General features: G+C 37.9%; 4 protein-coding genes across 20 annotated transcripts; 3 read left to right on the top strand and 1 right to left on the bottom strand.

Annotated features, from left to right (window-relative positions):
* Window positions 1-11,713: 11,713 nt before the first annotated feature.
* On the bottom strand, window positions 11,714-12,061 carry LOC138877290 (uncharacterized). Its single transcript, XM_070156888.1, has one exon. The coding sequence runs from the start codon at window positions 12,059-12,061 to the stop codon at window positions 11,714-11,716; it is 348 nt and encodes a 115-aa protein (XP_070012989.1).
* Window positions 12,062-31,291: 19,230 nt separating this feature from the next.
* On the top strand, window positions 31,292-34,262 carry LOC104211650 (tryptamine 5-hydroxylase-like). The gene is made up of 2 exons (XM_009760741.2): window positions 31,292-32,265; window positions 33,514-34,262. The coding sequence occupies exons 1-2, from the start codon at window positions 31,357-31,359 to the stop codon at window positions 34,165-34,167; spliced, it is 1,563 nt and encodes a 520-aa protein (XP_009759043.1). The 5' UTR covers window positions 31,292-31,356; the 3' UTR covers window positions 34,168-34,262.
* A 17,349-nt stretch (window positions 34,263-51,611) lies between these two features.
* Window positions 51,612-70,777, top strand: LOC104245378 (probable LRR receptor-like serine/threonine-protein kinase At3g47570). Of its 17 annotated transcripts, none has more exons than XM_070156360.1 (8): window positions 51,612-51,867; window positions 57,350-57,403; window positions 57,520-59,791; window positions 66,449-66,848; window positions 66,965-67,108; window positions 67,380-69,362; window positions 69,726-70,073; window positions 70,222-70,777. In XM_070156360.1, the coding sequence occupies exons 3-8, from the start codon at window positions 59,582-59,584 to the stop codon at window positions 70,272-70,274; spliced, it is 3,138 nt and encodes a 1,045-aa protein (XP_070012461.1). In that variant the 5' UTR covers window positions 51,612-51,867; window positions 57,350-57,403; window positions 57,520-59,581; the 3' UTR covers window positions 70,275-70,777. The 17 variants fall into 17 exon arrangements, with proteins under 17 accessions (XP_070012461.1, XP_070012453.1, XP_070012452.1 ...); XM_070156352.1 differs by adding an exon at window positions 56,419-56,765 and having other exon boundaries at window positions 57,350-59,791; XM_070156351.1 differs by adding an exon at window positions 56,399-56,765 and having other exon boundaries at window positions 57,350-59,791.
* Window positions 52,645-58,853, top strand: LOC104245379 (uncharacterized). Its single transcript, XM_070156887.1, has 10 exons — window positions 52,645-52,962; window positions 54,198-54,423; window positions 54,825-54,989; window positions 56,077-56,196; window positions 56,411-56,591; window positions 56,696-56,765; window positions 57,350-57,457; window positions 57,944-58,104; window positions 58,371-58,545; window positions 58,593-58,853. Exons 1-10 carry the CDS (start codon window positions 52,645-52,647, stop codon window positions 58,851-58,853), a joined length of 1,785 nt encoding a protein of 594 aa, XP_070012988.1.
* Window positions 70,778-72,089: the final 1,312 nt, after the last annotated feature.

Genomic DNA, 72,089 nt, shown 5'->3' with positions numbered 1-72,089 from the left:
GTTGTTTGTTGTTTAAAATAGATTTAATTCGTGTTCATTTTGTTTGAAGTTCGTTTTTTCAATAATTTAATGTGCAGTTATGTTTTGGTTTTTAATTTTTTTGATTCAATGTATCTTTGTTATAATTTTGTTGGATTTAATTTAAAAAGATCAATTGATTATTTGAAGTTTAGGGATTTGAATATGTTTATTTGTTTTGTTTAAGCTTAATTCGAATTTGAATAAAACTTGTTTGTTGTTGTTGTTGAATCTTTTCATTTATGTCCATACTTTGTTTGATTGTTCTTGAATCCGAAATTAGTATAAGTTTGATTTTCTTGTTTGTTGTTTATCATTTTGATTATTTTTTCAGTTTGTTTCATGATCTTGTTTAGTTTAATATAGAAATTGTTGGTTGTAATGTTGTTAGATTTAATTTTAAGTTCAAATGATTATTGAATTTAGAAATTTGAATATACTTGTTTGTTGTTGTTGTTGTTGAATCTGAAAGTAGGTTTGTTGAATCTGAAAGTAGGTTTGTTTGTTGTTAAAAAATATTGTTCAATCAAAATAATTTTAGTTGTTTCTTTGAATTTGTTGTTGAAAATTGTTTAGAAATTGGTCATATTTGCTGTATTTTGGTTGAAATTAATTAGGTGAATTGGTTATAGCTGATGGGGGTAGTTTGATAATTTGCAGTACGTTCAGGGGTAAAATGGTAATTTCAGTAAAGTTAGAGGGGTATTTTTGGAATTAAAATTCTGAACAATTATTTATTTTGAGTGCTCTGTCAATTAGGATTAAAATAATATTAAAATAATTAAGCATGGGGGACAAGACATAATTGGAGGGAATAATGTATTTGTTTAATGTAAGCATGGGGAACAAGACATAGTGGGATTGCGGGGCTCAAGAAAAGTTGTTTAAATAAATAATAATTGTATTTTTTATGTAGTAGTGGGTTTGGTAGGAGAAAGTGGTGGTTTTATTAATTGATTAAAGAGTTTGGGATGGGAAATAAATAAGAAACTTGATCAGATTTTTAAAAAAGGAGAGAAAAGAGAAAGAGAAGAAGAGAGAGACAGAAAGAAGAGGAAGATAGGGAGAGAGAAAAAAAGGGAGCTGAATTTTAAGAGAGAGAGAAATTCCGAAAATACTAAGACTCCAAAAATAAAAAGAAAAACATTCTGGAAATTCAAGAGAAGAATAGTATACACCTGATATATAATTTAAATATTCTGATATACGGATTCAGAAATTAAGGGTTGAACATCAATTAGTCTTTCAAATCTGAAAAGATTCCCTTGGCTTCTGTCCGTTGATTGTTGTTGGTGTTTCTGAATTTTTATCTTGAGTTTTAAAATCCTTCACTGGTTTCTCATTGCTGGTTGCTGGGTGTCGCTGTTGTTGTATGCTACTGAATTTCTGCTGATCTCACTTTTCTTTTGCTTCCAATATCAGGTACACAACTGACACGTTGATTATTGTAAACTGAAACATGTAGCATGAATACGGAAATGAAGAGTTGAAGTTCTAAATTTATTTTAATTATATTCTGAATTTTATTTGTATATATAAATTATTTAGCTTACTCTAATCAGAATCATGTAGCTGTTTAATATATATAGTGAAACATCTGACGATAGCTTAACGGACGAACTATCTATATATTGCCTAAAAATAAATAAATGATGTAGTAACTTCGTCTAGTTAATTCGTTATTGTTGGATGATTACCATGTATCAAAAAGCACGTTAGTTCATCAAGCGAATAGACCATTTTAGAACTTGTAGGAATGTTGTTTAGTTAAATACTATTGGTTAATTTCAGCATGTAAATGGTTTAGAATTAAAATTAGATTGCTAGTTTTTTTTTTTAATTTGACAAACTGTGAACATGCCTAGTATAGTGTAATTAGATAGTAATATGTGAATAAGATGACCCAGGTCTAGTTTATGCCATACACGTTGGGCCTGGGCCCGCATTGGCAACGGACTGTCCTGTTTGCATCATTTTTTAGATTTTATGAATCATATCGAAACCCAACTATAATAACTCAAGCATGTAAATAAATTAAGACATTTTCTCTTTCATTTTGTAGAGACAAATTTAATAGAGAAAAATGTAGGCATTTTAGGATTGTCCTTTAAAAATAAATGAGATGAGCCTCGCCCAATAAAACGCACCAATTGTGGGGCCCTCAATAAACGTTTAATTGAATATTTAGAATTCGGGATGGACTATTTAGTAAATTTTACTGCCTTCCCCAAAGATAATAATGCGTCTCTTTAGGCGCATTTTAATAATCTTAATTGGAAAAAACTCCTTCACCCCTCGCGGGAATGGAAAAAGGAGGTGTGACAGGCACCACAGGTTTACTCCTGGATGGTCCTGATGACGAAGAGGCCTTTTCTTGTTGCGGAATAGTTTTGGATGTTTTAGCCATTGTGATTCGAGTGAAGAAGGAAAGATTGGTGATAGAGCAAAGAACAAATTAAGAAGAATGCGATTTCAGTAAAGTTGAAGGAGTTAACAAGATTTGGGAACGAATTAAGAAGCAAAGTTTTCAAAATCGTGAAGTTGGCCTATTTATCAAAGTCACTTAAGCGTATTGGGGAAGCCAAAAGGCCGACCGTCAGCCACCTCTAATTAATGACCTAGGAAGTTGTGCAGACGCAACCTTTCAGTCACTTCAGACGCTGACGTCATGAGACTGGCATCATGGTCGAGACATCGATAAGATCGAGATTCAAATCTTTTCTTATCATCTTACTCTAAGAAACGCGGGGACTATCTGTATACGGTCAAATCATGTATCTCCAACTTATAGGCTTGAGGGCTCCTCCTAAGTCCGAGTCCGGGCAAGATCAAGTTAGGGCTCGAGGGACCTGACCCGGGTTCGAAGGCAAAGCTCGATACATACCGAGGTCGAGTGTGCTCGACCCCGAAATAGTACCATTATAGATTTGTACCAAAACTAGTTGGATTCATGCCACGTCCCCAAAGTCATAGCGCAAATCCCGGAATATGATTGTACGATTCCGTACTAGGCGGTTAGACAGTTGTACCAAGAATATTCCTTACTATAAATAAAAATATTCCTTATTTAGGGTTCCCTTATTATATAAAGGTAACCTCAATCATTTGTAACACCATTTAATCATTGAGCAAAGAATATACTCTCTACTTTTTGCCTACTATTCATCAGAATTGTCCTTTAGCTTTATTGTTCTTACTTGGCTTTTCCTATTTTATCGTTCTTATTGCCCTAAGCCACCTCGAGGTCCCTGAGCTCGAGGTCACTGCTGCTAAGTAGCATTGGTTTGATTCACTTCTATCTTTCATTTCTACTTCCTATTTCTTGATTATTAATTGGTATTGAACTAAATCACATATCTTTAAAACCACTAATCAAATTTAATTGTTACTCGTATTTTCGAGGTAAACAATTTACTAAATTTTGCATTCCCCACCGTTTTGTAACCAAACAAAGGATGTCACCCGCACTTAGTTGAATTGTGTCACACCTCCTTTTTGAGTGCCTGCCCCGAAGGGTAAATGCGCGGGGGAGTTTTTCCAATTTAAGTGACAATATTCGAAATGGGATTATTTATTTAATTCAGAGTCGCCACTTGGGAAAGGTTTGGCTTTTGGTGTCCCAAGTCACCGGTTTATCTTGAATCCCAAATCGAGGAAATTTAGACTCTCCAAATGAAGTCTGCGAACCAGAAATTCTAAGTAAAAAATTCTGTTGACCCGAGGGAAGGTGTTAGGCACCCCCGAATCCCGTGGTTCTAGCACGGTCGCTTAAATTGTTATAATGGCTAAATATCTGATTTTAATACATGTTATAACTGGTGTGCTTTTATTAAGTTTAAACCTCTTTTATTATTATTATTATTATTATTTATAGAATTGCGACGTCGTGAAAATGCATCTCGAACCACGTCGCAATCAATGCACCCGTGGTTGTCAATACATTCCGACTTCGTCGAGATTTGAATTTGGGTCACATAAATGCGCACCCGAATTTAAGAATGTAATTTAGTTAAGTCGCGCCTAAAGAGTCTAACGCGTTATTTATCTTTGGGGAAGGCAGTGACATTCACTAAACAGTCCATCCCAAATTCCAAGTATTTATTATGACCAATTATTGAGGGCCCCGCACTTTGCATTTTTTATTTGGCGAGGCTCGTCTCATTATTTTTAAAAGGATAATCTTAAAATGACTACATTTGTCTATTATCTTTGTCTCTAAAAATGGAAGAAAGAAAATACATGCTAATTAAATTACATGCTTGGCCAACTCCGGACTTTTCTTAACTATCGAATTAATTATTTATGAGGCGGGGAATTTTCGTACCTTATTCCACGAGCGAACATGCTTTTAATTTGATAAAAAAAATTGCATACAAGGTAAATAGCATGCTAAGCTCACGCTAAACATCCTTCGAGTTTGTATTTAGGCGAACTTATTTAACTATATTAATAGAATTAACTACTAGAAGCTGCTACTAATGGGATTCGAACGTGGTCCTATAAACTGCCTAACGGGATCCGATAAAGTTAAAACTCAAAAGATTAAAACTACATCGTATTCGACAAGGTTAAAGCATTCTACCCTATACATACAACATATAGCTGAAAGGAAATCAAGTTATCAATATGCCAACTACTCGTGCATTCCACAAATTGCATGATTATATCATTCGTACAACCAAACAACTGTAAATCACAATACTTAAACAGACTAAGCTTCAGTTAAGTACGAAAACTACCTACTGCATTATGCTATTGAGTTACAACCTAGCAAGTTACACAAATCTAACAACATTTAACAAAAGCTGTAATTACTGTAGCAAATGATTAAACTTCTTCGCATCTTTCATTTCATGCTTTCACTGTTACAACAATGTGAAATTCTGGTGTGTACCTGGATGTTGAAACGCAAAGAAGAAGAAGAAGGTAGAGAAGTCAGCAGCAGTAACAAAGAATAGCAGCAATAACAACAAACACAGCAGCAGTAGCACCCCCAGGCAGAATAAACCAGCAGTAACTCAATGAAACAGTACCCAATATCCAGGTAAAAGACTCAAAAAGGCTCAGTTGAGACCCAAGAAATTCCAATGTTAATCAACAGATAATAGGTGAATCCGACACAATAATGGAACACAGTTTCTGATTTTCAGACACTCAAAGGGAGGAACCTAAGTTTTGACAGAACAAATAGCAATGTTAATGCTAATTTCCAACAGAGAAAAGGGTGAGGAAAAACAGAATTTTCAGCTTCAATGAAGCAGCCCTGGATTTTCTTTTTCTCTCCCCTAAGTTCTTAATGTGTGTTCTTTTTCTCCCAAAAAAAACTCCTCGTGTCTGCTTTCAGAACTCTCCCTTCTCTATCTTTTTTGATCTCTTTTCTCTGAACTCCTCGCTGTCCCCCTTTAAAACTAGTGGAAACCTCCTCCTTTATACCCTAGAATCAACCTATCCACCAGCATGTTAAACAATTCAAAATCCCCCCATGTTCTCCTCCTGTTTTTCCACTCACAGACTAAAAGAAAAGCCCTTCCCATCAGATTCCCCTGACAGCCCCCTTTTTTGTTATTTAGAGTGACCTATCTTTTGTTCAATTAGCAAAGCATGGGCAGCAGGAATATACCCTAACAGCACATGCTGTCCAATTAACACTAATTTATTAACAACTGACAATGCACATGCTGTCCACACGGGGACAAAATTCTATATCAATTGGAACTTTGAAATCTATGTTAAACCGCAGCTATAAACAATCCTTAAATGATTTCTGACTCAACTAACAGATTAACAAATAATTGTAATCAATTCTCAACTGATTCAAACAATGCCTTAGCAAGAATTTAAACAGCATGGGTCAGATTACTATTATTCCAAACTAAAGCTAATTGACGACGTATATCGAATCGACTATGTGAATTACAATACGCACAATCAATAGCAAATGAATCTAAGTCGAACAGTATTAACAGGGGGTTCAAATTGCACTGACAAAATACAGTTAAACCCGAAACTAATTAATCGACCAAATTCATTTTCAGTCGATTGTATAGTTTACACACATACACCCAATCAGTAAAAACAGAGAAAAACTCGACCAAATAAAAGGGTCTCATGAAGACGGAGGGGATTGAAAGAACATGTCAGAAATATCAAACAAATTAATTAAACATGCTGACAAACTAAAACAAACGTTTAAACAACAATAGAATAGAAAAAAGGAACTCACTCTGAAAGCTTAACAACAGACGACCCCAGCTTTGACCGGATTTGCCCATTTTGGGGTCGAACAGACTTTAATCGAGGAGTTCTCAGACGAGAACACTTCGATTAAGGTCTATTAGACCCCAACCCTTCGTTTAAACTGACCATATTCCCACAGTTCTTGTGTTCTAGGGTTCGAACAGTCAGATTTGGGGTTTAGGATTTGTGGGTAGATTCGGACCAAACCAAGCTTGGTTTAGTCACGAGTGAGGCTAGGGTAATGGTTGGTGTGAATCTGAGGTGGGTTGGTGTAGATCGGGGTTTTGCTCGAACCTTCAAACGAAGATTCGAGGTGATGGGGGATGATTCGAAGCATGGGGATAACAGATCCATGTTCAGGGTGGTGAGGTGCATCAGGGGTGTTACTTTGGTGGTCACCAGTGTTGTTGACGCCGGGTTTACGGTGAGAGTGCACAGGGGCGGCTAGGGTTTGGGAGGTTTGGGTTGGGGTTTAGGTTTGGGACGATGAAGGGGGGTGTTCGGATGGGGGCGTGGGGTAAGGTTTGGGGTTTATATACGTAATGGGTGGTTAGATCCTGGCCGTTGGATGAAGTGAGATTGAGGGCCATGATCTTTCAACTAATGAGGAACGGTGTCGTTCCAACTAAAAGGGGGTTGGGTTGGTCCGGGGTTGAACGGGTCAGGTTTAAACGTGGGTATGGAGATGTGATCTTGGCCGTTGATCATTCTGAGATCAATGGCCCAGATCAAGAATGATTAAAACGACGTCGTTTGGATGCCCCTGAGGCCAACTAATCTGGACCGGGCAAAGCAGTATTTTTGGGCCTGATTTTGGGTCCAATTTAATGGCCCAAATCCGATTTTAACTCATTTCTTTTTCCTTCTTCTAATTTTTTATTTAAATAAAATTCCTAACTAAATTGTACAATCAAAATAAAACTATGCAAATATTAATTAATACTCAAACAACAATTATCACTCACATTAAGCATCTAATTAAAATAAAATCACTTAATGACAAAAAAATAGAATAAAAGATGCATATTTTTGTGATTTTTCCTTTTAAAACCAAATTATAGTTTGATCAATTCCTAATAGTAGAATGACATCCTAAACTCACATGCGACATGTATTTTGTAATTTGTTCGACAAAACTAAACAATCACAAACCAAACTACAACTAACTGCCAAAAGTGCCACGTAAACTCCAAAAATTGGACAACAAAACCATTTGTTTTTATTTTTTGATTTCTTTTGGAGTAATTGTCGTGTAAACAAAAATCACGTGCTCACAGCTGCCCCTCTTTGTCCGAAAACACGAAGAGTTTTCGTGCAAAGATAAAGTGAGCGGATATGAGCGATTTTTGCCCATTGGAATACTCCGTGTGAAGCATATTTTTGAAAGATTTGACCGAATCTTTGCTTCAAAGATTTCCTACATATCCAGGGCTAAACAGGAATCAGGTCAATGTAGTTCGGGAAACTTTGGTAGCTGGGACTACCATGGGATTGCAATGCTCGCTGTTACCGCTGTTGCTGTTGCCACTGCTGCTTTAATGACCGCCTTATTACAAACAAAGGAAAATTGAAACTGAACTAACTACTTATGCCTATCAACCGCTAGTTACAAGATTCCTATGTATAATTCTTTTACAACTTGATCTTGGGTCTTAGCTTATTATGCTTGTAGACTTCGATCCGAATCTTGATGCTTGCAAGTTGTAGGCGCTTGTTTATTTCTGCAGTATTGAGTGAGACGGGATTGGCGGAGCTCGGGGATTTGATCAAATTTTGAGCGACTTGCCCTTTGTTTGTTCCGATATTTGGGAACATCTTCTTTTTGTTCATTTTCTTTTCCTCTATTCTGGATTGAGACTCATCCCGTAGGTCATCTCGATCCACGCGCCTCGAGGTCAGACCTGCTGAGACAATAAACAAACGAACAGAATTTTCTGCCCCAGTTTCAACTAGGAAAATTTCGTGAGTTAATTGCCATGAAAATTTACAGCACTTATTAGGGGATTGGAAAAAAAAACTCTAGTCTACAAAACGCAACTCAGGGATTGGAGTCCTAATATCGGCTGAAGGAAGGTTGCTCAACTCAGGGATTGGAGCTCTAATGCCGGCTAACAGAAAAAACGCTCAGTTTAGGGATTGGAGCCCTAATGTTGGCTAAATGGAAAAGCGTTCAACTCAGGGATTGGAGCCCTAATGCTGGCTAAATGGAAAAGTGCTCAACTCAGGGATTGGAGCCCTAATATCGGCTAACAGAACAAACGCTCAGTTCAGGGATTGGGGCCCTAATGCTGGCTAAATGGAAAAGTGCTCAACTCAAGGATTGGAGCCCTAATGTCGGCTAACAGAAAAAATGCTCAATTTAGGGATTGGAGCCCTAATGCTGGCTAAATAGAAAAGTGCTCAACTCAGGGATTGGAGCCCTAATGTCGGCTAACAGAAAAACGCTCAGTTCAGGGATTGGAGCCCCAATGCTGGCTAAAACAAAAAGCACTCAACTTAGGGATTGGAGCCCTAATGTTGGCTAAAGGAAAAATGCTCAGTTCAGGGATTGGAGCCCTAATGCTGGCTAAATGGAAAAAGTGCTCAACTCAGGGATTGGAGCCCTAATGTCGCTAACTGAAAAAATGCTCAGTTCAGGGATTGGAGCCCTAATGTTGGCTAACAGAAAAAACGCTCAGTTCAGGGATTGGAGCCCTAATGCTGGCTAAATGGAAAAGTGCTCAACTCAGGGATTGGAGCCCTAATGTCGGCTAACAGAAAAACATTCAGTTCAGGGATTGGAGCCCTAATGCTGGCTAAAACAAAAGGCGCTCAACTCAGGGATTGGAGCCCTAATGTCGGCTAAAGGAAAAACGCTCAGTTCAGGGATTGGAGCCCTAATGCTGGCTAAATGGAAAAGTGCTCAACTCAGGGATTGGAGCCCTAATGTCGGCTAACAGAAAAATGCTCAGTTCAGGGATTGGAGCCCTAATGCTGGCTAACAGAAAAAACGCTCAGTTCAGGGATTGGAGCCCTAATGCTGGCTAAATGAAAAAGTGCTCAACTCAGGTATTAGAGCCCTAATGTCGGCTAACAGAAAAACGCTCAGTTCAGGGATTGGAGCCCTAATGCTGGCTAAAACAAAAAGCGCTCACCTCAGGGATTGGAGCCCTAATGTCGGCGAAAAACGCTCAGTTCAGGGATTGGAGCCCTAATGCTAGCTAAATGGAAAAGTGCTCAACTCAGGGATTGGAGCCCTAATGTCGGCTAACAGAAAAAAATGCTCAGTTCAGGGATTGGAGCCCTAATGCTGGCTAAATGGAAAAGTGCTCAACTCAGGGATTGGAGCCCTAATGTCGGCTAACAGAAAAATGCTTAGTTCAGGGATTGGAGCCCTAATGCTGGCTAAAACAAAAAGCTCTCAACTTAGGGATTGGAGCCCTAATGTTGGCTAAAGGAAGAACGCTCGGTTCAGGGATTGGAGCCCTAATGCTGGCTAAATGGAAAAGTGCTCAACTCAGGGATTGAAGCCCTAATGTCAGCTAACAGAAGAAATACTCAGTTCAGGGATTAGAGCCCTAATGCTGGCTTACAGAAAATTGGGGATTCTAACTAACTCCCCCCCCCCTTTTGGGTTTTCTTCTTACTTTTTTTTTATTATTATTATTTTTGCTTAGTAAAATGCAGGAGAGAATTTTGGGGAAACTTCCCTTTTGGGTAGATTCCTTATTGCAAAGCTGTTTCTTGCACTCATGTATTTCTTTTCTTTTTGGGCGACACCTACTTCTTGCACGGTTGCTTTGGATCACACCTGTTTCAATTTTCCAAACAAAGAACAATTGCCAGTTTGAAAATGGTGGTTGGTTCGATGGCCTTGATTGTTCCAATTGCTTTGTCCCGTCCTTATTCCTGTTGAGAAACTCTGCCATTGGTTGGATTCAACAGGCGAAACTCTTTTTAAAACTGCTCAAAATCGCATTCCTGGATTTTGTGATGATTTGCCCGTGTAAGGCTTTGGTTCTTCCATCCCATTCTGCTTGGGGATTTTTACCGAGGTAGACTCAGTGGGGATTTTTATTGGGGAGACTCTGTGGGGATTTGGTACAAGGCAGACTCGTTGGGGATTAGCTGGGGCAGACTGAGATTTTTACAAGGGAGGCTCTGTGGGGATTTTTACAAAGGGAGACCCTGTTGGAATTTGTACAAAGGGAGACCTAGTGGGGATTTGTCGATTTTTTATTCTTTTTTTTGTGTGTGTGGGTGTGTGTGGCTTTACTTCGAAGGCAACCAACATCGTGATCAATCGGGACTGGACAGACGTACCACTGAAGCGGGGTATTTACTTCTTACTAAACGGAGCTCCGTGAAACCGGTCCTACCACCTATTCTTTCCAGTATATTTGGAACTTGGGGTTAAAAATGAAAGGGATTCAAAGAAAAGTAAAACAAAGAACGGAGAAAACAAATTTAAAAGAGAAGTGTCCCTTTCGGGACAAGAAAGACTTATCTGAGGAAGACATGCTGACTTTAAATTGACATGACATGCTTTTTGGACTGGACGCCTGACCTTCACGAACTTGCATTTCCTCATGAACCAAAGCGGATCTAAGTTTCCAAACCGGTGGAACTTTGCCAAGACTTTCTGAGGTGGAATCATCTTTTTGGCCGACAGCGCCCTTTGCGGGTTTTCGCTAGTCAACCTCTCTCATTTCTCTTCTTGTTGTCGCTTGATAGCACTCTTTGTGAGTTTTTACTAAACAAGCTCTCTCATTTTCGATTTCTCTACTCCCGTCGCCTCACGATGCCCGAAGGTTTTCACCGACAAGACTCTCTCATTTTATTTCTCTCAATTTGAATGTGTCGGCCTTCAATCTTGATGTCTCTCGGCTTCCCCTGCCTTTGGCGATTGATCCGAAGGACTTGTGCTTGGTAAAAGAATGGTAGATGAAACTGCAACTTCTAAGCCATTTGGTGTGCCCCGGTTTCAATTTCAGGGTAAATTGGATTTTATTTTTGGTGTGACTGAACCCCAGAGAGAGGCTGCCTATGTATCCTTTCGGAATCAAGTCAGACGTATTTCAGGCCAATCAAAAAATTTTTTTTTTTGGTAAGGTAGCCAAAGAAATGTAACCGGCTCATAAGGCTTGTGGAGAAAGTTGATAGTGTTTGGGTAGTGGGGATAAATCCTTCATCATCTCAAATGTGCCAAAATATCACCGAAGTAAACTCAAACATAGTACCTTTTGACTGCATCCGCATTCACTGCTGTTTTAGGATCATTTCCTTCAATATCGCCCAGATACAATGCTCCTCTCGGCAATATCTTCCTGATGATATATGGGCCTTTCCAATTAGGAGCAAATTTTCCTTTCGCTTCCTGGTGATGTGGCAGAATGCGCCTTAATACCAGTTGACCCACTTCAAAATTCCTGGGTCGTACTTTCTTGTTGTAAGCACGGGCCATTTTTTGTTGGTACAATTACCCGTGACAAACCGCAACCATTTGCTTCTCGTCAATCAAAGTCAGTTGCTCCAATCGAGTCTTAACCCACTCGCTATCTTCAATTCCTGCTTCGACAATGGTTCGGAGCGAAGGAATTTCTACCTCTGCTGGTATCACAGCCTCTGTCCCATAAACTAACAAGTAAGGGGTTGCCCCTACTGATGTGCGCACTGTCGTGCGATATCCCAGCAATGCGAAGGGTAACTGTTCATGCCATTGTCGGGAACTCTGGATCGCCTTCCTCAAAATCTTCTTGATGTTCTTGTTTGCTGCTTTAACAGCTCCATTGGCCTTGGGCCGATAAGGAGTGGAGTTCCTATGCATTATCTTGAACTGCTCGCATATATCTCCCATCAAGTGACTATTCAGGTTTGTTGCGTTATCTGTGATGATAGTTGCAGGAATACCGAAACGACAGATAAGATTTGAATGTACAAAATCCACCACAGACTTCTTAGTGACTGATTTGAGAGTGACAGCTTCTACCCATTTAGTGAAGTAGTCGATAGCAACCAATATGAATCTGTGTCCATTTGAGGCCTTCGGCTTGATCGGACCAATGACATCCATGCCCCAGGCAACAAATGGCCAAGGTGCAGACATGAGATGCAATTCTGTGGGAGGTGCATGAATCAAATCACCATGCACCTGGCACTGATGACACTTTCGAACGAAGCTAAAACAGTCCTTTTCCATGGTTATCCAGTAATAACCTGCTCGAAGGATTTTCTTTTCCAAAACATACCCGTTCATGTGGGGCCCGCACACTCCTGCATGTATTTTATGCATGATCTTTCCCGCTTCCTCGGTGTCAACACATCTTAACAAATTGAGGTCTGGGGTCCTTTTATATAGTACCTCACCGCTCAAAAAGAAACCTCATGCATGCCGCCTGATAGTCCTCTTTTGGTCTCCAGTAGCATGTTTGGGGTATTCTTGTGTCTTCAAGAACCTCTTGATATCATGGTACCATGGCTGTGTACGTGATCCTGCCTCGATTACATTACAGTAACCGTGTCTTTCCCTGATTTGGATTTCCAAGGGATCGACGTGGGCATTGCCTGGGTAGGGTAACATTGAAGCTAAGGTAGCAAGTGCATCTGCTAGTTCATTGTGACACCGCGGGATATACCTGAACTCTATTGATTTGAAACGCTTGCCGAGGTCCTCCACGTGCTGTCAGTAAGGAATAAGCTTGACATCCCGAGTTTCCCATTCACCTTGGGCTTGCCGGATAATCAGGTCAGAATCCCCCATAATCAATAAATCTTCAACATCCTGATCGATCGCCATATGCATGCCCATGATGCAGGCTTCATATTCAGTTGTATTGTTCGTGCAAAAGAAGCGCAGTCTAGCTATAGCAGGATAGTGCTGACCAGAGGGTGAGATCAAAATTGCCCCGATTCCTACACCTTTGGCGTTTACGGCCCCATCAAAGTACATCTTCCAAACATGAGCGTTTTCCGAGACTACTTCTACGGTGTTTATTTCTTCATCCGGAAAATAAGTATTCAACGGTTGGTATTCCTCATCAACCGGGTTCTCGGCCAAATGATCCACTAATGCCTGGGCTTTCATTGCCGTGCGGGTGACATAGACTATGTCAAATTCAGTAAGCAAGATTTGCCACTTGGCTAGTCTTCCAGTAGGCATTGGTTTCTGAAATATGTACTTCAAAGAATCCAACCTGCTTATGAGGTAAGTAGTGTGAGCTTGGAGATAATGTCTCAATTTTTTAGCAACCCACGTCAAAGCACAACACGTTCTTTCCAGCAAAGTGTACTTAGCCTCGTAGCCGGTGAATTTCTTGCTCAAGTAATAGATCGCCTGCTCCTTCTTTCCGGTTATGTCATGTTTCCCGAGGATGCAACCGAAAGAATTTTCCAAGACTGTCAGATACAAGAACAGATGTCTCTCTAGCTCTGGCGGGACCAAAACTGGGGGATTTGAAATATATTCTTTGATCTTGTCAAAAGCTTCTTGACACTCAGCCGTCCATTTGATCGATGCATCCTTCCTCAATAGCTTGAATATGGGCTCACACGTGCTAGTCAGCTGGGCAATGAATCGGCTGATATAGTTTAACCTGCCCAATAGACTCATCACGTCTTTCTTCGTTCTTGGGGGAGGTAGATCTCTGATAGATTTTATCTTTGTTGGATCTAATTCGATACCTCTTCTGCTTACTATGAAACCCAAAAGCTTGCCTGATGGGACTCCGAAAGCGCATTTGGCCGGGTTCAGCTTCAAGTCATACTTTCTCAGTCTCTCGAAGAATTTCCTCAAGTCTTGGATATGATTATCCCGAGTCTTGGACTTGACTATCACGTCGTCCACATACACCTAGATTTCTTGATGCATCATGTCATGAAAAATAGCAGTCATGGCTCTCATGTAAGTTGCCCCAGCATTCTTCAGGCCGAATGGCATAACCCGATAACAGTAAGTGCCCCAAGGTGTAGTGAAGGCAGTCTTCTCGGCGTCTTCTTCATCCATCAACACCTGATGATACCCAGCGTAACAATCTACGAAAGACTGTATCTCATGTTTGGCACAATTATCAACAAGGATGTGGATGTTGGGCAATGGGAAATTGTCTTTGGGACTCGCCCTATTCAAATCTCAATAATCCACACATACCCGAGTCTTCCTATCTTTTTTCGGCACTGGAACTACATTCGCCAACCACGTGGTGTACTGGACTACCCGAATTACTCTCGTTTTCAACTGCTTGGTGATTTCTTCTTTAATCTTGTCACTGACGTCAGTTTTGAACTTTCTCTGCTTTTGATGAACTGGAGGACAATCAGGGTGGATTGGAAATTTATGCACCACTAGGTCAACACCTAATCCTGGCATGTCATCGTATGACTAAGCAAACACATCTTTAAATTCAAAAAGGAGTTGAATTATCGAGTTTTGCGTTTTCTCGTCCGTGTGAATGCTTATTTTGGTCTCTCGGATTTCTTCAGGAGTTCCCAAATTAACCGGTTCAGTGTCATTCAGATTCGGCTTAGGTTTATTCTCAAAGTGTTCCCATTCTCGATTTATTTCCCTAAAAGCCTCTTCTTCGTCATATTCTGACTCTTGGTTCATTATTTCACAATTAAACAGCTCGTTGTGATCTGGGCGTGAAGTCCGCAAGCATGTCATATTATTTAAAGTCGCATTATTATAACTGAAAGAAAAGATAAATAACAAAAAATCAGAATAAAGGAAAAATGAGAAAACACTGATTTTTATTTCTTAGAATTTGGAAGATAACAAAGTTTATATTTCAGGAATTCAAAGCAAGAAACTGAAGGAAAAATATCCGAGTTACATCCTGGGGATAACGCGTGATGCAGGAAAGGTGGCAGGACAGGTCTACCCGGACTCCTGCCTAGTTGGGAACGGTGTGGCCTCCCAATTTCGAAGCTTGGCGTTTGGCCCCACATATAGCACCTCCGCGGTGCTTGTGCCTTCTCCCGGTTGAACCATGTGAGCTTCTCCTCTCATTGCCCCACATATCTCCTCGATCTCTTCGGCCGTGAAAACCTCATCGTCTTCTTCTTCGATGTATTTCAGTCCGACGAAAGTCTCGTATAAATCTGGCAATGGCCGAGGCAGTTTCCAACCCTCATTTTTCCTCTTCCTTGCCCACTCTTCATCTTTTGGAGTGGGTTGAAAACCTATCCCAAAAACTTTCTTAGTGGAAGGCAAGGGAATGGGTTCCGTTATTCCTTGCAGCGTTCGTCCAAGCCCTTTTCCAGGCTTGAATCTATGTCGGATCATTTCTTTAGCCACCATGATTGAGGCGTTGGACAAGAAAGGTTGGGGGCGAGGTCTTCCTTCTTCATACTGCTCTGCTAGCACAACTTCGAAAGCCTGATAAACCGTGTGCTCGCTCCCTTCCCTTGATTCAAGATATGGGATGGATGGGTCCCGATAAATAAGTTGTTCGTCTTCTCTGTGGACCACAATTTCCCATTCTTCGTATTCAAACTTCACCATTTGGTGAAGAGTGGAAGGTACAGCCCCTGCCGCATGAATCCAAGGTCTGTCGAGGAGAAAATTGTAAGACGTATCCATGTCAAGCACCTGAAAAGTTATTTCAAACTCCACCGGTCCTATAGTCAACACCAAGTCTATTTCCCCGAGGGTGTCCCTCGGGTGTCCCTCTTGACGCCATCAAAAGCCCTTACGCAGACATTATTGGGGCGGATTCTTTCGGTCACAATTTCCATTCTCTGCAGTGTGGAGAGCGGACAAATGTCAACACTTGAACCTCCATCCAACATTACCCGCTTGACGTAGTAGTCTTCGCATTTAACTGTCAGATGTAAGGCTTTGTTGTGAGCTTCTCCCTCTGGAGGTAAGTCGTTCTTGCTGAAAGAAACTTGGTTAACGGCGAAGAACCTCTCCGTCATTCGTTCCAGTTGTTCGACTGAGGTTTCAACTGGTATGTACGCTTCGTTCAGGGTCTTGAGCAAGATCTTTTGGTCGGCTGACCTCATCAGCAGAGATAGCATGGACACTTGCTCGAGGCACTTGCGTAGTTGATCCACCACTTCGTAGTCTAGCATTTTCATCTTTTGGAAGAAAGCTTCCGCTTCCTCAACGCTTACAGGTTCCTTGGGTGGGAAGCATTTCCGTGTGGCATTGTTTAACTCTTGAGTGTTCGAATACCTTCCAACGAAAGTACACTCCGGAAGTTCTCCCGTGACTTCTCTGCCTTTGTACGTAACCAACATTCTTTGATAGTTCCACGGTACTGTGGACGGGTCTGTCATTGGCTTCTGTGGTACGCGTCCGATAACCACTGGCTCATTCAGCCGAGATGGTCGAATCGTCCCCCGAACCACATAGGCCCCTTTTTGTACGTACATTGGTTTTGCCCTTTTGACTTCGAATCTTTGCGGCTTCTCTGCTCGACCTCGTGGAACGAAAAGAACTTCATTCCTCACCGGCACCATCGTCACTGTCTTTTCCTCAACCTTCTCTTCGGGCTCAACCTTGACAGTACTGACCTTCTTTTTCCCTTTCTCTAGCTTTAGGGTGGTTTTAGGCTTTTTCCCTGCATCGACGATGGCGATTATAGCTTTTAAAGCAGGATCAAATTCTTTGTCCTCGCAAATCATTCCAATCAACAGCCCGTTATTGTGAACGGGCAACGGATTGTTAGTCACATTTGGGACCACCTTGTCCCTTAGTACTATCTTTCCCTGCTCTATTAAGTTCTCGACCACCCTTCTCAAAGTCCAACAATCATTTGTATCATGCCCTTCTGCTCCTGAATGATAAGCGCACCTAACACCGGATTTGTAAGCAGGTGATGCCGGATTGTGCCTTGTCTGAGGGACTGGCTGCAGGAAACCCATCTGGACTAGCTTTAGGATCAAGGTAGAATATGGTTCACCGATGGGTGTGAAAGTCCGTCTTCTAGGTGGTTCCTGAGGGCGGAAGTTATTTTAAAGGGGCTGTGGATTATAGTGGTTCCGGTAGGGAGGCTGATTTCTGGGAGGTGGAGCTTGGCCTCGATTGGCTTGCTGTGGTGGATGGACATAGGGTTGGGTATTCATGACCATATAGGTTTGAGGAGTATAAGTCACATTTTGGTGGGGGTAGTAATGTTGTGGGGTTCTTTCTGGAAAACGGGGCCTGGGATTACGATATTCCCTCGCTTCTGAGGCTGCCATGGATGTTTCTTCATTTTTCTTTCCTCTTGCCATCCCTCCGGATCCGCTTTGGATGGCTTGGGAGGTTGCCCTTATGGCTACTTGACTTAAGATTCTACCCGTTTTCAAACCATTCTCTACCATCTCCCCGATCTTGATTGCTTCTGCGAAAGGCTTTCCCATGGCTGACATCATATTCTGGAAATAGTCTGATTCTTGAGCCTGGAGAAAAGTGGTGACCATTTCTATCTCGTCCATGGGAGGTTTTACCCTCGATGTCTGCTCGCACCATTTAATAGCATATTCTCTGAAGCTTTCTGAAGGTTTCTTCTTCAAGTTTGACAGAGAATTTCTATCTGGTGCAATGTCAATATTATACTGAAATTGTCTCACAAAATCTCTGGCGATATCATCCCATATATGCCATCGAGATATGTCTTGGTCAATATACCACTCTGAAGCTATTCCTATCAGACTTTCTCCGAAGTATGCCATCAACAATTCTTCTTTGCCGCCGGCTCCCCGCAACTAGTTGCAATACTTCTTGAGATGAGCGATGGGGTCGCCGTGCCCGTCATACTTCTCAAACTTTGGGGTTTTGAAACCCACGGGTAGGTGCACGTGAGGGAACATGCATAGATCGGTATAGGAGATACTCTTCTGTCCGCTTAAACCTTGCATGTTTTTCAAACTCTGCTCGAGGCTCCTCATTCTTTTCGCCATCTCATCTTGTTCAGCAGCTTTGGGGTCTTGATCTTGCCCAGGTGCAAAATTGTATTGAGGTTGTTGAGGACGAGTGCTGGTGATGAACCGAGTTGGTTCCAGTGAGAAGTATGGTGCTTGAAAGGTGAATGAGGATGAGTAAAAATTCGGCCTGTGTGTAGCGGGTTGTGCCACGATTGGACAGGGAGGTGCAGTGAATATGTTCGTAGCTGCATCTGTTGTTGACATCCGGGGATAAGAATCAGAGGGTGATCCAGCAGAGTGGGCTGAAATGGTCGGGTACCCGAATGGGGTAGTTGGATAACTTATGGGGACGTTGGAAGTCCCACTTGTCCTGGAGAACAACTCAGGGAACCCAGGGATTGCACTCGGTGGCTCTTTTCCGTTATTCCAGTCATCCAACATTTCCAACATGCGGAGCTGCAGGATTTTATTTTCCTCAGCAGTTGCGGATTCAGGCGTCAGGATGGCCGAGATTGAACTCTCCTCGGAGACAGGAATTGTCGGCAAAGGAATTTCTGAAGACATCTTTATGCTTCCCTTTGATCTTGTGAAGTAAGTGTGAATACTCCCTCTTGACTTAACGACGGGTAACTGAACACTTCCTTTCGACCTCGTGAAGTATGAATGTGAGGCCAGACCTCCACCGAACCAAACCACCTTTTCTAAAAACCTGGAGGACTCAGCGGCAAGCAAACGGTTAGTGTGAAACAAATAACAGATAGGTAATCGCACGTTGGGGCGTGATGCACCTATACAGTTAAGTGAATTTCTACATGTTTACAACGAAGACATGCGTCATTCCAGCTTCTCTTTAGGCTTTCCTTTATTTATAATCATTTTTTATTTTTTATTTTTTATTTTATTATTTCCTATTATTATTGTTTTCATTATTTGCAGTTAAAAATGTGACCGGATCCGATGAGGATTGCCTACGTATCACGATGTCGCATGAATCCGATCATTACGTAGTTCAAAACAGATGAGTGTAAACCATTTCTTTGAGTAGGTGCTCTATTTGATCATTACGGGCTGTCATAACCCGAGAATCCTGGAGGCATTGATTTTGCCACTGCCAAAGTTTTACTTCCATTTGGGCTAAAAGCCTGTGGCAATGTCTATTTTCAGCTCCAAGGGTTCGGGTTTGCTCAACCGTTCTGTCCACCTTTTCTTTCAGATTGGCAATGGTTTGCTCGTGATCCTTTTTCAACTGATGCAGGTACCGGTTACGCTTTTCTGTCCTTCTTGCCCAGTGTGCTTCGAGTCCTGCTATGGTATTTTCAAGATTTTCTGACTCACTCTGACACTCCTCAATCTCCATCCTTAAACCTTTTATCAATCGTTCATCCGACCGGCTCCTTTGCTGGTTATCAACATCTACCCTCATCTGTTTGATCTGGGCCCTGAGCATCTCGTTTTCCTGAGTCAACCTGTTCTTTTCTCCCAGATCGGTAGCAACTTGCACGTTGTGCTCATATTTCAGACCTTCAACTTGTTGCTTCAATTTGCTGATTTTGGCTCGATAGCCTCTTTCTTTTGCTAACCAATCCCACTGCTTTTGCGATGACTCGGCGAAATTCAGGATGTGAGGTCTTTTAGCCGGCCTTTTGTGTTCAAGTTCTCTTCTGTACCATGCAAGGTAACCTGGCGCCATTTCACTTTTGGCCCGATCCTGCACACAAGTATCTGCTTTCAAATATTGACATTCATTCCAGATCTGGCGGATTTTTGCTTCAGGAAACTGTCCGTCGGGGCTTATCTCAATTATTTGAGCACTAAGATCTTCCTCGTGTGGTACTATCTGGCACCTTCCGAGTTGTCTCAAGACTCGGCAGGGCGCGTAAGGTTGCATGCTCTTAAGTCCCATCAGTAGAAAGTGAGTTCTAGACGCTGGCATATACATGACCTCATCAACAAGCAACCATCCCAGTGTCCATTGTATTTGGATGGCAGTGAGAGTATGAAATAATGAAGTCCACGCCATAACTCCTTTGGGCAGACTGATCTTTTCGGTTCTTGTGTAAAAATCTTCTATGCAAGTTTTCTTCGAGGAATCATGGCTCAAAAGCTCGGAACGATGGCAGAGATGTTCAGTCATCCATATTTGTAGCAGCAAGTTACACCCTTCAAAGAAATTCCCCCCGGCTTTGCAGGTCGTGAGAGCTCGAAAGATATCAGATACCACCATAGGCGCGAGAGTACTATTATTCTGAGTGAGCAAAGTAATGACGACCCCGTATATTTTCAGGTCAACATTTTCGTCTTTCCTCGGAAATACCAGAAGGCCCAAAAATGTTATCATGAAAGCCACTCGTCTGTGCTCATCCCACTTCTGACGACTACCTTTGTTGCATAGATTGTTAATTTGATTATTGAGTCCTCCTATATGACCATACCTGTCGTATATGAAGCATGGATTACAAAAATTGGCGGCCAAATCTGGGTTATGGACCATCCTGGGTATCTTCAGTGAGTCTAGAAATCGATGCACCGTGATAGCTCTTGGGGCAACCAGGTATTTTTGCCTTAATGAAAGTTCAACATTTCCGATGTACCCAGCTATTTCTTCCAGAGTCGGGGTGAGTTCAAAATCGGAGAAGTGGAAAACATTGTGCGCTAGGTCCTAGTAGGTGACCAAAGCTCTTATGATATCTCCCCGAGGCTGGATTTCCAATAAACCCGTGAGACCTTTCAGATATTTCTTGACCTCATCTTGTCCTTCAGCACCTAGATCATTCCACCATAGCCGTAACTTGACAGGAATTTTAGTCATTATCGAAAAATGTTTGTTTTGCATTGTGCTCATCCTGCACATTTATTAAGGTGACTTTAAGCAAAAATGATTTGACTCAAAATTATTTTGACTATATTTTAAAAAAGAAGATCTGATTTTCGAACACGGCCTTTCAGCACTTCGGGGATGAAGATTTTAAGGCTGTGAGGGTCAACCGATCAAAAACTCTAAAAGACGACCGAAAGTGGCCGTTTTATGCAAAATCAGCCTTCTGTCGTCCCTTTCAGGAACATTTGGCTATTTTTGACAAACAATCACTTGATTTATTTATGACTTTTTTTAGTAACGAACCAACATGGGGAACACGGCCTCGCAGAGCCTCGGGGACGAGGATCTTACGGCCGTTGGGCAATTTGGTCAGGAGAATGAAAATGACCATTAATGGCCGTTTGTGCAAAGTCAGCCTTCCGGCGTCCCTCTCGGGAACATTCGGCTATTCCTGACAAGACGGCATCACCCGACTCATAAATTAAAATTCTGACATTTTGGCTAATTTTGAAAAAAGAGAAGGGGAGGTTGGACCCGATGAGGGTTGCCTACGTATCTCGCACCCTGTGAGAATCAAACCGGCGTAGTTCGGGCCGATCAGGCGTAGAGTAAATAAACTAAACCCCTTCTGAATACAATCTTTTAAAGAAAAGGAAAAAATATTTTTCTGGATTTTTATATTTTGTTTTTTTTATTATTATTATTTTTTGAGAAGAGATGAAGACTAAAGAAAAATCTTTTAAGAAAGTATTTGGACTATTAGTCTGAATTTATAAAAGATATACTACAAAAGAAACAACATTTTTTTTTAATTTTGATTTTTTCCTTTTTTTGCTTTTAAATAAATATATGTATATTTTTTTTGGATTTTGAAAGTGATTAAAAGGAATTTTTATTATATATGTTTTTTTTTTATAAATCAAACTAAAAGACCAACTTTGTTTTCATTTTTTTTTTAAGTTTCTTTTTAGAAACCGGTCAGCATGCAGATCTGAAGCAAATAAATGCGCAAAACAAACGGGATGCAGCAGGAGGGTTTTTCATTTCAGGTTGCCTGTCCTAGACAGACCCAACCCCTGTGTTGAGTCCCCTATGTCAAATGCAACATGATGCAAATAAGCGTTCCTACTAGGGATCCGGCATGAGGTTTCGTTATACTAGGTTTATAACCTGGGTATATGTTCTAGACTATGTACCCGAGCGGACAACTCGAGTCGAGGAGGGGGCTACGTACCGGGGACTCGCGAGATCGTCCGGCTTTATAACTTGTCCGACCTCTTTCTTATTTCAGGTATTAACACTAACAGAATAGGGAGTCTCGACCAGCGAGCTTCTCCCCGGAGGTAAGAAGAGAAAGGTTTCGGCGCAATTTATATACAGTTCAGATAATATCAAAGCGGTAAAAGACAACATTTAGCACGTTATGCCAAAACATGTAATAAAGATCAGATAATAAAGCCAAATATAACAATTATTCTAAGCTCGAATTCTTGAACCCTGAACCAGAGGTTCTAGGTTGACAAGTCCCCAGCGGAGTCGTCAGAGCTGTCACACCTCCTTTTTGCGCGCCTGCCCCGAAGGGTAAATGCGCGGGGGAGTTTTTCCAATTTAAGTGACAATATTCGAAATGGGATTATTTATTTAATTCAGAGTCGCCACTTGGGAAAGGTTTGGCTTTTGGTGTCCCAAGTCACCGGTTTATCTTGAATCCCAAATCGAGGAAATTTTAGACTTTTCCAAATGAAGTCTGCGAACCAGAAATTCTAAGTAAGGAATTCTGTTGACCCGAGGGAAGGTGTTAGGCACCCCCGAATCCCGTGGTTCTAGCACGGTCGCTTAAATTGTTATAATGGCTAAATATCTGATTTAAATACATGTTGTGACTTATGTGCTTTTATTAAGTTTAAACCGCTTTTATTATTATTATTATTTTTTATAGAATTGCGACGTCGTGAAAATGCATCTCGAACAACGTCGCAATCAATGCACCCGTGGTTGTCAATACATTCCGACTCCGTCGAGATTTGAATTTGGGTCACATAAATGCGCACCCGAATTTAAGAATGTAATTTAGTTAAGTCGCGCCTAAAGAGTCTAACGCGTTATTTATATTTGGGGAAGGCAGTGACATTCACTAAACAGTCCATCCCAAATTCTAAGTATTTATTATGACCAATTATTGAGGGCCCCGCACTTTGCATTTTTTATTTGGCGAGGCAAGTCTCATTATTTTTAAAAGGATAATCTTAGCATGACTACATTTTTCTATTATCTTTGTCTCTAAAAATGGAAGAAAGAAAATACATGCTAATTAAATTACATGCTTGGCCAACTCCGGACTTTTCTTAACTATCGAATTAATTATTTATGAGGCGGGGAATTTTCGTACCTTATTCCACGAGCGAACATGCTTTTAATTTGATAAAAGAAATTGCATACAAGGTAAATAGCATGCTAAGCTCACGCTAAACATCCTTCGAGTTTGAATTTAGGCGAACTTATTTAACTAGATTAATAGAATTAACTACTAGAAGCTGCTACTAATGGGATTCGAACGTGGTCCTATAAACTGCCTAAGGGATCCAATAAAGTTAAAACTCAAAAGATTAAAACTACATTGTATTCGGCAAGGTTAAAGCATTCTACCCTATACATACAACATATAGCTGAAAGGAAATCTAGTTATCAATATGCCAACTACTCGTGTATTCCACAAATTGCATGATTATATCATTCGTACAACCAAACAACTGTAAATCACAATACTTAAACAGACTAAGCTTCAGTTAAGTACGAAAACTACCTACTGTATTATGCTATTGAGTTACAACCTAGCAAGTTACACAAATCTAACAACATTTAACAAAAGCTGTAATTACTGCAGCAAATGATTAAACTTCTTCGCATCTTTTATTTCATGTTTTCACTGTTACAACAATGTGAAATTCTAGTGTGTACCTGGATGTTGAAACGCAAAGAAGAAGAAGAAGGTAGAGAAGTCAGCAGCAGTAACAAAGAATAGCAGCAACAACAACAAACACAGCAGCAGTAGCACCCCCAGGCAGAATAAACCAGCAGTAACTCAATGAAACAGTACCCAATATCCATGTAAAAGACTCAAAAAGGCTCAGTTGAGACCCAAGAAATTCCAATGTTAATCAACAGGTAATAGGTGAATCCGACACAATAATGGAACACAGTTTCTGATTTTCAAACACTCAAAGGGAGGAACCTAAGTTTTGACAGAACAAATAGCAGTGTTAATGCTAATTTCCGACAGAGAAAAGGGTGAGGAAAAACAGAATTTTCAGCTTCAATGAAGCAGCCCTGGATTTTCTTTTTCTCTCCCCTAAGTTCTTAATGTGTGTCCTTTTTCTCCCAAAAAAAACTCCTCCTGTCTGCTTTCAGAACTCTCCCTTCTCTATCTTTTTTGATCTCTTTTCTCTCTTTTCTCTGAACTCCTCGCTGTCCCCCCTTAAAACTAGTGGAAACCTCCTCTTTTATACCCTAGAATCAATCTATCCACCAGCCTGTTAAACAATTCAAACTCCCCCCATGTTCTCCTCCTATTTTTCCACTCACAGACTAAAAGAAAAGCCCTTCCCATCAGATTCCCCTGACAGCCCCCTTTTTTGTTGTTTAAAGTGACCTATCTTTTGTTCAATTAGCAAAGCATGGGCAGCAGGAATATACCCTGACAACACATGCTGTCCAATTAACCCTAATTTATTAACAACTGACAATGCACATGTTGTCCACACGGGGACAAAATTCAATTTCAATTGAAACTTTGAAATCTATGTTAAACCGCAGCTATAAACAATCCTTAAATGATTTCTGACTCAACTAACAGATTAACAAATAATTGTAATCAATTCTCAACTGATTCAAACAATGCCTTAGCAAGAATTTAAACAGCATGGGTCAGATTACTATCATTCCAAACTAAAGCTAATCGACGACGTATATCGAATCGACTATGTGAATTACAATACGCACAATCAATAGCAAATGAATCCAAGTCGAACAGTATTAACAGGGGGTTCAAATTGCACTGACAAAACACAGTTAAACCCGAAACTAATTAATCGACCAAATTCATTTTCAATCGATTGTATAGTTTACACACATACACCCAATCAGTAAAAATAGAGAAAAACTCGACCAAATAAAAGGGTCTCATGAAGACGGAGGGGATTGAAAGAACATGTCAGGAATATCAAACAAATTAATTAAACATGTTGACAAACTAAACTAACATTATTAGATGAAGAAAGTATACATATGCAACCTCATTATTCATTAATTATTCAACTACATCTTTATACGAAGAAAGAAAAATTATATTCAACCACAAATCTAAACAGGAGGAATTCAACAAGAACAGTTGTTCTTACACAAGAACTACTGGTTCATCTTGTATTCGTCTCTCTTCTGCTTTGACTACAATTGCACTTTGGTATTGCTGAGTTTTCAATCTGCTACTGGGTTATGCTACTGGTTGTTACTGGTTTGCGGTGTTGCTGGACCTGCTGTTGCTGTAGTATTATTGCTGTAAAACAAACGTTTAAACAACAATAGAAAAGAAAAAAGGAACTCACTCTGAAAGCTTAACAACAGACGACCCCAGCTTTGACCGGATTTGCCCATTTTGGGGTCGAACAGACTTTAATCAAGGTGTTCTCAGACGAGAACACTTCGATTAAGGTCTATTAGACCCCAACCATTCGTTTAAACTGATCGGATTCCCACAGTTCTTGTGTTCTAGGGTTCGAACAGTCAGATTTGAGGTTTTGGGACTTGTGGGTAGATTCGGACCAAACCAAGCTTGGTTTAGTCACGAGTGAGGCTAGGGTAATGGCTGGTGTGAATCTGAGGTGGGTTGGTGTAGATCGGGGTTTTGCTCGAACCTTCAAATGAATATTCGAGATGATGGGGATGATTCGAAGCAATGAGATAACAGATCCATGTTCAGGGTGGTGAGGTGCATCAGGGGTGTTACTTTGGTGGTCACCGGCGTTGTTGCCGCCGGGTTTACGGTGAGAGTGCACAGGGGCAGCTAGGGTTTGGGAGGTTTGGGTTGGGGTTTGGGTTTGGGACGATGAAAGGGGGTGTTCGGATGGGGGTGTGGGGTAAGGTTTGGGGTTTATATACGTAGTGGGTGGTTAGATCCTGGCCGTTGGATGAAGTGAGATTGAGGGCCAGGATCTTTCAACTAATGAGGAACGGTGTCGTTCCAACTAAAAGGGGGTTGGGTTGGTCCGGGGTTGAACGGGTCGGGTTTAAATGTGGGTATGGAGATGTGATCTTGGTCGTTGATCATTCTGAGATCAACGGCCCAGATCAAGAATGATTAAAACGACGTCGTTTGGATGCCCCTGAGGCCAACTAATCTGGACCGGGCAAAGCAATGTTTTTGGGCCTGATTTTGGGTCCAATTTAATGGCCCAAATCCGATTTTAACTCATTTCTTTTTCCTTCTTCTAATTTTTTATTTAAATAAAATTCCTAACTAAATTGTACAATCAAAATAAAACCATACAAATATTAATTAATACTCAAACAACAATTATCACTCACATTAAACATCTAATTAAAATAAAATCACTTAATGACAACAAAATAGAATAAAAGATGCATATTTTTGTGATTTTTCCTTTTAAAACCAAATTATAGTTTGATCAATTCCTAATAGTAGAATGACATCCTAAACTCACATGCGACATATATTTTGTATTTTGTTCGACAAAACTAAACAATCACAAACCAAACTACAACTAACTGCCAAAAGTGCCACGTAAACTTCAAAAATTGTATAACAAAACCATTTGTTTTTATTTTTTGATTTCTTTTGGAGTAATTGTCGTGTAAACAAAAATCACGTGCTCACAAATTGTGTTTGAATCTTTTCTCAAACTGACATGCAAAATTTAAGAGAAAGAACTCAAAAAAACAAAAACAAAATCACAACCAAAACATAGGGGAAGAACTTGATGAAAACGGTGATAAATGACGGCTGGGGATGAACTTGATGAAACCTATAGATATACATAAATATTATTTCTCGTAAGTATTGTTATTGATATATTTTGAGACAAATAAGTCATAGGCAAGAAATAAAAATAAATAGAAGGAAAATAACTCGTAGGAACTCTGATATATCAACTTCTTGGATCCATCTTTTCCGGTAATTTTTAATTTCCGACACCAAAAAGCATGAAATGATAATAACAGAAACTACTTAGAGTTAAGTTAAAATTAAGGCACAAAATGGTTCCTGCAAACCTTGAATAGCATTTTCTACATATGGGCAATTTAGATAAAAGGATCTAATTATATACTATGAAACAAAGCTGAGTAAACCTTGCAAAAAGATTATCAAGGCAAGAAGAGAAAATATTTTTAATTGTTAATTCTTTCGTAAAATTTCTATAAGTTTTCCTCATTTTGTAAATGTCCCAGAAAATTTTGTAAGTCTCCTATCTTCTATTTTGTTTGAAAATTTGTCTGTTACAATACAAATTAAAATAAAATATTACATCATCATATCATAGTATGTGATATAGCCATCAAAAGTTAAACAACCATTTTGTCCTTCATACAAGAACAACTTTTATGACATTTTTGTACCGAACGAGAAGTTTTATTTTGTGTCTCATACAACTGACACTAGTTGTATGAGACTCTTTTTTGTCTCACAAATTTGTGGACCCCAATCTTACACTTCTGGGTCCACAAAACTGTGACACAAAAAAGTTATCTCATACAACTAATGTTAAAACTATCAGACAAGATCGAGTATGGAATACCAAATCAAAATCTACTTAGTTCTCTTAAAACTAAATTAATAATATTAAAATGTAAAATAGTATAAGACAAAAAAAAAAAAAAGAGAAAATCTTTGATCTTCAGCCAAAACAATGGAGCTGGGCTTGTAATTAGGACGGCTGCACTCACAACTCACAAATGCACATACTTCTTGATCCTTTCTACTTCACTTGTTGCCACCGTGTAAAGCTTTTGAATCACGCCGAAATCCTGCAAATTCACAAATAGAAAAACCATCACAAACTTCACATTTTTCAAAGTAAAAACGCTTAAAATTCTTATACATATGTACCGTATCGCTCAAAATTACTACTATATACTATTACTATAGTTTTCACTTCATTCTTTCAATACATGTATTTAGTTAAAAACTTCACATTTTTCAAAGTAAAAACTCTTAAAATTCGTACATCTGTACCTATCGCTCAAAATTACAACTTTAATAATATTACCATAGTTTTCACTTCGCTCTTTCAAACATACCTTATGAAATTTCTAGTTAATTTTCAGATGACTTCGCCACAATATAAAGTTAAATTTTCTCTTTAGTTAGCTATGGTAGCAGTTGACATCATTTCTCTAGTCAAGACGGTGAATGGAGGTGATAGTTGTGTGTTGTGACGTCTATATACGAATAATCATCGTCTTATTAAGGTATTGAAAAATCAATGGCTTTGATAACTGGTACAGTCTCCAGGGCAATTAAATGAGTATCATAAAAGATTAGAAAAATGAATACCTACGTTTCTAGTTTGCTGGAACATTCTCTAATGGTATCAGATCAACACCTGAATTTGCAAGAACATGAACTTTTGTGGTAAAACTATTTTCAGAGCTCTTACAGTGATCGCATGACATCCTCTTTTTTTTTTTTTGGTTTCCACCCGTTGATCGGTACTCACATTGATCGCATTCTCCATTACAAAGGAAATATGAATATTAATACTATTTGTACTATGCATAGCTTGGTTAATATGATATGTTTTATTTGTTCCTCGCATATATATTCCTTCAATCTCATTCTATGTTTTAAGTATGTACTCATTTTGTTTCTTTTATCCGTTCATTTTGTAAAATTAAGGGAGACAAGAAGGGTGGTACTTTTTTTTTTTTTTTTTTTTGGTATTGTCGAACATGTACGAAAAACAAATACCTTCAACTTTAATTTGTCGACATTAGACGAGTAAACATACACATGGAGGATAAGATGAAAAAAATTCGTACACAAGGCGAGATAAGTACGATATAACACATGATCATGATGTATTGACTTCATTGCTTCTATTTTTGAGGATTTCTTTTGGGTATGGTTCATTTGTTCGCCAAATAAGATTTAAATTCATCATTTGTTAGGAACTTGAATTTTTCCCTTTGACTTTTATTTTATTACCCAAAAAATTCTTTAGTGATTTTATGTGATTTTTATAAAGTTTATGTTCATTGACATATGAGATACATGTGCAACGAGTGTGTCGAGATACTAGTTATTCCAAAAATACTAATATAATCTCTTATGGTAAAAAAGCCGAAGCACATAATACTTTATTTTAAAATATAAAACTTTTCCTATTTATAGTTTCTAATTAATGAGGTAATCCTTATTATGTGAGTATTGTTTTTGGGCAGTAAGAAACTTTAATTTAACATTTTCGTCCAATGAAAATCTTGCCAAATAAGTACAAGTATCATAAAACACTGATAAAACTGAAAAAACAACTGAATCTAAAAAAAAAAAAGCCTCACTGTTACGATATATATAGTGCCGTTCTTAATTATATTTATAAATTAATTTGTTTCCTTGAAAAATTAAGAATTATTTCATTTAAAAAAATATAACTAATCTTTCTTTGTTATACTTAACCACGTAAACAAATATTTTATTCCTTCAACAATACATATATTATCAAGATACTAGTGGTAGATGGCATGTCGGGGAGGGCCGGAATCTGGGAACCAAAACGCCGGAAGCTGGGAAAAATTCAACGGAATAGTGGCCGACTTTGAGCAAGAATGATGTCGTACTATAATTCCATATATTTTGACGCTATTTACTCTACTTGCTTGTTGTTTGGATGCTAATTTGTGCGATAATTAAACTTAATAGAGCTTATTTCACGTGTAGGAATGCTTGGACATGAATTGGAGAAAAGTTTGCACGAAATGGTACCTCAGAGCTACAAAATGGAGCGATAAAAGAAGATGTGCAAGGCAATGAAAAGTCATGGCTATAGACAGTGCAAGGCCTTGTCCAGGGCACTGTCATTGGCGCCCCTAACAGTGCCTTGCGCAGAAACATTGGCACCCCTGATAGTGCCTTGCGCAGAAATGTTGGCGCCTCTCACTGTGCCTCACGCCGACGATGCTACCCTAGCCAATTTTATTTCCTCATTATTTTTGAACATGTAGACTTCGGCCTCAACCCTACAAATACCTCTTAAAGTTAGTTTTGAAGGGTTAGACATCATTAGAGAGGGGATTCGACCCAAGGAGGCACGAACACGCTAGGAGCAAGGCGGGGAATTCTTCTACGAGTTTTTCACTTTCTTCTTCCTATTTTCATTATTGGTTATGAATTCTAGTATTGTAGTTTTGCATACTATTATGAATAGCTAATTTGTTATCTAGGGTTTTGATGGAACCTTTTATAAGATAAATTCTCATTCTATTTTTATATAATTGAACCATTAGATTTTTCCACTTGTTCAACTGCGTATTTACTGCTATTGATTGAATGACCATCAATTGATTGTGCCTATTTAGTGTGTATTGCTTGAGAGAGAGGGTATATATGTAAGTAGTTGTTGAACAACATCACTCCTAACGTACGTGAGAGATCAATATGGAAGGTTTAAGGCATGATTAGAGATAACTAAACCTTGGTGTGATCACAGTGAGCGGTGAATTAGTTCCAGCTAGCGTAGTTCGAGAGAATATGTCTAATAAATTGTAGTAGTTGCTCGAGAGAACGACATCAGAAGTACTCACGATCGGTAGAGAATACTTAGACGAAATTATAGAAGACGTAGCGGGAATGATTCCGACAATTGGGGAAATCATAAACTCTAGACCTCCTTAATCTTTTTATCCAAAACCTTAGTATCTTTAGTTGTTAATTTACTGTTTTAATTTGCTAGTTAATTAATAAGAAAAGAGAATCTTGATATTTATAAATTAAGAAATGTTCGAGCTTGTATTCTTAGTGATACTTAACAATTACATCAAAACCTTAGTTGTCTGTGAGATTCGACTCCTGACTTTTAGACCGGATTATATTTACAGCGACTGCTTATTCTTTTTAGGACTAGAGTTAGGGCGATCAAACAAGGATCCACTTACTTCACCAACGGAGAAGAATCCATCCGCTGGTGATGTTATCACTCTCGTATCTCATCTTGATTTACGCAGCTGCCTGGATGTGGAGTTAGGACAAGACAAAAGTCCAAGTTATAAGCTCAGCTTTACTGCCCAACAACCCCCAATATATTTATTATGTACAAAATCCCATAAGTCCCACATCGCTCTCGTCAAATTAAAGTCTTCCTCGTATCAGAAAACACCACTTTCAACTAAGCTATTCTTATGAATCAACACCATCACTAACAATCCAAATAGGAAGAAGAACAAAAATGGAAGATCCAACACTACTGCAAGTTCTTATCATCACACTTTCTTCTATTGCCCTTGCCACCTTTCTCTTTCACAAAATCCTACGTCGTCGTCGACCAACAAGTACACCACCGTCTCCACCGGCGCTCCCCGTAATCGGTCACCTCCATCTCCTCACCGACATGCCCCACCACACCTTCACCCAACTCTCTCAAAAACTCGGCCCGATCATCTACCTTCAACTCGGCCAAATCCCCACTATAATCATCTCCTCTCCTCAACTCGCCGAACTCATCCTCAAAACCCACGACCACATCTTCTCCAGCCGCCCACAGCTCATTGCTGCTCAATACCTCTCCTTCGGTTGCTCTGACGTCACCTTTTCCCGTTACGGTCCGTACTGGCGTCAAGCTAGAAAAATCTGCGTCACCGAACTGCTCAGTTCAAAACGAGTTAACTCGTTCCACTACATAAGAGATGAAGAAATAAACCGCATGTTACGAGTTATCTCGACTCACTCTGACTGTGAACTCGACATGAGTTCGATTTTCTTTACTGTTGCGAATGATATTTTGTGCAGGGTAGCATTTGGGAAGAGATTTATGGACGGATTGAAAGAGAAGAAGGAGAAGGATTTGGTGAGTGTGTTGACGGAGACGCAGGCACTGTTAGCGGGGTTTTGCGTAGGGGATTTTTTCCCAAATTGGGAATGGATTAACTCAGTGAGTGGGATGAAGAGGAGATTGATGAGAAATTTGAAGGATTTGAGAAGGGTTTGTGAGGAGATTATAGAAGAGCATGTGAAAAGGAGAAATGAATATTGCGGTGATTTGGGGAAGGAAGACTTTGTTGATGTATTGCTGAGAGTCCAGAAAAGAGATGATCTTGAAGTCCCTATCACTGACGACAACCTTAAAGCTCTTGTTTTGGTATTTATTACACTACTCTCTTTTTTCCCAATTTATTTTTATCGCTATTTTTTAACATATCTTTTAAATATTTTATATTTTTAATTGTTATTAACTTATACTCCTTTCGGTGTAATTGATTTTGTGGTTGTTTTTACCATAAAGAAGAATTAATTAACAATGAAATTGACAATATTAACCTTAATTTGTTCATTGAAAATATAACAAATACTCCTGCCCTCTTTATTTCAAGGACAACTTTAGAAAAATAAAGTTAATTTCTTTTTTATATTTGAAAAGTTAAATATTATGGACCACGAAAAAAGGTTAAAAATTCAATTAAGGTGGACCGAGGGTGTATTACTTTATGTTGTTTTTAAATACTTAAAAAAAATTTGAAAAAACATTATATTTTATATTTGAATTCGCGATTAAAATTAATAAGTTTAACCTTGAAATCTTTTCATCACATAAGTTTGGCGTGAAGGTTCTCTTTTTAGTTTAACTTTTCCACTCAAAGTTTAGGTTAAAATTGGCTGCAATAGACTGTCTATAATAATCCTGATTTTGGTAACATGCAATATGATATAATATTCTATTATTATCGATTAAAATATACAAATAACATAAAAGTTTTCTACATTGTTACTCCCTTTATTCCAGTTTATGTATACCTATTTCTTTTTTGGTCCGTTCAAAAAAGAATGACCCCAATCTAAATTTGGTAACAATTTAGTTTAAACTTACAATTCTACCCTTAATGAGAAGCTTTTATAACTATCACAAATACTCTGACCCCTTTTTGACTTGTTTAGGACCACAAATTACAAAGTTTTCATTTTTTGTTAAACTCTGTGCTCAGTCAAACATGCTCACATAATTGGAACGGAAGGAGTAATATATATAAAGTAAATTCATTTGTATATAGAAGATCAATTTTATTAAAATTTAGAAAATAAATCGAACTAAAGTAATTCCTAACTTTCAATTAAAACTTGATATTTGAGAAACTTCACATAAAATGCAATTAGCCTCACATCAAAATGGTCAAGAAATATATTTTTGAATGTTGGTTAATTTTGTTCACTTAATTTGAATCTCGAAAAGCAGAACGTACCAAATATTTTGGACCAATACTATAAGCTTCTCTACCTACTTGCTTTAGTTAATAATTGGTGCTCTCAATATACAAAGACAAGTTGAATATCATAGAGCATATTGGAGCGCAAGACTCTTCAGCTACTAACACAGTTATTATTGACTTAACAGGATATGTTCGTTGCTGGAACAGATACAACATCAGCTACACTGGAATGGACAATGACAGAGTTGGCTAGGCATCCAAGTGTTTTAGAAAAGGCACAAAATGAAGTAAGGAAAATTGCAGGCAACAGGGGAAAGGTGGAGGAGTCTGATCTTCAACACCTACATTACATGAAAGCAGTAATAAAGGAGACCATGCGACTGCATCCACCCGTCCCCCTTCTAGTACCTCGAGAATCCATGGAGAAATGCACTCTCGATGACTACGAAATACCTGCAAAAACTAGGATCTTAATCAACACCTATGCCATTGGAAGGGATCAAGAATCTTGGACGAGTCCTTTAGAGTACAATCCTGAACGGTTTATGGACAAGGATATCGATTTCAGGGGACAAGATTTCAGGTTCCTACCATTTGGCGGAGGTAGAAGAGGTTGTCCAGGTTACGCTCTTGGACTAGCAACTATAGAGCTCTCATTGGCTCGCTTGTTGTATCATTTTGATTGGAAATTGCCTCCTGGAATAGCAGCTCAAGATGTCGACTTGTCAGAGATTTTTGGACTGGCTACTAGGAAAAGAGTGGCTCTGAAGCTTGTTCCAACCATCAACAGGCTCTACGCATCTGGAGAAGAGGATGATCTGCAGTTTGCCACTCTCTGATTATTATTGTTTTCCTTTAATTTGGGAACTTTACGTAGTCTGGTAATGTATAATTAGGCTCAATTGTGATTTGCTATATATGTACGGTTGTTCAAGGGTGACTTTAATTTGTAACATTTGTATTAAGAGTTTCCACAAATAATTCTACTACAAACAAATACAAAATAGAAAAGTAGAATTCCGCTTAACATCAGTGCTCACTAACGACTAACGTGGAGTCTGGAAACCAAAGTAACACAAAATGCAACAAGAAAAAACAAAATAACGTGGAAAAAAAAGGAAAGAACCAAACTAGGTATGCCCATGTCTTCTATGCGCTATACCCTCATGGTTAATCGTGGCGGATTTAGAGTATAGTTACTACTTTACTGAGTTCCTAGAAACCCAATAACTTTTGCGTAGATCTTGTATTTCTATTAAAAAATTCATTAAATATCTAACTATGAACCCAGTTATTATTGTATATTAATTTGAGATTACGACTGGAACCCATAAACTTTAAATTCTGGATTCACCTCTGATGGCTAAACGCCCAAGCTAACAAACGTTTGGTCAAATAGGATATTTGGAGAAATTGATTTTTGGATTATTGGGAGAGATTGTCTTTGTGGTTTGATAGCTCTGCTTGTTTTTAAAACAACCGATGATGGATTCATTTATGTTTTTATCCTCGCACTGCTTTTCCCCACCTGCCTCCCACATTTCATTAGCAACTTTGTCATTGTCCAGGTGTAAAAGTACCAATTTAATTTATGGTTAAATATTGCTACAATGAATAACACGCACTAAAAATAAATAACGCAATAACTCAGAGGATTAAAATTACCTATTCCCTCTATCCCAATTTACGTGATATTCTTTACTTTTTAGTCGGTCCCTAAGAGAATAATAATTTTCTATTTTGGTAACAATTCAAATTTAAATTTTCTTTTTTGCCCTTCATGAAATGATTTCTAGCTGCAATTTTATGATTTAATTTAGACCAAAAATTTAAAAAGTTTTCCTTTATTTCTTAAACTCAGTCAAACATTCACATAAATGAAGACAGAGTGAATAGTATTTTTCCTTCAGTAAATAATTTCGCTAAGATAATGGAATAAATGTACCAAATGGTCAAAAATTAAGTCAGTTGATATTGAAAGTTGAACCTTGAATTCAAATTTCAAAGTCTAAATTACCGGTTGAGACTTTATTTATTGAAACTTGATAATTGACTGAGTTAAAACTTAATTAAGAAATGGGACTGAAAGAAATGAAGTTGTGTGTGAGAAATGTGGACAAATCACCGGCAAATTTGTTCTCCGGCGGCGCACAGGAAACATCTCGAACCTCTCTCAGCTCAATCTCTGTTTCAATCACATCTCCGGCGAAATTCTGGCGAGTCCCCGACGGGCTACACCAACTTCACTGTCTTCGGCTTGAATGATCGAGAAAGAGTGAAAAAGAAATTATGTTCTAAATTTTAAGATAGGTTCTGACTCCTGACTTAGAGCTAATATACAAAAACAAGCACACTAGAGAGTGAGTATCGTTAATTAATTTAATTGAAAAAGTAATGAATCAGACAAACATAATATAAGAATATAACTATTATTATTTCAATTGCACTCCACGACTTGTCACGATTTGGAAACAATCAACAATCGAATCATTAGGTACAATTTCAAACACTTTATTCTCTATATAGTTAACTAAACAATTACTTAATTTTTTTTTTTTGATTAATTGGATGCATTTCATTAAAAAATACTACACGCTAGGGCATAAAAACAGTAGCATTGTTTGAGGGGGAGAGGCGGAAGGGGATTCACCCGAACCTCCTTCGCCGAAAAATTACACTGTATATGTAAGACAAAATCTGTTTTTTACCTCTATATATTAAGTTTTGAATCCCCTTAACACAACCTAAAAGTGTAGTTTAGTGATTAAGGGAGTTCAAAACCTTCATAAGGTCATAGGTTCAATTCCCTATGACCTTCATCTATTAATCAATAAAAAAAATCAAAATCACAAAAAAAAAAAAAACAATTTGGACTATTTCTACTAAAGTCTTGCTGTAAAAATTGCACGGGGCGACCAACCTATTTTTTTAAAAAGTTTTAACTTGTACCCACTTTTTAAACAACTTCAGTCCCCTTTCTCCTCCTCCTTCTCCCAGTGATCTCCATATCTCTCCGGAACTTAACATTACAACAACACCAACAAGCCAGTATAATCCCACTACTGGGGTGTGGGGAGGGTAGTGTGTACGCAGACCTTACCCCTACCCTGAGGTAGAGAAGTTGTTTCCAAATAGACCCTCGGCATCCTTCCCTCCAAAAACTCTCCACCTTGCTCTTGGGGTGACTCGAACTCACAACCTCTTGGTTGGAAGTTGATGGGAAGCAACCTCTCTTGTCTTATCATTGATGTAACAATATAATGGCTCGATTTATCATGTGTTTCATTGGTTTGGTTTTTTTACTAGTCTGTTGTGCACGCTGTTATGAAGCAAGAAATTTATTCTTGAACAACATGGAAAAGAAGAAAACTGATCCTAATCATCCTTCTCAAGAAAAAAAAAAGAAAAAAAGATTTCATGTTTAAGTTATTACGTTGTACTGTATGAAATGCCTTTTGAGCTTATGGGTGAATTAAGTGCAGATGTTTTCCTATTTCATTCTTGTACAGTTAAGAATCTTGTTGTTCTTCTCTAATTTTCATTTGGAAAGTCAGTTAAAAATTCAACTCTAAGAAAGCGGAAGCTCGCGAGTTACAAACAAAAACTTTAGCTCTAGAGCTGAAGTTCGCCAGTTACAAACAAAAACTTCAGCTCTAGAGTTGAAGTTTGACAGTTACAAAACAAAAATTTCAGCTCTAGAGCTGAAGTTCACCAGTTACAAAAACAAAGCTGAAGTTTGCCAGTTACAAAATAAAAAGTTCAGCTCTAGAGTTGAAGTTTGCCAGTTATAAAAACAAAAACTTCAGCAAATAGAGAACAAAACTTTAGCTACTATGCTTAAGTTCAGCAATTACAAACAAAAACTTCAGCACACTTGCTACTTCAGTCTCGTCTACTAGAATGGTGCTAAAATAAGCCAAAAACCAATAAATAAATAATAAAAAAAACGTGTCAAAATTTTAATCTTGTCGTAAATAAGTCGGGCAGTGTCCAGCCTCCACTTTTTGCTAAAAAAAAAGCCAAAAAATATGTCAAAATTTTAATTTTGTCATAAAGAAGTCGGGTGACGCTGTTTTATCAAGACATAGCCGAATGTTCCCGAAAGGGACGCCGGAAGGCTGACTTTGCATAAACAGCTACCTTTGGGTCATTTTTTTAAAATTTGGTCCAGTTGACCCACATAGCCTTAAAAAATCTTCGTCTCTGAGGCGCTGCCCGTGTTTGCAACACCCGGTTTTTATTGTAATTTGAAGAAAAAAAAAGAGTCAACGGTTAGGTGAATACCGTTTGGATTTTTGGTCAAAATAAGCCGAGCCATCTTTGACCACGTCTTAAACCGTTCTTGCCGAAATAGCCCTAGAGTATCTTTCAATTGTCGAAAGGCTATTTTCGTAAAAAAATGAACAAGTTTGTAAAGTGTCGTAAAATAATCCTCTCCGGCCTCAAAATTTGGAAGGGGACACATTTGCAAAAAATAACCGTTCGGTTGCATTTGTCAAACGGAGAAAGGAAGTTGGCCATTTGTTTTTGGAGTTTGTAAATCTTTTGATTAAAATATGTGGGTTGTTTGATATTCGAGTTTGTAGGTCTTCTTCATACCTTTGAAACCCAATTTATTTTAATATGAAAATTGAAAAAATGATTAGTATTGTTTATCTTTTATTGGTCCGAACTACGCAAGGTCTGATTCATGCGGGGTCATGATACGTAGGCAATCTCCATAAGATTCGACCACAACAAAAAATGAAAAAGAAATGAAAAAAAGGGAAAAAGATGTTGCTAGTAATAAGAACCGACTGAGTCCATTCTAACATGTTTTGTTTTGAATTGTGAAGAAAGTTGAGTTGATCGGTTTGTTCAGAGGGTTCAACAAGAGTCTAATGTGCCGGAAAAATAGAATGCTGAAACAACAAATGACCGGAGTGTGTCAAGCATGGGCCAGTGGGCAAGGACAGCCTCGTCATGAGTCACAATTTGCAAGAGCAGTACCACTCTCCTAAGTACCACCCGTACTCGTTTGATCTTCCTGCAAAGATTGAAGAGCCTGCCCGAAAGATGGTACAAGAAGAAATGACCCAAAGAGTGAAACTTAGAACAATGGTTGAAAAACAGGCAAGGGTTGTCTGGTCAAAAGAGTGTTGCCTTCAAAGATCTATGTATGTTCCCCGATGTCCACTTGCCGCCTGGTTTCAAGACTCCCAAATTTGAAAAGTACGATGGACATGGAGATCCCATTGCCCACCTGAAAAGGTATTGCAATCAACTGAGAGGTGCGGGAAGAAATGAAGAATTGTTGATGGCTTATTTTGTGGAAAGCCTTACGGGAGTAGCTTCCGAATGGTTTATGGATCAAGACACGTCTCGCTGGTATGTCTGGGACGACATGGCACAAGCATTTGTCAAACAGTTCCAATACAGCGTCGACATTGCCCCAGACCGCATTTCCCTTTCAAACCTGAAAAAGAAACCAAGTGAAAGTTTCAGGGAATATGCCATTAAATGGAGAGAGCAAGCAGCTCGAGTTAAGCCACCCATGGATGACCACGAGCTAATAACTGTCTTCCTTCAAGCGCAAGAGCCAGATTACTTTCAGAACATGATGTCCGCAGTTGGCAAATCCTTCTCGGAAGCAATCAAAATGGGAGAAATAATAGAGAATGGTCTTAAGACAGGAAAAATTATGAGTCAAGCAGTTTTTAAAGCTGCAACTCACGCTGTCCGGGTTGAGTCTGATAATTTTTGCGACACAAATGAGAAGATTGAAGAAATCATGATGACATCAGGGTCAAGAAGAGGTCCTAGGAGAACATCTCGAAGGTATGAGCAGCCTCCTAAAGTTATCTATGAATCCCCTGAGCAATATTACCCCCCTCAGAACCCACAACACTCTATTGTTCCACCTTAGTATGTTGCCCGACCATCAAAACGCCCCAGAAGGCGAGCACGAGCGTCACAAAATCTCCAGAAGCCTCCACATAACTTTCAGGTGCCCTATAACCCACATCCAAGCCAGAAGTATAAAGGAGAACGAAGGTTGAAAGATAATTTTACACCAATAGGAGAGTCCTATGAAAGCTTATTTGAGAGGTTAAAGCATCACGACATGATTGCATCTATTCCTCCAAATCATCTGGACACACGTGCAAAAAGCTTTGACCCTTCTAAAAGGTGTGAATACCATTCCAATGCCCAGGGGCACAATGTTGAAAGTTGTCGGGATTTGAAAAAAGAAATAGAAAGGATGATCCAGGAAAATCTGATTGTGATCCAAGGTAATGACACCCAGAATATCGCGCAGAATCCTTTACCTGCACATCATGATGCACACTTTATGGGGAGGATGCCTGGTAACATGGGATTTTAGAGTCATCCCGGAAAGCCACTAACTGATGATAATGATATCGAAGTTGGAAATGGTCTGGAAAATACTGCAAAGCTCAGTGGCTAAAGATGCCAATTTTGATAAAATGAGAGGACGCTCCGTTCCTTGGTTAGCAAAAGAGAAGCTGGTGGTGTCTTATTTTGTTGTCATTTCTGTTGTCCGGATTATTCTTAGGGTTGTAATCCGAATATTGTCTTGTGTCAAACCTTCTTATCTTTCCAGTTTGTCATATCAATTTGTTTAAGTTTTGTCAAGGCTGTGTTAGGATTTTATTCTGGTTGTTTTGTTTGTTTTATTATTCAAACCATTTCGCCGGTAGTCTAATACAAAAGCCGGTCTTTTATTGTTTCCAGTCATCTTTTTGTTTAGTACTTTTATCATTTTTATTCAACGCCGATTCTAGTGACATGACATGTGCACACAGTTTGGGCCTGGTCTTTAAAGTTAATCATAAAACCCTGGAGAGGTGATCAAAGCATTTAAGGGAAATAAGAACAGTTTGAGATTATTTGAAGCCCGAGTCATGTGGAACTGGGGCAAGTAAAACTTAAAGAAAACCGTTAAATGCAAGATTCGCCAAATTGGCATGAGGGTCGTTCATGAGAATGAGAGTGTCGCCCAACGGTGCTTTAGAAATGACAAATGAAAAAGCAAGTGTTTAACATAATTGTCAAGTCCAGCACCATCGGAAGAGACTATAAATCTATGATCAATTGTGTTGTTTGCATTTGGCATGTTTTGAAGACTGGAATGACGAAGGCATTTTGTTCTGCTATCTAAACACTTTATCCTTCGTTACCCCCCTTTGAGCCTTATTTATTTTCTTTCATACCCCTCGTTCGGAATCAATAGCAACGACTAGGAAATACGAGCCTGGAAGGTAAAGGAAAAAAAATCAAAAAAAAAACGAAAAAAGGAAAAGAAAAGAAAAATGATAACAAAAAAAAACAAAAGAAAGTCAAATGAAAACAAAGGAATTGGGAACTACGTTTGACCTGATTCCTCAAAGAGGATACGTAGGCGCCTCACGGCTCGGTCATAGGGTGCATAGTGTGCATAATGTGCATGGTATGCATGGTGTAATAAATTAAAAAATTAAAAATAAAAATAATAATAAATAAATAATCCCCAAGCAAGAAACTGGGACAAGGGTTGCGCTCGTGGTAAGTAAAATTGGTTCCGAAGGTTGTAATTTTAAAACCCCAAATTTATTTTGTTTTTGAGCCTTTAATACCCTTTCTTTCTAGCCTATCCAAAACTCACACTACGGTCCAAAGAAAGACCTTCTGACCAGTCTGCAAAAGATGCCAAGTCAGACAAATGAGAGTCTTACCAGCGAACATAACATTCTGTTCCACAACAGAAAGGACTCTAATCTCCAGCAGAGAGAGTCATACCGGCAACACTCCAAATCCCCAACTGGAAAGTGATACAAATGAGAAAGTCTTATTGGTGAAAATCTTCACGGACACCATAAGGCGATGAAAGCTGAGAGAAAAACCAAAATGAGAGAGGCTTGATAGTGAAAACCCTTCGGGCACTACAAGTCGAATAAGATTAAGAATCAGATGGGAATTGCCAATTGAAGGTCTTGAAAGACGATTGACGGCAGAGGATAAGGCCACAGGTGCATGTCATGACCATTAGAGTCGGTATATGCGTTTGATAGGTTTCTCTTTATAGTTTCTTTCGTTAAAGAGTCATCTTTTTCCGTTGTCTTTTATTTTGTTTCCTTTTATCTTTTCCTTTCATAGAAATTTCCCCAGTAGAGTCTGTTTGGTCAGAACCAGTGGAAAATGACTTCAAAATAGGCCATCAGCTTTCCAATTATGCAAGAGGAGATCTGACTAGTACATCCAAGTGGTATAGTCAGCAAGGAACAAGTGCGAGGCCAGTGTCAAGAAAGATATCCCCAACAAAAGGGAATTGACAGAAGGATTGACGAGTGTCAAGAGGGATATCCTTGCAAAACCAAAGGTTATAAACCTCAAGGCCAAGGCCCATGAACACAGCAAGAAGAGCAATGAGCATGATTTGAGAAATTCATGCGAGACTAAAAAGTCGGGGAAAAGCCAATTTCCGAGCTGTGCCACAAAAGAAGAGGGATATCCCCAGCAGAAATAGATTATCCCCAGCAAATAATATCATCCCCAACAAGTTGTGGGACGCAGAGCAAAGAAGGAGAAAGAAAAAACCATCCCAGTGAAGTATCACAGCCAACTACAACGCTTTAAGCTAACAAATTTTTGATTTGAAACAGGTAAAGGAAATGGCATTGATGACGGAAAGGCATGCCATAAAATAAAAAAAAAGATTATCAAACTGGGGCAGAAAATTTTCTTTTCAATTAGAAAATTTTCTGGAAATCAGGTACCCATCTGGGGAAGAATAAAGATAACACCAAGGAAGTGGTCTTTGAACCAGGGTTGCCCCCAACATAATAAGTTCCAATGGAGGAAGTTATCCCCAGCAGACAGAATAAAGGGATGACACTTGTGCTCAGAAAAACAAAGAGCCATTATCATCCCCAGCAGCTTCCAAAAGAATGAAGCATCGATTTGAAGGGATAAAATTCCCCAGCAACGTTATCCTCAACAATGTTATCCCAAGAAGATAACACTTTTATCCCCAACAGTGTTGAGAGAAAATAAATTCTGGAAAAAAAGAAAAAGAAAAAAAAAAAGAAAAAGAAAAAAATATATAAAGAATGGAGGAAGGGAAGAAAGGAGACTCCCACAGTGGTATTATCCCCAGCAAGCAAGAACAAAGCAGCGCAAAGGAAGGAGAAAAGAAAAGAAATTACGAAGGTAAGTTTCTCAAATCATTGATCTTTACATTTTTCTCCTAGGATAAAAAGTCCTAGTCTGATGAATTTACCTCCCGATACAATCTTGGTCCGATGAAATTTTTCTCCCAAGATAAGATATCAAATCTTAGTCGGATGAATCTTTCTCCTAAGATCACAACAAAATGGACCTAGTCTGACGATTTATCTCCTAGAGTCAAAATCTTGGTCTGATGAAATTGTTCTCCCAAGATAAAATCTTAGTCGGATGAATCTTTCTCCTAAGATCACAACAAAATGGACCTAGTCTGATGATTTATCTCCTAGAGTCAAAATCTTGGTCTGATGAAATTGTTCTCCCAAGATAAAATCTTAGTCGGATGAATCTTTCTCCTAAGATCACAACAAATGGACCTAGTCTGACGATTTATCTCCTAGAGTCAAAATCTTGGTCTGATGAAATTTTTCTCCCAAGATAAAATCTTAGTCGGATGAATCTTTCTCCTAAGATCACAACAAAATGGACCTAGTCTGACGATTTATCTCCTAGAGTCAAAATCTTGGTCTGATGAAATTTTTCTCCCAAGATAAAATCTTAGTCGGATGAATCTTTCTCCTAAGATCACAACAAATGGACCTAGTCTGACGATTTATCTCCTAGAGTCAAAATCTTGGTCTGATGAAATTTTTCTCCCAAGATAAGATATCAAATCTTAGTCCGATGAATCTTTCTCCTAAGATAAGATATCAAATCCTAGTCTGATGAATTTTCTCATAGGATGATTTGAAAAAAAAAAAAGTTTGAATTTGAAAAAAAAAAGAAGTTGTTGAAGTCAGGAGCCCCCTGAAGAATAGAATGGCGATTTATTGGTTGAAGTCAGGAGCCCCCCTGAAGAATAGAATGGCGATTTATTGATGGAAGTCAGGAACCCGCCTGAAGAGAGGAAAGACGTTTTTAAAAGTTGTTGAAATCTTGCCAACCTAAAGAAAGGAATGACGATATATGGTTTGAAGTCAGGAGCCCGCCTGAAGAGAGGAATGACGATTATTTTCAAAGTTGAAGTCAGGAGCCCGCCTGAAGAGAGGAATGGCGAATTATTTTCAAAGTTGTTGAAGTCAGGAGCCCGCCTGAAGAGAGGAAAGGCGTTTTTCAAAGTTGTTGAAATCTTGCCAACCTAAAGAAAGGAATGGCGATGTATCGGTTGAAGTCAGGAGCCCGCCTGAAAAGAGGAATGGCGCTTATTTTTAAAAAGTTGTTGTTGATGTGGGGAGCCCGCCCAGATAATAGAGGCATACATTTCAAGTCTTTACATTTCAGTTGTTGAAGTTGGGAGCCCGCCCATAATAACAAAGGCATACATTTCAGTCTTTATATTTCAAGCGTCGAAGTTGGGAGCCCGCCCAAACAACAGAGGCATACATTTCAGTCTTTATATTTCAAGCATTGAAGTTGGGAGCCCGCCCAAATAACAGAGGCATACATTTCAAGTCTTTAATTTTCAAGTATTGAAGTTGGGAGCCCGCCTAGATAACAGAGGCATACATTTCAAGATCAAGTCAGAGGACAATAAAACAGAGGGTTACAATAGGAATCCCCAGCGGGAAACAATAAAATTCCCCGGCACCGGGAAACAGAAGGTTGCAACAAGAGGTCACAACACAAACTCAAGTGCATGTGTCAAAAAGAAGAAAAACACCGGAAAAAAGGCAAGCAGACAAGAAAGCAAGGCAACAAGAAAAATTGCAGTATAGCTTAGCTTCTTGTTTTCTTTTAAGCACGGTGTAACAAGGAGATCGGTAAGCAGTAGTAATAGCATGCAACAACAGTAACATTGCAGTCCAACGGTAGTCCCAGCTACCCAAAATTTCCCGAACTACATTGACCTGATTCCTGTTTAGCCCAGGATATGTAGGAAACCTTTGAAGCAAAGGTTCGGTCAAATCTTTTTCAAAAAATGCTTCACACGGAGTACTCGGATGGGCAAAAATCGCTCGCTTTATCTTTGCACGAAAACCCTTCGTGTCTTCGGGCAAAGAGGGGCAGCTGTAAGCACGTGATTTTTGCCCTATATGAGAATTACTCCCAAAAAATTCAAAAATAAAATGATTTTTCTTTGGTGTGCAATTTTGTGATATTTTGTGATATTTTGAATAATTATTTGTATTTGTCTGTGCGTGTTTATTTGCTAAATTAATAAAAAATACAAAAATATGTCGCATTTTGCATGTAGGATTTGATTCTAAAATTGTTAGTAATTAAATTTGTTTTACAAAAATTTAAAAATTACAAAAATAGGCATCGTTTGCATTTTTAGCATTTTATGTCCAAATATACAATTTTATGCTTAATTATTATTTAATTGTGCATTAATTGTTATTGGGAGTTAATTTGCGCTTTTATAACTTAATTTAGTTCTTAATAATAGTTTAAGTATTTTTATAATTTAGTTTTAGAGAAATAAAAGAAGAAAAGAGAGCGGAAATATAAAGAAAGTCGGAATTGGGCCTCTTCTTCAAATTTAAGCCACAAGCCCAAAAAATGGCCCAATCTTCCCTACGACCCAGTCCATTTCGAACTGGGTCGACCCAGTCCATAACCCAAAAGACCCAAACCCCTTTGTCTTACATTTTACAAAAACAAAGCAAAAATTAAAAGAAGAAAACCTTAAAGACTAAGAGATCCTCACCCCCTCTTTCTTTCTTCTTCTTCCTCAAGCTTCAAGAAAGCCAACAATGGCCACCCTATCTTCTTCCTCTCCAAAACCTCTCCGGCGATCCTCCATTAAATCCGACCACCCATGGCTACATCGTCTTCATCTCCTTCTTCTTCGTCCGAATTCCCTAGCCCTATCCGCCATTGACGAGGCTCGTCGAGCTCAAGCTTGAGCTCGACGTCTATGGCTGACCATGTTGCTTCTTTTCCTCCTTACGAGCACGTCGAGCTACTGCTGTGGTTGCTTAGATCTTTTCCATCCAAACACCACCTCCGAATGACCCCCAGCCACGCCGGAACAACACAAAACGAACCAAGATGCCATGGCTGTCCGCTCACGCATCTGCTACTGCTGCGTTCCATTTTCTTCTGCCTTCTACTACGTCCAACCATGGACGAGCTTCGACGTCGACCATGTCGTCGTCCATTGCTGTCCGCGACGTGCTGCTGCTCGCTGCTCCGGCTTGCTTCCGCTTCTCGTCGTTTTCAGCTGGGTTGAAGCTGCGGACTGCTGCTCCTTTCCTTCCGTCTTCTTCGTTTTGGTCGAGGCTCGTCAAGTTCGTTGTTTGTTTGGTCGTTGTTCGTCGTTTCAATCCGGTTAGTAGTTTTTGAATTTTATTTTGTCCGTTATTTTGTTTTGATATTTTTCGAATCTAAAATCGGCGAATGTTTGCTTTGTTCATGTCTATGGTTAGATATTTGATTTTTGGTTTTGTTCATGTTCATGTTGTTTGTTAAATTAATTTTCAGATTTCAAAATAGAAGTTTAATTAGTTGTTTTCATATTCATTTCATGTTTGTATTATTGTTTAAATGAATATTTGTTAGTTTGATGTTTGTTAGATTCAAATTGAAATTTAATTAACTATTTCTTCAATTTGTTTCATGTGTTTATGTATTGTTAGAAGTTGTTAATATTGTTAAGTTTAAGCTTAAGTTCATAATTGTTTATTCGTCGATCTTGTTATTTGTCTAAAAGAATTTAGTTGTGTTTAGAGAAATATGTTGGTTTAATCGTTTAAATCCATCATGTTTGTTGTTTAAAATAGATTTAATTCATGTTCATACTTTGTTTGATTGTTCTTGAATCCGAAATTTGTATAGCTTGATTTCTTGTTTACCATTTGTGATTATTTCTTGAATTTGTCTCATAAAGTTTAATATAGGAATTGTTGGTTGTAATGTTGTTAGAATTGATTTTAAGTTCAATATGATTGAAGTTAGAAATCTAAATATACTTGTTTGTTGTAGTTGTTGAATCCGAAAATAGGATTGTTTGTTGCTAAAATATTGTTCAATCAAATTTTAGTTGTTCTTTGTTGTTCAATTTGTGTTCATGTGATTTGTTGTTGAAATGTTGTTAAAATTGTGTTCATGTGATATTGTTGTTATGATGTTCATCCGTGTTCATATTGTTGTTTGAACATTGTTAGAAATTGATCATATTGTCTATATTTTGGTTAAGTTTGATTAATTGATGTGTTATAGCTGATGGGTAGTTTGGTAAATTTGTAGTACGTTCAGGGGTAGTTTGGTAATTTCAGTAAGGTCGGAGGGGGTAGTTTAGGAATTGTACATTTTGTAATTGTTTATTTGAAGCATGAGGGACAAAATGAAATGGGGTGGGTTGTGATATGATTATTTAATATAAAGGGGGGACAAGATTTAATTTAAAGGGGAATCTTGCATTATTTTAAATGAAGCATGGGGGACAAAATATAATGGGGTGGTGTGATATGTTTATTTAATGTAATGGGGATGAGTGGAAAGATAATGGGTTGGGTAGAGAAAAAGTATGGATTTTAATTAATTGAAAGGTTTATGGGATGGGTTATATATGTGAAGTCTTGAACACAAGACATATGAGAATAGAAAGAGATACGAGAGAAAAAATACACACACAGATAGAGAGAAAAAACGGACAGAGAATAGAAGAGAGAAAAATTCCGAAAAATATTTAAGCTTTCAAAATAAAAATAAAACTAAAAATCTACTGCTTTCTTTCTTTGTTTGAAATTAGTATTAATGGTTGTTGTTTCATTTAAAGCTTAAAGCTTTTGTTTTTGGGATTACTACTCCACCGGTCTGTTACTGGGTTGTTACTGTTGCTGGGCAGTTGTTGCTGTTGTACTGTTATTACTGCTGCTGATTCTCATCTTCATTTTCTTTTGCTTCCAATATCAGGTACATATCTGTAAATTCATGTCACGAAAAGCTTCAACATGACAAATTAATGAAGTTCGGGAATTATAATTCTGTTTTCCATTCGTTCAAGTTCATTAGTTAAAAATTTGGTTTTTGTTTCAGTTGATTAATATAGTAGTACGTTTGGCGTAATGAATATAAGATAATTGTTACCTCTTAAAATTCGTTTAAGTGTTGTAATAATATCATCTATTTCGGAATTTTCATTAAGTGAAGTCATGATTGAAATATCAAGGTAGGGAACATGGCATAAAATGGGCCATTAATTACATCCCGTAATATTGTTAGCTAAATGTAAAGTAGAATGGAAGTATCAAGAAATTACATTATTAGTATATCTTGTAAAAAATCTGATTTTGGTTTAGATTGATATAAGTTGTATGTTCATATATGGCATGATGATGAGTATATATATAATCATATGTGGAAGGTGAGTTGATACAATATTAGGAATGGTTCAAACGTACAACTATATTGCATGTGATGTAATTTTATTGAATCAATTTGTATAATAGTTCTCTTTCTTATCAACTTGACTCTTATCTTCCATTGCAAACATTAACCAAACCATTGCAACTTTGGACTAAAACAAATACATGAGAAGGACATAGGATTTATAAACGAATCGTGGCATTTTATGTAAAAGATATATAGAAGAAGAGTTCGCCTTAAATGAAACAATGAAGATTCTGCGGAAACTATTAATTTGTTTATCATTTTAAGTTCTTTCCCAATTTTATACACGATTCGATTTATGGACATCCAAATGTTGTATCCACGAAAAAATGTTAGTTTTAGATACATATTGTCTGTTTTCTTTTTCACGTCATTAATTCTTTAAAATTTGAGGTATATGATTCATATGTGTAAAACAAGGCTCGCGGTCAACACATAATAACAATTTGTAGAGAACCTTATCAAGAATATTTTGTGATTAGGGATACGTTCGCGTAACCTGATTATATTTCTAAAAGCAATTCGGATTATGCGTTCGCGCAACTTCGATCGAATATTTAATAAAAGGGATTCCTCGGAGAATATCATTATTAATTTCATAAAACCCCGAGATGTGAGGTTCACTACTTAATTATACAAAAAGGGCGAATGTTTTTGATTTTATTTAAGCACAATTTCGAAAATAATTGTTTTAATAAATATATTATCTATATTATTGTGTACACGTGCGCGTGACACAACTCCACATGTTTTTAAAAATATAATTTATAACACGAATATACGTACGCGTGATTCGATTCAAAGAAGGGTCTTTAAATATAAATAGAAGCGGTAACAATAAAATCATGCAATAAAAATGTATTTTACAAATCAAAATAATCAAGCCGAATATAACAGTTGAGCGACCGTGCTAGAACCACGGAACTCGGAATGCCTAACACCTTCTCCCGGGTTAACAGAATTCCTTATCCGGATTTTTGGTACGCAGACTGTTAAATAGACAGAGTCATATTCTCCTCGATTCAGGGAATAAAACCGGTGACTTGGGACGCCTTAAAATTCCCAGGTGGCGACTCTGAAACAAACAAACAAATCTCGTTTCGACTGTCCTTTAATTGGAGAAAACTCCCCACGCACCCTCGCGGGCGCGGAAAAAGGAGGTGCGACAACGACAACGTAACTCATCTCAGCTTAATTTCATACAAGTTTAAACTGCAGTAATATAATAAAAGTGGTGAAAGGAATAAAAGTGCACATAGGTTTCAAATACGTAATAAGTCAGTTAATTAGGCCAATTATTAATAGTTAAGCGACCATACTAAAACCACGAAACCCGGGAGTACCTCACACCTTCTCTCGAGTTAACAGAATTCCTTACCCTGTCTTTTGTGTTCACAGACCATAAATAAGAGTCAAAACTTCCTCGATTTGGGATTTAAAATAAACCGGTGACTTGGGACACCATAAATTATTCCAAGTGGCGATTCTGAAAATTAAATAAATAATCCTATTTCGAATAATGTCACTTTAATTGGAAAAACTCCCTATCCCCCTCGGGTAAAAAGGAGGTGTGGCACAGTAGATAATTTCATTAAAAACTTGTTTGGATGGTTGTTACTTATTGTATCGTATTGTTATTCTAAATACAATAATTATTTTAATTACTTCTTAAATTTTATGAAATTCGTCATTATATAACAATGAATTGTCATTTTATATAACAATCAATTTGATCGCATCGTTATCTCGTCATTTTTCTCATCTTGCCCATCATTATTGTTGTGGCTCAACGCACACGCAAGTATACGCGATCGTCAAGTAATAAAATGACTAATAGTCAGATGTCGAACCCACGAGGACTTGTGATTAACTATTAACTAAATTAGCCTTTCCTAATTATCTAAACAAGAATTAAACCTAGAAGTATTTGATTCTAAATTAATTAAATAAAGAAAAATAAATAATGAACTTTGAACAGAGAAAGAGCAGATTTTTATGTTATCAATGTTATGAAAACGATCTAGGGTTATGGGCTATCTAACATTCCTATTGTATTTTTCAATTGAATTGACTAACTAATTCATCTAGCTTATTAGTTGACAAGGTTAATATTGCTCATAAGAATCTGTCGAGTTCTTACTCGCTTATTAAAGCTAACCTAACGCCTATATGTCTATGGAGTCAGAACTAGCAAGAACGCATTTATAACTCCTGTACATCAACCAAGCAAGGCAATTAGGTATATTTTTATCCTAACCGCGAATCCGTTCCCCGATGCCCAGGTTCAAGAACTTGCTCTACTCAATCCTATGTGCAATCTAGAATTTCCACTTTCGAGTTCAATTCTAGATTTGTAGATAATATTAAATTGGTGATCAAGCAATCAAATAATTAAGTGCAAGTTTGAATAAATAAATCAATATGATAAATCAATAAAGTAAAATCAATATTCGAATAATAATAGTCATGAAAGAACCACGATCTTAGAACGTGAAGTTTAGCTCACATAGACATGGTAGCCAAGCAACAAATCATACAAAGAAACATAAAGATTACTAAATTTGGTGGAAGAAGATGAGATCCGGCCTCCACGAGGGCTTCTTACTCTCCCTAGGTCGAATTCCCTTCAAAAGGAATGTTCATGACCTAAAAGAGGCGTTTTGGCTTATATATTGCGTACAAAATTGTGGGTCAAAGTTTTTCTTTTCCTATTGCGAATCAGCTTCCACTTCTTCAGCTTCGCATGGTAGGGTGGATGCTTTGTTTCTTCATCTCTATTGTGCCCAGGTGCAGATGCTACGGTGGATGCCTTGACCCGACTTCACTGCTAAGAGTGCACCAACCAGCCTTCTTTCCAAGGTTGGATGCGACGCATCCACCCTCTTCTCCTCTAGTTGGAGCATATTTTCTTTATATTTTTGCACTCCAAACATCCTAAATCATCACACATAAACTTATTTAGTCATAAAACTAATAATTAACACATATTGAACATTTTAAAGATTAAATAGCATAAAAAAGCGGTTAAAATATGAATGAAGTAACATTAAAACATATAGAAATATGCCCAACATCAATAATTTTTTCATAATTCTACTTTATCCTAACCTTTCCAATAATAACTCTACCCTTACTTTCTTTTTTTATAATATTAGAAATTTATCTTTTGATTGCTGATCGAGACATTATAAAATAAATGACACAATTTATTCAAATTAAAAAAATACAGTATAATGTATTACAATGCAATAGAATACCTTATGAAAGAATAACCAAAACTATCCAAAACAAGCTGTAATATAATGTAACAAATGTACCAAATTATCAAAAATTAACCAAAATTTATAGCCTGTTTGGCCAAGTTTTTTTGGAGACAAAAGTATTTTTTTTTACCTAAAGCACTTTTGGCCAAAAATTTTAGAAGTTTTTAGAAGGGGAAAAAGTGCTTTCGAATAGAAGCGGAAGCAGAAAAAAATAGCTTCTGTCCAAAAACACTTTTCTGAAAAGCACTTTTGAGAAAAATACATATAGAAATATTTTTTAAAAGTTTGGCCAAATATTAATTATTATTCAAAAGGACTTTTTAAATTAATTAACCAAACACAAAGTAATACCCACAAAAAATACTTTTTAAAAAAGTACTATTCAAAAAAGCCTTCGCCAAACGGGCTATTAGCCGGTTCAAATAAAGTTAAAATTGAAACTTGAACACAAATTTCAAATCCTAAATTATCGATTCAGAGTTTATTTATTGGACTTGATAATTGACAGTGTGAAACCTTAAAGAAAGAAATGAGATTGAAAGCAATGTGGATTTTCCGGCCAAGTTCAGCCGGGAATCTCGAACTTGACAAATCTTTAATGGTTCCGGCAACCAGCTATACGGACAAATCACCGGCAAATTTGTTCTCCGGCGGCGTGCCGAGAAATATCTCGAATCTCTTTCAGCTCAATCTCTCTTACAGTCACTTCTCCGGCAAAATTCCGGCAAGTCTCCGGTGGGCTTCACTAACTTCAGCTTTTAATGGTCGAGAAGAAGTGAAAAAAGAAATTAGGTTGTATGCACCGACTATTTACACAATCAGGTCATTGAATATAATCTATTTAATAACATTAATTAGAATAAATAATAAGTAATCTGGTATATTTGAAATCATTACCGTGTATATAACTTAAATCTTTATATTGTGTTTTGGGTTGATATTATGGTCACTTCGAACAAGATATAGGAGCGAGACCACGCTCTTAAAGTTTTGTTTCAGAACAAATTTAGAGGCAAAATCTGTTCTTTATTACTCACTTTGATTCAATTTATGTGACATTTTTTTTATTCTGTTTAACATTTTCTCTGTTTAAAAGTAACTTAATTTATTTGGCGAGATGATATATAGCCACATAAATAAGTTTGGTTTGCTTTAGACCACAAATTTAAAGATCTTTAGTTTTTCTTTTATAAATTCTGTGTCCAATCAAACAAAACTACATAAAATGAGTGTAAAAGTTTGTGTGATGGATTGAAATGAATATTGTCATAGACAGATGTGAACAATGTGGTATCAGGGTACTTTGATAGAATTTACCAAGAACTGACCAAACGACTAAAAGTAAACATAAAGGAAGGAGCAGACAAACTTTCCCCAATTAAAGAATTACTGGAATGGTGAGCAGGTCTTTTTAAACCGTGTGACAAGTCAACCAAAGGCTTATATCAGTAGTAAAGAAGCAACTGACCACAATTTTCCTACATCTGCAAACATCTTTCACATTCATCTACAATGGCTTCATCCAATCAAAATTTGAAGAATGGTGTTTTCTTGAGTTTTAGAGGTGAAGATACTCGTAAAACTTGTCTGGGTCATCTCTACTATGCTCTAAAACACAGAGGGATTCACACTTTCAAAGATGACATAAGGTTGGAGAGAGGAAAGTCAATTCCACCTGAACTTGTGAAAGCTATTGAACAATCAAGATTTGCTATTGTTGTATTTTCTAAGAACTATGCAACCTCCGCTTGGTGCTTGGATGAACTTGCAAAGATCATGAAATGCAAGAAAGAATTAGGACAAACTGTCTATGACATGGATCCGTCGGATGTAAGTAAGCATAGTGGAAGTTTTGCTGAATCATTTGATATGAGGAAAATTTGAGAGTTGATTTGGAGAAGGTGCAATGTTGGAGGGATGCATTTAGTGAAGCAGGCAAGGCAAGACAGCAGGATATGACTTACCAAATGGCTACGACGGGTTCAAAGCTCTCTTTACTTTTCTTGCTTATTCTCCGAAACCTTTTAGTACACTGAAATTTATGTCGGACAACTATACTTTAATCCCAATAGTTGGGGTCACCTATACTCTTGGCTATTCAGGGGATTCAATATTGTTAGACACATAAAATATATGTGATGAAAAAAGAAAATCACATGCAAGAAAAAAATTTCAGTAGTTTATCCAGTATACTGAAGATATGTTCTCAGTCAGGAATACTAGTAAGTTCTTGGGAAAGCAAGGTAAGAGCTTAGTTCGTCATCGACTAAACAATAGCCTCCAAGATATGTTTTAACAGCTTAGAGAAGCTAAAAGTAGTTATACTATCCTTATGCAATTTGAAAGAGAGAAAGAAAAGGTAGGGCTGGAAATAAAAATATGCTGCTTTGTGTGTTAGAGTATTGCAGTGGTTGAGGGTATGGGTTATTGTCTCCTTATATGGATTTGCCAATCCTTACTTTGTGAGCTAGTTTTGCAGTTAAGTTAGGCCTAAGATCCTTTTTTTAACATGTTTTTCAGAGCCAAACCCATCTCTATTCTGGGTTTACCAAATTTGGGGCCCGTATATTGTGTTGTCCATCCTCTAAATGTAGTTCTGGACATGTGAAGGGTGAGTTCCACATTAGTTTTGGATATGAGTTGTCTCCTCATATGATATTCGGCAATCCTTACCTCATGAGCTAGCCTTTGAGGTTAAGTTGGCCGAAAGGTTCATTTTTGAACAATAGTCATTTCCCAAAAGATAAATCTTTAAAGGAAGAAAAAATAGGTAATGGGGTAAATAATAACCAACCATTAACAGGGTGAGGAACCAAAGAGAGTATGTGAACAGAGAGAGATGAGAAGCGATTGAGCACTTTTTTCCACATTATTTCTGATTCTCAGGGTATCTAAAGTGATTAGAAATACTAAGCATATTACATAATTTCTGCACTAATGATTTTCTCATGGTCTTGAAAGGACTAGGAATACTAAAACGCATCAATCATGCACGCTGTATGTGAAGTCTCATTTCGAGTTGTTTTTGCCATTGCATGTACAAATATGAATCTAATTGCATTCAGCATGTTGTTGAAGACATACTGGGTAAATTATGTCAAGTTATTTCAAGCATTGATAATGATTTAGTGGGGATGGAATCTCGAGTGCGTGAAGTAAGTTCATTACTAAGGATGGAAGCACCTAATGTTTGTTTTATTGGAATAGGGGGGATGGGAGGCATTGGCAAGACAACAATCGCAAGTGCTGTGTTTGGAAAATATTCTTGCCAATTTGAAGATGTTTGTTTTTGTGAGAAAGCACGGGAGAAAATATTATTAATTAATTAAAGTGTTGTACAACGCCTTATTTATATACAATGATTACATAATAATAGGTATTTGCTTCCCGATGTGGGATACTATACATGACTAACTACTTAACACTCCTCCTCAAGCCAGTACATATAAATCATCTGTACCGAGCTTGTTACAAATATAACTAATACGAGAACCAGTAAGCGACTTAGTGAAAATATCTGCTAGCTGATCATTCGACTTCACAAACTTTGTAACAGTATCTCCTGAGAGTATCTTTTCTCTGACAAAGTGACAGTCGATCTCAATATGTTTAGTCCTCTCATGGAACATCAGATTTGACGCAATAAGAGCAACTTGATTATCACACACCAGTTCCATCTTGAACTGGACTAGGTGGTGGAATTGGAGCTATAGGTGGTAGAACTGGAGCTATAGGTGGTGGAACTGGAGCTATAAGTGGTGGAGCTGCAACTAGAGCTATAGCTCTAGGTGGTGGAGCTGGAGTTGTAGAGGAAGATGAATGGGAGATAGTGACTGAATCTCCAAAAGAAGAAACTGGTAGCACCTCAGAAATATCTAAGTGATTATTTGCACCTGTGAAATATGATTGGGTTTCAAAGAAGGTAACATCAGCGGACATAAGATATTGCTGGAGGTCAGGAGAATAGCATTGATTCCCCTTTTGCGTTCTCGAGTAACCCAGAAATACATACTTAAGAGCACAAGGAGTCCTGGAGTAAGGTTATGAACAAAACACGTGCTTCCAAAGACACGGGGTGGAAGAGAGAACAAAGGTAAGTGGGGAAACAGGACAGAGAATGGAACTTGATTCTGGATAGCTGAAGATGTCATACGATTAATAAGATAGCAAGATGTAAGAACTTCATCCCTCCAAAAACGCAACGGAACATGAGATTGTATGAGTAGGGTACGAGCAGTTTTTAGACCCATTGGCCATTGTGACTGTTGGAGAGATTGAGATCACGAAATAGTAGTGAAAAGAGATTTGTTACTAGAAGTATGATCAGATGCACCTGAATCAATGACCCAAGACTCAGAGGTTGAAGATTGGGAGACACAAGTCACACTACTATCTGTTTGAACAACGGAAGCTATCCTTGAAGATGTCTGTTTACATGCTTTGTACTGAAGGAACTCAATATAATCCGGTAAAGAAACCATCTGGATTGGATTCAATGAATTGGATCCAACGGACTATGAGTTAAAGGCTTCTGATACGAATGCCATTATAACGTTGCGCCGGGAAAAGCAGAAATTTTATGGAAAAATCACTGCTCACGCTGGAAAATATAAAAGTGGTCGGAATTTGATTTAAACTTGAATGAAAAGACTCGGAATAACCTCCTGAGTAATCTGTCCAAAAGAAGTTTCGCCGGAAAAATCATTGTAGCTGCCGGAAAGTCAGTGTAGTTGCCGGAAAATCTCAAAGTGACCGGAATAAAAAGAAAAAGGTATGGGTAGGCTCGGAATTACTAGGCGATCTGACTGTTCAACAGAAACTTTTCCAAACTCTAGCCGGAATAGGGCTAATGCGCCGGCGCGTGGATCAGATCTCGCAGGATTTTTTTCTTCTTTTTCGGCGTGTGAGGGCGCGTGGATGTGAGTTTTCCGGTGGGATTGACAGGTGTTTGGTTGTCTGAGCCTGAGGAGTCTTGTGGTGGTGTTGGTTTTTGCACAGCACCAATGAAAAGTAATTTGCTTGCAGACAGCCTTCTAAGTCGCCAAAAAATTGCACGGCGACGAGGTCTTTCTTCCTGGAAGTCGCTGAAATGATGCATAGCGATAAGTTTCTTAGTAATGCTCTGATACCATATGAGAAAGCACGGGAGAAAGCATTATTAATTAATTGAAGTATTGTACAACGCCCTATTTATATACAATGATTACATAATAATAGGTTTCGACTTCCTGATGTGGGACACTATACCTGACTAACTGCTTAACAGTTTTCTTGATAGTGTTGCAGAAATGCAAAGGACATATGGACTGCAATATTTGCAAGGTGTTCTCCTCTCTCCTAAAGGTAAGCTTAACTATAACAAGTGTATATGAAGGCATGGAAATCATGAGGAAGCGGCTGCGCTCAATGAAGGTTTTGATCATTCTTGATGATGTAAATCAGAAAGGCCAATTAGAAATGTTAGTTGGAAGGCATGATTGGTTTGGTAGTGGTAGTAGAATTTTGATTACAACAAGAGATAAACAGTGGTTAGATAACCATATAGTGGATGAAGTGTATTCAGTCAACATGACTCAAGAAGGAGTAGAATATGGCTTCCTGAGGACATCGAGGATCTGTTTACTGGAAATTTCGTAAGATATGTCATTATCTCATACATAAGAACTGTATTGTCATCATCCACTTTTAGGTTATGTGTACGAATTTCTTGTTCTTTTACTTTTCTTTTTTCAATTATTTTGCCACATAGAATACAGTTGTATTTTGTTTTCTCATTCGTGTCAATCGTATCACTTTTAGTACTTTATATCATTTTTTTGTTAGTTGAATGAATGAGATTGATTTTCTTATTCACAAATGTATAATGGGTACAATAGTCTTGTATTTCAAATGTTGTTTCCTCGTGATCTTTAACTAAATCATTTTGATATACTTATGTGCACACACACACATAGAGATCCAAGTATTTTCTTCTACTAGAAATCACATTCGTTTGTTGTCGGTTGTTTCCTTTTCCATATTATTGTATTTGTGTGGTCTCGTCTTTTGATATCTTTTTCTCGGATTGAACTACTAATGAATAATATGTAAAATTAGGAGACATCCCCTTGCAAGCTCATGGCAATATCTACTTTTAAGTATTAATCGAATTTTCAGCTATGGAAATGATTTTCACACAATAATGTTTTAATAAAGGTTTTCTTTTGTTTCCTTTTAGGAAGCAGAAGCTGTGGAGGGACTATGGATACCAAGGAATTACATACCAAAACAGGTTATTTCATATTACAACATTAGTGAAGCATTTAGGAGAATGAAAAGATTAAGGGTACTTGTAGTTAGAGCAACAAATTTCTGCTCTATTGACCCGATTACTCATCTTCCTAGCAGCTTAAGGTGGCTTGATTGGGACAGTTGCCCTCTAAATTCATAGCCACAGAGTTTTGAACCATCAAATCTTCTTCGCCTGGATACACTTGAAAGTACTACACTTCAGAAACTCTGGTTAATTTCGAATGTATGATTGTTACCATCCCTTCCCTTTGGCATTCTTATTCCATGTTCTTTTAAGCTAAATCAATCCACCTGCGGAATGTTATCACATAATTATAGTTTCTTTCCATTCTAAATACGGTTTGAACAAACTAAAAACTTTGTCCCTCAGCTATTGTGAGCAATTGGAAGAAATTCCAAGCTTTGAAATGATGCCAAATTTTGAGAGAGTAAAGCTAGAGGGATGTAAGAGTTTGAGAGAAGTCAGTCCACATTCGGAGTTCTCATGAAGCTCACTTCACTGGAGCTAATCGGTTGTCAGAGCCTTGAGAAGCTTCCAAGTTATGTTCAGATGGGATCCCTTACGAGTCTCAAACTTTCTTGTCTTCCAAAGTTGAGGGAATTACCAGAAACCAAGGGGTTGCACCGTTTATTGACATTAGAGCTAGCTGATTGTCAGAGCCTTGAGATGCTTCCTAAGTTGTAACCCGATGGAATCCCTTGAGACTGTCAAATTTTCATGCCTTCCAAAAAAAATATCGTTGCCAGCAACCGACGGGATGCACCATTTTATTGGAACTTGTTATAGAATATACTCCGATTGTAGAGCTTCCAGTGTCAATTGGAAATCTTGTTTCCCTCAAACAGTACGGTTAAGTCATTGTAAAGATCTGTTAAGCATTCCAAACAGCTTTTCTTCTCTGAAGAATCTAAGGGTTCTTGTGATCTACACTGCAAAAGACTTGCAGATTTGCCAGAAAAGATGGTGACTTGAAACTGTTAGAGAAGCTAGTAGTATCTGGTACTGCAATTTCCAGAATACCCCCTTCATTTGCAGGCCTTGGTGAACTAAGCTTTTTATCATTCCCTCACTGGTTTGGATACAGAGAAGATGCAAATTTTCTTTTACCATGGTCGTTTAGGGTGTTAAAGCTTAATAAGCACACACTATGTAGTGAAAACATTTTCAGGATCTTGGATGCTTATCTTCTTTGGCTCACTTGGATTTGACTAAAACTGATTTCATAAGTTTCAATGAAAGCAACAATCAGAGCTTTCATTATCTAGATATAACAATTTGTGAGAAGCTTGTATTGCCCAAACTTCCAGCATGCATAAAGGAGTTATATGCATATGATCCTCTAGTCTTGAAAAGCATCCCTGATTTCCCCACCATTCAGAGCTGTATTCAGTGTCATTCACTCAGCATATTGAGAATAGAGGTGAACTGATTGATATCTTGCAATTTGTCCTCCGCTTAATTAGTATGGCATCTAGGTATCGCTCTCTCTTTCTCTCTCGTCATTTTTCTGCTTATCCAACTATGGTTAAGGAAATGGAGATTGGAGCTGATACGATTATCTTTCATGTAGTGTGAGAAAAGGCTACCATTTAGCATTTTTTCCCCTGGAGATATAAGATGGAGGGGGTTCAATTATTATCGAAAAGAACATACAAAAAGATTCTCCATTCCACTTGATCCATGTTGGTATGAGAGTAAATTCAAAGGATTTGTTATATGCTTTCGTGTCCCATTAGATACTGCTCAGAACCAGAAACCTTTGGATACTAAATCACGAAGAGGAAGTCACTGGTTCGGTTGTACTAAGGTTACAGCCTAGTTAGTGCAAAGATATGGCAGGCAAGAACAAGTTGTATTCCAGAAAAAATGTTTGATTGTTGCTTGCCAAACATTTTTCTCTCATAGTAGTAAATACACCATTTGCTTTAGCTACATAACTTTTGTAGCACTATGGCATACTTCTGATAGTGAAAAGGGGAAGAAGCCAAATGACTATTGCTTATTTGAGGCATCTATAGACCCAGGCATTGCAACAAAATGGGGACTTCTTCTGGTGTATGAGAATAAAATTCAACAGATAGATCAATCAACCATTGCGGTCCAACGTGGTGTGAAGTCTCCGAGTTCTGACCTGTTGAGAGAATCTAATGATGACCAATGCCAGGAAGCAGAGATGATATGGTTTCATTTGAAGCTGAAACTTCCCAAAAAATTCCTGATCAACAATTGGAAACATCATGCTCTTCTGCAGCTCAAAGCTTCCAACACAGGGAAGTGTCATGCTCTTCCGGACAGCCCCAAACTTTACAGATCTCTTTAGCTGATCGACAAGTTGATGAAGTGATAAATGAGGCTACCTCCTATATGGTGAGATCTTATGTTTTCTGCATACCTGTTTGGTGTGTCGATATCCTTTTCTTTTTGTTATCCTGATGCTACTTTTAGGAACTTCTGCTTGGTTTAAATTAATCATGTTTCTTGTAATTCAGGCAGCAATTATTTGCTCCGAAGCTGTTATATGCGAATCTTCTGGCTGAGAGTTCTCTCTGTTTTGGTTATTTTAGCTTGCATCTTAGCATGGGTTTTCTTTCTGCTACTTCTCATTCAATACATATAGACTTTGGATTAATGTCTCGTTCAATATTAAAATAGGATTTATCTCTTTATTAGTGTAGACTTTGAAACATTACACGTCAGTGATGGTAAATTACATTTTAAAATCAAAAGATTATCGATATACACACAAGACACTATATATTCGCTTGAGTCCTCTTGAAAATAAAGAATGTGTCAAAGGTAATAGTCAAAGAGGTTCAAGATTTGTATGAGGTCCTATGTTGGAAGTTGGAACTCCAATAGCACCACTTCATTGTATTTTTTTTTCGAGCTTCCTTGGTGTAAAGTCTTGGTCCGCCCCTGTTTCTTATGCCAAATTTCTCTTTTCAGTTTTCATGTGGAATTGTCAAAATATTCTACTTCGCATATTATTTTTTATATCAACCTATCAAAATTTTCTGATCTTGTAAGCTTGTTTTTAAGGTTTTTTTTGGAGCAGTGTGTCCCATTGAAATCTGACTTTCACTCACCAGAAAGGCAATGTCAGGTTGAGTCCAGAAACTACAGTCCCATTACTGTTAGGACCGAAAAAATCAAGTGTCATGCGGAAACTAGCTAAGCAAACCTTGAATCGCGATAATTCATACAACAAAAGAGAAATCTACCAAATGTGACACAAACATTTAACGTGGTTCGGTCAATTGACCTACGTCCACCGCGAGATGAGCAATCCACTATATAAAAAGAGAGTACAAAATATTGAGAGAACAATCTCACGAAGAGGCAAACACAAGTTGATACACTAACACTTGTCGCGTAAAGTTCTCCTAAACACGACTCTCAAACCCCATATGGCTAGATTGTGGATGCTACTGATTGAAAAGGACAGATCTTCAATTTATGGAACTCCAAACCTTTTCCTATAAAAAAAAGGACTAGCCAAATATGTAAGAATTATATTTTCCTTTTAGGAAAAGAAAAACCCAATTATGGTAAATATGTTGTCCTTTCCTTCATGAGATAGGAAAACCAATTATGGTAAGAAAATCTGGACAAACACCTAACAATTACCTACTTCAAACCTTATATTTGAAATTTCTTCTCATAATTTCACTATCATCAATAGAGTAACTATGTATACCTAAGTAGTCAGATTGGTCCTCCATCCTCTATACAAAAACCATATTTGTGAAATATTACCTTCCTACTTTCCCAATTGGGCTCTGTTAGCTCCACTGAGATTCAACCCTTTGTCGCTCCGATCTTTCCGTCAAAAGAATAAAGAAAAAAAGGCTCTGTTAAATACCATAGCCGTAACTCCTTTGCCCGCCACCTTTGTAGGAGCTGTTTAGAGAATCTAATCATGAGCAAGGCCTGTAAATGAATGATGCTGTCACGACCCGGATTTCCCACCCTCGGGAGTCGTGATAGCACCTACTAGTGAGAGCTAGGCAAGCCGACGATTTGAATTATTTACGTTTTCCCATTTTAATCCTTTAACAATTAATAACCAACATTAGATAAATAGCGGAATTTAATAAGCGGAAGACTGAATTGTAATATTTTAATAAAGATGCCAATACCAATCCATACATAAACTACCCAGAACTTGTGTCACAATTTCACAGACGGTCTAAGAATACTACAAATAAGGGTCCGAAAAATAAGTACAATACTATCTCGGAAATACATAAATGAAACAGGATGAAAAGATAGAAGGAGACGCCAATGCCTGCGGACGCCTGCAGGACTAGCTCGGATCTCCGAATGGACTGAAGGCAGCAACCCAAAGCTAAGGTCCGTATGTTCTAGTACCGGGATCTGCACACCGTGCAGAGTGTAGTATCAGCACAACCGACCCCATATGCTGGTAAGTGCCTAGCCTAACCTCGGCGAAGTAGTGACGAGGCTAGGACCAGACTATCAAATAAACCTGTGCAGTTAAATCATATACATCGGAAAATAAAGGCGGAACTTCACAATTAAAGATAGGAAGGGGGAATCATGCTGCGAGGTACAACAAGTATCAACAGAAAATCAACAGTTAAATGTAGAGAAACCATAACTCAGTTATCAATAAAATCAGGAAATCATGGACAAGTGCACGGCATCACCCTTCGTGCTTTAACACTCTCTCACAAATAACGTGCACGACATCACCCTTCGTGCTTTAACACTCTCTCACAAATATCATGCACGACATCACCCTTTGTGCTTTACACTTTTCCTCACCCAAGCAACAATCACAAAGCAATTTGGGCAAGGAAATCAATAACATCACAATAAAATCAAGTAACAACAGAAAATCAGTAAGTAAACGTAAAGAACATCATAACTCAATTATCAACAAGAATCAGGAAAATCAAGGACAAGTGCACGGCATCACCCTTCGTGCTTTTACTCTCGTCCTCACCATAAAAATTAATATAATCGGCACGACATCACCCTTCGTGCTTTTACCTCACATAATCATGGCACGGAATGATCCTTCGTGCATTATTACTCATATAAAGGCACGGAATGGTACATCGTACGACACGGTATCACCCTTCGTGCTTTAACATTCTCTCACAAAATCATGCACGATATCACCCTTCGTGCTTTAACACTCTTCCTTACCCAAACAACAATCACAAAGCAATAAGGGCAAGGGTATAAATAAAATCACAATAAAATCCCGGCAAGGGAACAATAGTATAATAATAATATCCCGGCAAGGGAAACAATATCAAAAGCAATAACATCCTGGCAAGGGAGATAACATTAGAAACAACCACATCCCGGCAAGGGAGACAATATCATAATCCTCTTCTCTTTTCACATTTACTTCACAACTCAATTCACAACTTGAGTCAATGCTCTAAAATGTTCAACTGCCAATAATACTTCCACAAATTATTTTACAACTTGCGCCAACGCTCTTCAATGTTCAATTACCAATACTACTTCCACAAGCCTTGTTCAACAAATGAAATCATCACATAAGGCATGAACTATACAAAACGGAGTCACATTAATCATAGTATAAGACTCACGGGCATGCTTGAACCCAACGTATAGATACTCGTCACCATGCCTATACGTCGTACTCAACAATTAACACATAGCAAATAAGACACAACTCCTAATCCCTTAAGCTAAGGTTAGACCAAACACTTACCTCGATGCCACGAACACCATTCAAGCCTCAACTATCGCTTTACCTCTTGATTCCACCACCAATTCGCTTGTATCTAGCCACAAGTTACTTAACTATATCAATAAATACTAAATGAATCAATTCTAATGCATGAAAATAGGTTTTCTAAAGTTTTTCCCAAAAAGTCAAAAATCGACTCCGGGCCCACATGGTCAAAACCCGAGGTTCGAACCAAAACCCGATTACCCATTCACCCACGAACCCAAATATATAATTTGTTTTGAAATCGGACCTCAAATCGAGGTCCAAATCCCCAAAATTTGGAAAACCTAAGTTCTACCCAAAACACCCAATTTCCCCCGTGAAAACCCTTGATTTTGAGTTGAAATCATGTGAAAAGATGTTAAAGATTAATGAAAACGAGTTAGAAATGACTTACAATCGATTTGAAAGAGTACTTGTCTTTGAAAAATCACACAAAGGTGTTTAGGTTTTGAAAAGGGTTGAAAAATGGCTGAAATGCGTCTAAGTCATGATTTTGCAGGTTGCAGATGTCGCAATTGCGACCAGGGTTCGCAATTCAGAACCTGTTAACTTCGCAAATGTGAAAATATTGTCGCATTTGCGACACTGAAGAAATCCGGTCCTATTCGCATTTGCGAGGGACCTTCGCATTTGCGAGGGACCTTCGCATTTGCGATAAACACGTCGCATTTGCGACCAAGGCAGCCCAGGCCTTCTTTGCATTTGCGATAAAGGTTCGCATTTGCGGGCTCGCATTTGCGAGCCAGGCATTTGCGAAGCCTGTAGGCCTACAACATACCAGCAATTTCCTAAGTCCAAATTTCACTCCGTGACCTATCCAAAACTCACCCGAGCCCTCGGGGCTCTAAACCAAACATGCACGCAAGTCCAAAGACATCATACAGACTTGCTCGTGCGATCAAAGCATCAAAATAACATCAATAACTAGAAATTTAGCATCAAAATCAAAAAAAATCTCAAGAACTTTCGAAGTTTCAAATTTAACAACTAAGGTTCTGAATCACGTCATATGACCTCCGTTTCTTACCAAATTTTACAGGCTCAACTTAAATCACATATAAGACCTGTACCGGGCTCCGGAGCCAAAATACGGGCCAGATACCATCAAATTCAAACATATTTCATTTCCAAAAACTCATATATATTTCAGAAAATAATTTTCGTTAAAAATTCATTCCTCGGGCTTGGGACCTTAGAATTTATTTCGGACATACGCCCAAGTCCCATATTTTCCTACGGATCCTCCGGGACTGTCAAATCACGAGTCCGGGTCCGTTTACCCAAAATGTTGACCGAAGTCAACCTAAATTCATTTAAAAGTAAAATTCACCATTTTTCACAGATTTTCACATAATGGCTTTTTGGATACACGCCCGCACGCAAATCAAGGTGAGACAAAAAGGAGGTTTTAAGGCCTCGAATCACAGAATCGACTTGTAAAACAAGTGATGACCTTTTGGGTCATCACAAATGCTATTTCTTAAGGACTTGATTAATATTGAAAGGATGATATAGTTCCCTGTCCTTTTCAATCTCAGTGGTACTTTTGGATATTGTTGTCTGGTTCCATTTTATCATATTTCCTGGAATATAGAGAGCATTTATCTGCTCATAAACGTTGGTACAGATATTATCTCCTTGGTTGCTGTTGCTGGTACGGATCTATTGTCTCTGTTCATCTTTTTGAGCCGAGGGTCTCCCGAAAACAGCCTCTCTACTCCTCCGGGGTAGGGGTAAGGTCTGCATACACTCTACCCTCCCCAGACCCCACTTGTTAGATTTTATTGGGTGGTTGTTCTTATCTGCACATAAATTGTTACAACCAGGATCTTCTTGCTCATCAGAAGTATCTCTTTCTATGATATAACTGTTTGTGGTTGCGCATCCTTTGTGCAGTTTATAGTGAACCAAATTTAATTTACTTAACTCTTTCTTCTTAACTGGCTTCTGTTATGAAGAAGGCAGTTTAAAAGAAAATCTGCTTTCCTAGTAGGACTCTGCTAAATACCAAACCCCTGTTTCTCAGTTAACTAGATGAGATAGGGAGTAATAATATAAAAATTTACAAGTTATCTGCTACAACTTTGTTGGATAAAACTACTTTACCAACATGTTGTCTTTGTGGATTGAACAGAATCTGGTGCATTGTTCAAGGTGTATTCAAATTAGACCACACTTTACCAATATAAAATATAATAAGATATTCAACAATTAAAAAGAAAACAGGAAACTATAGAAAGCTTGCTTGTTGTATACATAGATATAAAATTGAGCAGAAAAGGTTATAGGGCATAGCAGAAGAGGAAGAAGGGTTGCACAGGCAATAAATTCAACGCGTAAAATGAGTTCTAAAGTTGAAATTAATTAAAGAATGTCTAGTTTAATATTAAAGATTGCAATCATGTTGATATCAATTTCAACAGCCGGCCAAGAAACATTGCAAAGTGTTTGTACTAGAAAGCAGCTTGAATTTGTTTTATCTTTTTGTCCTTTGTGAGTGTTTGAATGTGGTATTTGGAAAAATTTATTTTTGGATTATTGTGAGAGATTGTCCTTGTGGTTTGACAGCTCTGTTATGTTTATAAAACAACTAATGATGGATTCATTTATGTTTCAATTTGTGTAAAATAGACTCAGTGAAGTCAAGTTTATGTTTTTATCCTCGCACTGCTTTTCCCCACCTGCCTCCCACATTTCATTAGCAACTTCTTGTGCCTACTTATAGCTGAACACTTTATTCCTTAGTTTAGCTGTAGTTCTAACACTACAAATTAGCTGTATTCATGGAGAAATCCTACTCTTTTGTTCTTTCAGTAGTCTTCGAACTCTATTTCTTAGTGGCATGCATGGCCACAAACATAACCACAGATCAATCAGCTCTTCTTGCCTTGAAATCAAGCTTTGCTCTAAACTCTTCTCATCCCTTAACTCAAAATTGGTCTTCTCAAGCTTCAGTTTGTAATTGGATTGGAATCAGTTGTGGCTCTCACCACCATAGGGTGACTGCACTAAATATATCCAACATGAACATTCATGGAACCATTCCACCACAGTTGGGAAACCTCTCCTTTCTCGTTTCTCTCGATGTGAGCAAAAATAATTTCGACGGAGACTTTCCTCAAGATTTGTCTCGTGTACGTCGATTGAGGGAAATTGATCTCGGATACAATAATTTTAGCGGAGAAATTCCAATATGGTTTGGTTTATTTTCTAAGCTTAAGATGTTAATTCTTGATGACAACGCTTTCACTTATATACCTCCTTCTATTTCTAACCTATCCAAGTTAGAGACTCTGAGTGCTGGATACAATCGTCTTCAAGGCAATATTCCCAAAGAGATCGGCAACCTTCAAAATCTAAAAGAGTTGGTTTTAGTCAGTAACCAACTTACTGGCTCTATCCCCTTCTCCATTTTGAACATCTCTTCTTTGGAGACTTTAGCTCTCACATATAATCAATTATCAGGAAGTCTTCCTGTAGATATCTGCAGCCGTCTTCAAAGAATCAAAAGCATTTCAATAATTTCCAACCAATTGAGTGGTCACATTCCAGAAGGTTTATCGAATTGCTCAGAACTGTATGACTTGGCTTTGTCCTATAATAAGCTCAGCGGGACCATTCCACCGGAACTTGGAAAGTTGGAAATGCTTGAGTTATTAAGCCTTGGGGGAAATAACTTAGAAGGTAAATTATCATTTTTCCTTAAGCATGCTTTGGCCAATGCCCAATAGCATAAGTAAATAAAAGGTCTGCTGCCATAAAGGTGTGCAGTGTTCTCTAATTCACAAATTAATTTGCAGGCATAATTCCAGATACAATTGGAAATTTACGAAAATTGCAGAAATTGCAACTTGAGAACAACCACTTAGTGGGTTCAATACCGCGCACCATATTCAACATGTCATCACTATGGTTGCTTAATTTCAACACCAACAATTTATCTGGTAATTTTCAAGCAAATCATTCTTGTTTGGTAATCCAGTCTAGTCTTGCATATGGAAGTTGTTGATTATTGATATATGAAGTCCATAGTAGTTGTTATATTCAACCTATAAATGTATATATATCATTATCCACATATTGATGAACCGTTGATAACTTGCGTAATTAGATAGCCTTAATCCAGATATACTCTTTCTGAATTGTTTCATGGAAGTTAGAACAAAATTAGAAAAAATAGCATTAACTTGGATCCTTTTTCTATGTATAATGTAGCAGGTGTTATACCTAGAGAGATTGGGAATCTTCAAAAATTGGAGTTACTTTACTTGCAATTCAATAAATTAAGTGGTTCCTTACCGGAAGAGCTCTTCAATATTTCTACGCTAAGAGGGATGGCACTTTCTTACAATAACTTTTCGGGTAGTCTTCCATCTGCTTTAGGCTACTGGCCAACAACTCTACAGTATTTGCATCTTGGTGAAAACAACATTGGTGGAGTTATACCCAACTCAGTGTTCAATTCTTCAAATCTAAAGGAATTAATACTTGATGATAACAGATTCAGCGGCGCAATTCCTAACTCGTTAGGGGATTTGAGACAGCTTGAACGTTTGCGCTTGTTCCGTAATAACTTAACATTTCCACAACTAAGTATCTTTGCTTCCTTGGCAAACTGCAGATCTTTGAGAGAGATAGATTTGTCGGATAATCCTCTTAATGGTGTTCTTTCAGATTCCATTGGCAATCTCTCCACTTCTCTTGAACTGTTTGATTTACGTCATTCTGAAATTAGTGGCCAGATACCATTAGGAATTGGGAATTTAAGTAACTTAACTGATTTGTACCTATTAGACAATGATTTGACTGGATCAGTGCCTAGCACATTCTGTGATCTACACAATCTTCAAAGGTTATATCTTCACCAGAATAGATTAATTGGACCCTTGCCGGAATGCCTCTGCAATTTGCCGGTGTTGGGCATGGTATCTTTGTCATATAATCAAATTTCGGGTCCGATACCGTATTGCATTGGTAACGTTACCTCTTTGAGAAATATTTATCTAAATTCAAATAGGCTCACTAAGATACCTATGAGTTTATGGAGCCTCAAAGATCTTGTGGAGCTTGACTTGTCGAATAATTCTTTGGTTGGTTCTTTACCTCCAGATTTTGGAAATTTGAATGCCATAACATTCTTAGATTTGTCAAGGAATCACATTTCAGGAAGTGTTCCGAGCACAGTGGGGGACTTGCAGAAACTACTTTATCTTTCTGTGGCTTATAATGAGTTACAAGGATCTATTCCTGAGTCACTTGGAAAAATGTTAAGTTTGGAGTCGGTGAATCTATCCAATAACTATCTTTCAGGTATGATTCCAAAATCATTAGAGGCACTTCAATATGTAAAGCATTTCAATGTATCATTCAATAGATTAGAAGGTGAAATCCCAAGTAAAGGACCATTTGTCAATTTCACCTCTCAATCTTTTATGGGAAATGAAGAGTTATGTGGTGGTTTCCTTTTCTTACCTTGTAAGAATAGGTCCGTTCATCAATCGCGGAGAAACAAAGTTCTTCTGATTGTACTTATCCCACTGGCAGTTTTATTGATGGGATTAGGTTCAATTATTCTTTTCATGTTAAAGAGACGTGGGAATAGAAATATTCCAACTCAAGTCGAATCTTTACCTGCAACAACAACACCAACCAGGATTTCATATATTGAAATTGAAAGGGCAACTCAAGGGTTCGACCAATGCAACTTGCTAGGCCGTGGAGGTTTTGGCTCTGTTTACAAGGGCATGTTTTCAAATGGGATGGTTTTGGCCATCAAAGTGTTTACCTTACAATCTGAAGTTGCATTCAAGAGTTTTGATCTTGAATGTGAAGTTTTGCGCAACCTTCGCCATAGAAATCTCACCAAAGTTATCAGCAGTTGTTCCAACATGGATTTTAAAGCATTACTACTAGAGTACATGCCTAATGGCAGCTTGGAGAAATGGTTACATTCTGATGATTACTTCCTGGACATAATCCAAAGATTAGACGTAATGATTGATGTGGCATCTGCTCTGGAATATCTCCACCATGGTTGCTCAACAGTTATTGTACATTGTGACTTGAAGCCTAGTAATGTCTTGCTAGACGAAAAGTTGGTTGGACATGTGAGTGACTTTGGCATGGCAAAGTTATTGGGAGAAGGGGAATCTATTGTTCATACTAAAACACTTGCTACAATGGGTTACATTGCACCAGGTAGCTTTCTTTTTGTCCTTTTATCAAATATGAAGTGCTTTAATAATTTTTATCTGGTTCTAATTTAATCTATTGCAGATTTTGCATAGAAAATGGTATTGAAAACATCAAAATACAGCAATATCAAACCTATATTCATGCATATGTAACGATTATAAAGGAAAAGAAACTTGCAGTTATAGTATATAGTTTCAGTTTAATTGCCTTACCCTTGATTCATTCCTGTTGAACCTTCTTTATTTTGCTTAATCTTTATCTACTCAAAGTAGTTTCAAGTATTTTTAGTATAATCCCATCGGATATGATTTTTGCTTGTTTATTCGGCCTGTCAAGAAACTAATTACTCTATTAATGTTTGTTTAGAGTATGGATCAGTAGGGTTAGTTTCTACAAGCTGTGATGTATATAGCTATGGCATTATGCTTATGGAAACTTTCACAAGAAAAAATCCATACAACGAAATGTTTCAAGAAAACTTGAGCATGAGGAGTTGGGTATGTAATTCACTACCTGTAGCACCAGAGGATATTATTGATGTCAGTTTATTGGAATCTGAAAAGATTGGTTTTAAGAAAAAGTTGCATTGTGTGTCTGCTATATTGGAGTTGGCATTGAATTGTACAGCGGAATCTCCTAATGAGAGGTTGAACATGAAAGATATCCTGGCAAATATCAAGAAGATCAAACTTGCATTTCTTCGCGAATGTGATGGTAAGTATCCAACTTTTGAAGTAGTCGTAGAGAAATTATTTCCTTATCAATGAATAGAAATGATATTCCCTTGTCTATATACCATATATAAATTTATCGATTGGTTTTCTGTACTTGGTTCTTATACAAGTATTTTCCCTTGTTCAAGATGCTCCAAACATGCCATTCTTGCTCAACCCAAAACAAAAGAGAGGAGGATAATTGATTCAGTTTTTTATTATATGGAGAGCCTCATATTTATTTAGAGCTTCGAGTTTGCAAAAGCCTATCAGTAAAAGGAGGAAAGAAAGACCAACTCTGTAGAAGAAATGACAAAACGAAGCTCATCAACATATCGCTGAACTAGGGGCATAGCTAGGGGGACGCAAGGGGTTCATCGGAATATCTCTTCGCCAAAATATGACCTGGATATATAATAAGGTCAAAATTATTTTTTTATGTATGTATAGTAGATTTTTCAATCCCTTTGGCTTCTTCATGTATTTACTTTTTAATATTTTGAATCCCCTAAACTCAAATATAGGTAGCAATGTACATATTAAAATTCCCTCGCAGTTATACTTAGTGAATCAAAGGCTTAACGATCTTCACTTTTAGCCCGCACTAGAAACTATTTACATTTGGTAGCCGAAAAGTATATAAAATTTGTATAGTTTTGTATATAACATATAAAATGTATATATATAAAAAAAATATTTTTTCGATATTGTTTTAAGAGCAGCTATATAGTGTCATTTTCCGATTGCCTTATTATGGTCTAAGATTTGTAATTGAGTCACTATTTGTACCACCAAAGGATGTGGTGCAGTGGATGAGACTGCTCCTCCCTTAAGCAGAGGTCTCAGGTTCGAGTCCTGAGTATGGAAAAATCCTTGGTAGGGAGCGCTTCCCTCCGAATGGGGCCCTACGCGGCGCAAATCCGGATATAGTCGGGCTCCAATGCAGGTACCAGACACCGGGTGGGAAACCAAAAAAAAAAAAGTCACTATTTGTATTAAGAAAATTGATCAAGTTTTCGTTCGTTTATCACTGTTAATTGATGATACACAACTTGGTGGGATTTCTAAATATTTTAAGCAACTTCTCTTCAATATTTAGAGTAAGGAATCATATTAATTAAATTGCAGTTTCTGAGTTTAGTGTTTTACTTCTTATAATAAGATTGGCAAGTCAATTTTGTCAAAGAAAGCTTTCAGTTCTCCAAGTTGTTTGTATCTTGTTGTTATCACTGTACTGCTTTGTAATTCAATACCATACACTAAACTCATAAGGAAAAAGAACAAAACATTAAAGAAGAAAAGATTTAGTCTTTGTTTTTTGGGTACTTTTGGATGCTGTTTTGGCATTTCAAACACTAAACTTATAAGGAAATCTTTTGGTACTTTTGAAGTACACACTACTGCTTTGAAATTCTTGTGTGCATGTTGTGTGTGTCTGTGTAATGTTCTTTGTCCTTTTTAATATCAATGGTACGTTTGGATACGTTGTTTGTTTTCAATTTATCATGGTCCTTTGTAAGAATATTTCACGTTCAATAATTTCAGTTCTGTTTGCATATACCGAATTATCACTCGATCGTGTTGTGGGTGAACTATATCTCTCGGTTGAGAAGTCCCTTTTTTTTTTTATAACAAAAATAAAAAAAATAATCTAAATGAAAATCATAGCCATACTATGAAAAATGATAGAACAAACATACTTCCTTAAGCTTCATTAAAGAAAAACTACACTTAGAGAACCTAATGGCACAAGGAAAAAGATCGAAGAAGAAATAAAAAGAAAACTCTACCACTAAATCTGATTTTTGATTGAGGTTTGCTTTCCTCCTTTAGGTTTCGGTTGCCGGAATAAGATACTAAAAGGCCAATCTTTTTTAGGAAATTTTTTGTTCCTATACCATATAAGAAATTATATTACCAAATATGTTCGCATATTACCCGTCATGCTAATAGTATTTCTACAAAATATAGACAATTCATTAAATAAGGAATCATTGTAGCTGTAGGCTTCCTTATT

The sequence above is a fragment of the Nicotiana sylvestris genome, chromosome 9 (genome assembly GCF_000393655.2).
Source record: "Nicotiana sylvestris chromosome 9, ASM39365v2, whole genome shotgun sequence".
Lineage (NCBI taxonomy): Eukaryota > Viridiplantae > Streptophyta > Magnoliopsida > Solanales > Solanaceae > Nicotiana > Nicotiana sylvestris.
The sequence above is the reverse complement of the archived record's forward strand: the minus strand, read 5'-3'. Positions and strand labels throughout refer to the sequence as shown.

Bases quoted from the DNA above. Each gene is read 5' to 3' on its own strand.
- LOC104245378 (XM_009800971.2), top strand. From the start codon at position 65,948: ATGGAGAAATCCTACTCTTTTGTTCTTTCAGTAGTCTTCGAACTCTAT. The intron at 67,109-67,379 runs GTAATTTTCAAG...TGTATAATGTAG, and splicing joins CAACACCAACAATTTATCTG to CAGGTGTTATACCTAGAGAG. The intron at 70,074-70,221 runs GTAAGTATCCAA...CCCTTGTTCAAG, and splicing joins ATTTCTTCGCGAATGTGATG to ATGCTCCAAACATGCCATTC.
- LOC104245379 (XM_070156887.1), top strand. From the start codon at position 52,645: ATGGCTTCATCCAATCAAAATTTGAAGAATGGTGTTTTCTTGAGTTTT. The intron at 54,990-56,076 runs GTAGCACCTCAG...TGGGATTGACAG, and splicing joins ATCTCCAAAAGAAGAAACTG to GTGTTTGGTTGTCTGAGCCT. The intron at 58,546-58,592 runs GTGTTAAAGCTT...AAACATTTTCAG, and splicing joins TTTTACCATGGTCGTTTAGG to GATCTTGGATGCTTATCTTC.
- LOC138877290 (XM_070156888.1), bottom strand. From the start codon at position 12,061: ATGCATAGGAACTCCACTCCTTATCGGCCCAAGGCCAATGGAGCTGTT.
- LOC104211650 (XM_009760741.2), top strand. From the start codon at position 31,357: ATGGAAGATCCAACACTACTGCAAGTTCTTATCATCACACTTTCTTCT. The intron at 32,266-33,513 runs GTATTTATTACA...TTGACTTAACAG, and splicing joins ACCTTAAAGCTCTTGTTTTG to GATATGTTCGTTGCTGGAAC.